Source organism: Clytia hemisphaerica, unplaced genomic scaffold (genome assembly GCF_902728285.1).
Source record: "Clytia hemisphaerica strain Z4C2 unplaced genomic scaffold, Clytia hemisphaerica genome assembly, whole genome shotgun sequence".
NCBI lineage: Eukaryota > Metazoa > Cnidaria > Hydrozoa > Leptothecata > Clytiidae > Clytia > Clytia hemisphaerica.
Window position 1 is genome coordinate 146,383 of NW_027103770.1, and position 72,089 is coordinate 218,471.

General features: G+C 36.2%; 3 protein-coding genes across 3 annotated transcripts; 2 read left to right on the top strand and 1 right to left on the bottom strand.

Annotated features, from left to right (window-relative positions):
• Positions 1-24,531: 24,531 nt before the first annotated feature.
• On the top strand, positions 24,532-25,178 carry LOC136805980 (uncharacterized). Its single transcript, XM_067062565.1, has 2 exons — positions 24,532-24,613; positions 24,709-25,178. Exons 1-2 carry the CDS (start codon positions 24,532-24,534, stop codon positions 25,176-25,178), a joined length of 552 nt encoding a protein of 183 aa, XP_066918666.1.
• A 9,269-nt stretch (positions 25,179-34,447) lies between these two features.
• LOC136805981 (uncharacterized) lies at positions 34,448-41,251 on the top strand. Its single transcript, XM_067062566.1, has 7 exons — positions 34,448-34,802; positions 35,791-36,158; positions 38,029-38,256; positions 39,391-39,483; positions 39,737-39,910; positions 40,211-40,550; positions 40,995-41,251. Exons 1-7 carry the CDS (start codon positions 34,794-34,796, stop codon positions 41,196-41,198), a joined length of 1,416 nt encoding a protein of 471 aa, XP_066918667.1. The 5' UTR covers positions 34,448-34,793; the 3' UTR covers positions 41,199-41,251.
• A 3,585-nt stretch (positions 41,252-44,836) lies between these two features.
• Positions 44,837-50,769, bottom strand: LOC136805982 (uncharacterized). Its single transcript, XM_067062567.1, has 10 exons — positions 50,747-50,769; positions 49,809-50,235; positions 49,040-49,132; positions 48,150-48,211; positions 47,518-47,592; positions 47,343-47,411; positions 47,051-47,122; positions 46,759-46,830; positions 46,557-46,628; positions 44,837-46,063 (listed from the first exon to the last, which is right to left on the bottom strand). The coding sequence occupies exons 1-10, from the start codon at positions 50,767-50,769 to the stop codon at positions 45,097-45,099; spliced, it is 1,932 nt and encodes a 643-aa protein (XP_066918668.1). The 3' UTR covers positions 44,837-45,096.
• Between the last annotated feature and the right edge of the window lie 21,320 nt (positions 50,770-72,089).

The window sequence follows — 72,089 nt, forward strand, 5'->3', positions numbered from 1 at the left end:
AGTTTGAAATTAGACCCCCAGCAGAGCAGAATTTGGCATTTTTGATTTTCAAAGACAATCAGTTGCAGCATTATGAACAATGGGATGAATGGAATGAATAACATTGATTATGTGCCCGCACAATTTCTCTGCATTCAATTTCTGCGAGGCTCCAGGGGACAGTAATTGGCTCCATTACATGAGATGTGGTTCTTGCCATGACTCCATTAAGTTCCCTCGAATACTTTTGAATTCCGTCATGAATGATGGAATAAAGCTTTCCTTTAAAAAAGAAATCATTAATATTCATCTATTATGTGACACATTATTTTCTAGGTTGCAAATATACATATTTCAACATTCGAGAATAATGAAGTACCACTACACTAATGTGATTTCACTGATGACCGGGTTCAAGTAGAGAAAAATATCAGGAATTTCATACCTTGGGGCGATCTGCATAATAGATGGTATGGATTTGTTTCATGCTCTGTGTTTTTGAATGATGGCAAGATGGAACTGAGAGGTATATCAAAGTTGTTTCTAGTTGCACTCTGGGTGGAGCCGTTAGAATCATATTGTTAATCTTTGTGATAGTCTTTAATACCATCCATGACGCAATTGTAAAACTCAAGGTTAGCCTCGTTCGAAACCTGTTTGTTCACGCCTGTGTGGACAACCTAAAAAAAGTATAGGGCTGAAATTCTAGATGTTTGATTACCTTGCTTCAATGACAATAAACTAGCTGCCCCCTTCACAATTTGAAAATTACCTTGAAGAATTTAGACTGTTATACAAAAATTAGAGAGTCAGTATAATATATGATAAATGATATGTTATGATAAACCACACTTAGCTTCATCATGAACTCTTTTGACCAGACATCTGCTTTGCTGGAACCATTTTTCTTTCAGTGCAAGTTTTGGATCGATCAGTTTGTTAATGGGTGTAAATTTTGCAGTTGATTTTGTCTTCCCAAGTAAGATTGAATTCCCATGTGCGTTATGTATAGGTTTTTCCGATAGTGCCATTCTCCCAGTGTTAGTGGATACAATAGTTGTTATTGTTGTCACTGCTATTTCTCTTGTGTTGTTGTTGTTGTACGAGATGATGGGACTTTCATCTGAATTTTTATCTTGTCATGAAGATCATGTTCTGCAGGTCTTGATATGAACCGTCTTGCATTCGGTCCAGCAAAGACATGTTTTTCCAAAGGAAGGAGACATCTAAATATTTAAGGCTCATTTTCTTCGCATCCCAAGATGAAATGATGTGGCACAAGGAGTCGCCTGGTTCAAATTTATATTCCTTTTTCACAATAGGTAAGACACTCTCGATACATTGTTGACATGTAATATGCCAAGATCACCCATATGGTTGCAGGTTAACTTCATATTTTCTCTCTTGTAAGTGTCTTGTGACAGATTCATGGTAGAAACGATTAGTTTTTACATTTTAAGACTGTAATGAATGAAACGTTTTTGTATCAATGAGGCATTTAAATCCCTCGTCTTAAACACATTGAGGTTGAAAATTCTAAAACAGAAATAGGTGTGATACCAGGTACTCAATTACTTAAGATAAAACAGCATTTATCTATAAAACCTACTTTTACTTCTTCACGCATGGTTATACAAACTGTATTCCGTGCACTTCTGAAAAGGTCAATGACAGTTTCATAAATACCATAAGGTACAAGAACAAGCTCTCTGAAGGTTTTTTCATGTACGACCAATTTTTGGTTATTAAGGTATGATTGACTTCAATTTCTTTGAAAACCCTCAACTTCCCTCATTCACTTTTTGCTCTAATTTTTTTTACCCTATCCAAAGTTGTCTGTGGATGAAAGCCATTTTCTATGTTTCTTTTTTTTTGGATCTTCTTCTTCTTAGTTGGTGGCGGGGTGGCGGATCACTTTCATCAACAACATTCTAACTGTTACAACTTTTGGAAAAGTAACTTGTTATCATTCTCTTATTGTACTTATTCTGATATCTTATATTCTAAACGAGAATCACAGCATAAGTATATATAACAAAAAAGAAAATAAGAAGTTTCTTGTCATCCAACTTCTAGCATAACTGACTTTAGAAGACAAACAATAATCGTCCAATAGTTGATAAAAAGAGTCTAATGCTACATCTCTTTTGATATCTGCTGATATGTGCTAGTTAAACATTTTAAACTGGATTCAAAATAACTAACTTTCCTTCTTCTCAAGCAAGTAAGTAAATAAAACAAGAAATCGGAACTTCTCTACCATCTTTGTTTATTTCAAGAAATTGGAAAACGGGTTTTTCCCAATTATGTAAGAAAACTAAAAAGGAAAGCAAAAAATTATGCAAACAAGTTCAATCTTCTCTCTGTACACATTAATGTGATAGCTTTTGAGAAAATGATTTTTCTTCAAATAAGATTGGAACATGGATTTTCTTACAGAATCCATAATAAATGAGAGTGTGAAAAGAGATATGGCTTCACATATATCATCCCCCCTTTAAACTCGAAATTATTTTTTTTGGCCCCCTTAAACAAAATTCAAGTCCCCCCTCATTTTAAGGGGGGGGGCTGAAACCATGAAACGATAGAACGGTGGAAATATTTATCATTAGCTTTAATTAGTTTTAAGACAAGTTCTGTTTGAATTGTTAACAACACTTAAAAAATACTCCTATTATCTTATGCAATTTTTTTTTTACACTTTTCGAGAATGCTTTCTAGAGATTGGTGTAATAAATGAAATTATCACTTGTATTCTTCTTTTAATAGCTGGTACCTTTTTATCGGAATGGAATTCAAGCAAGCATATATTATTCAGATTTCATTATGTTACATTTTACGTTCTGTTACACCTATTGGGAAAATTTCGCGGTTGAGCCCATCTGCGAAATTTGAGTATTTCACAGGGATTATTTTTCAGAGGTGATGAACTAAGTTTTAAAACAGTCTTTGTACTAAAAAGCAATTTAATCATTGAAAAAATCTCAGTTTTCTAGCTTGCCAGGGGAGTGGAAGTTGAAATTTCAAGCATAGAACAACTTAGTAGCGGATCAGACGATTTTTTTTAATTTTCGCTGAAGGCCTATTTCACTAGGATTAAATCCAAAACAACAATTGGATAATTATGCTAATTTAAAAGTTTTTCAGGTTATTAAAAGTCTAGAGCGTAATATAAACACAAAATAAAACTATCTAATTAAACTATTTTTCTGTAAATAAATCGTTATGGAAAAAGAGGTTTCCTAGGAAATAAACAGAGCTCCATGCAACTTTAAGTGCAGGTTTGTATTTACTAAATTCCTCTTCCCTTTGGTACTTTCTTATTCCATGTTAAAGTAATATAAAAGTTTAAACAAAATTAAAATATTTTCGTAAATAAATCCTAGGTTTATGTGAACAAAATGAACAAAAATGAACAAAATCCTCAATACACGTTTTTTTTTATAGGCATAACGCTTATAATCATATCCAGGCTCAAATCTTGAAAAAAACTTTAGCATTACCTAAGCATATGCTGAGCCTCAGTTTATAAAATTTTAAAGCATTTAACCTCCCAAATAAAAAAAGCATGCATTATGTAAATCACACCATTACATAAGCATAGCATAAGCATAATCGAGGCTCAAAAAATTCATTTTGCTAAGCATAATGAAGCTCACGAAAATTTACCCTATGCTTATAAAAAAACGTGTATATCCTACCTTAAGGAAAACAATTTTCGCGCTTTTGGGTGTTAAGCGTGAAAATTAGTTCCGCGGAATCCAACTTTTTCAGACTCTTTAACACGACAATTAGTTCCCTTTAAGTAGTTTGCTTTATAGGGTACACGCTTTTTTTCTTTTGTGCTGACTTACATTCTTATAAAAGCTTTGCTTATAAGAGAAAAAGTGTGTAATAATCTAAACAAAAAATCCTTTCGTAAATAAATCCTACTTTTTTTTTAGAATAAAATAATCTGAAGAAAATAAATATCCTATTGTAAAGAAATCCTAGTTTTCTTTTTCGAATAAAATAATGATAATTATAGCAAAATTTCACAAGAAGTTGATTTTTCTTCTTCGTTTTTCATTTTTATTTTCGAATTTTTTTCAAAAATATTTCATTATGATAGTATTCCACTTAGTTCCCTAAGGTATTGTAAAAACACTTTCTCTAGTTCTAAAGCGAAAAAGAGAAAATTGTAAAAAAAGTGAAAATGGCCGTAATTAGATTATATTAGATTATTATATTTCTGCTGAAAAAAATTCTAGACAGGTCTTTTTTCAAGTGGTCTATTTTATAATGATTTTACATATTTTAATCCATTCTTCAGCATCTGGCTTTCCAGGAAGAAATAAGTAGGAGAGCGACGAATCACGATTTTTCCCACCCTTTATTCTTATCAATTTGAAAAATCTCACCCGATTTGGTCGATTTTCACCCTGGTACTCTTAGGTGCCAAATAAACGCCCCCCCCCCGCTTGTTAATTTTTCGATTTTTTCCAACCCCCCCAGACCTTATTAGAACCCCCCCCCCGTTTATTGATTTTTGAAAAAATTCCCAGGTACCAAAAGGAAAGTTCCTTGTTTTACTCTAAAAAGCCTACATTTAGTCTATTTTGACCCCTTTTAGGGTTTTTTAAGGTCCATTTTCCACTCCCCCGGTAATTAGGTCCCCCCCGTTTATTTAATTTGAAAATTTTTTCCAACCCCCCCGTTTATTCAAACCCCCTGTTTATTTGGCACCTAAGAGTATTCTTATAAACCTTATTCTTATAAAACGCGTGTAGTCCTGTAGAACTTTGTCGAAAATAGAGTCAACCAAGAAAAAAATCGAATACAATCAATTTTTATACCTTGGGCAAAAACTTTGATGCGCAAAAGAGTGAGACGGGGTTTTCTTAAGTTAATTAATCTTAAGTTTTTAAACGGTCAATTTCGATTGTTCCATCTGATAGAGCTAGAAGAGTAGATGTCCAAAATGGGGTCATTTGTAAAATTTGGTCAACCACACCCTGAGAAAATAGCCATAATGGCTGAAACATCGCCATTTTTAATGCTGACGTCAACACTTTAAAAAAAATTTCAACACTCAAAACCGTTTTTGACGGACGCGTCTCGAAGAATACTATCGAATAGAGGTTTTATAGTTACCATGGCTAGATCTTAGAAAATTGACTTTGAAATTTTTCTGATTCAGCATATTTGAGTGATTTTGATGGTTTTTTGCTGAGTCAGCAAAATTTAGAATGCAATCTCAAGATTAGCCATTGTACCATGGTACCTCATCAAACTTTACCTCTATTCGATTGTACTTTTCGAGAGGTGTCTGTGAAAGTGGTTTTGAGTGCCGAAATTATTTGTAAGTGTTGACGTCAGCATTAAAAATGGCGATTTTTCAGCCACTATGGCTATTTTCTCAGGGTGTGGTTGACCCATTTTGGACATCTACTCTTCTAGTTCTATTAAATGGCACAATCGAAATCAGCCGTTTTAGTGAAGGCCCTGATTATCTTTGACGAGATCCTCGCATTTTTTCTTTCCTGGATTTCGACGGACCTTGATTTCGTCATCGCAGGCAGTAAGAACAATGTCAATTTCCCTTCTAGTCCATGATCTTGTTCCTCGATTATTTGCTTCTAAACGAAATATAAATGTGTGATGAATACCTACTCCAATATAAATTGTAAATGGGTTGTAGAGGGGGTCAAAATGCATATCTGCTCTATTGCTCTGTAAAAAGCACTTTCCCGATGGATTCGTTCTATTTGGCCTTATTAGAGTCGAATGAAATATCGGGTGTCCCAGAAAAGAGTTCAAATCTTTAATAGGTTTGCGATACAACCAGAAAGGATATTTCAAAAACTCTTTTTAAAGCTTTTCGAATTTTTCATTTTTGGACCTACCTGGAGGTCCTATAAATTAACCTGTGTTCGTCCGTCCGTTTTCTCGGGATCGAATCATAAGAATTTTTTGATTTTTGGTACAAAGGTTCAAAATGGTGGTGGCCAAAATGTGACGTAGCCCAGTTTTTGAGAAAAAAAATCTTTAGGGCCAATTTGGGCCCAAAAATGCGCAAAAAAGGGTTTTTTGGACTTTGTGAAAAGTACATTCATTAGATTTTCCTGATTTTTTGTACAGAGATGTATAGTAGCATTGTTCAAAATATGAATTAGTTCATTTTTCGAAAAAAAAATTTTTGGGCCAATTTGTGCCCAAAAATGCGCCCAAAAAGGGTTAATGTCTTTTTTGAGACGTAATTTACAGACCCTGATAACAGTCATATAGATATAAGGTATTCAGACATCATAAAACAATATCTTTCCGATATAACATTTTAGACGTTTTAAATAGGTTGAAAAATGAATGTTTGAATGATGTCATGTATAAGAATGTCAGAACTAAGATATCAGTTCGACGTATAGCTTAATGTCTTTTTGGAGACGTAATTTACAGACCCTGATAACGATGTCATACAGATATAAGGTATTCAGACATCATATAACAATATCTTTTCGATATAACATTTTAGACGTTTTAAATAGGTTGAAAAATGAATGTTTGAATGATGTCAGAACTAATATATCAGTTTGACGTTAGTTTAATGTCTTTAAAAACGAATAAACGATTTATTAAGTCTTTTCTATTTGGAAAATGCTCCACAAATTCTATTTCTTTCCGCCGGTTGATAATCTTTTTTGGATTCAACCGGTCTCAAGAAAATGAATGAATTATTTTTGTTTTACAACCTTTCTCTAAATTTGGGACATTATTTGCATGGTAAAAGCTGGTTTTGGTCTGATTTTGTTGATAGTTCTCTATAAAACAGTTGGTAAAACTCAGAAAAGGTCTTTTCTTTTGCATGGCTTTTTTTTCGTCACCAGGTAACGTAGACATGAGACCCGTCCTGTAAGGAAGTTGGTAAATGACAAGGTATAAGAGGTCCCTACTAAAACGCAGGAACCAGGTCAAATATTTACTTATTTTCCTTTGCGTGTATTTACACATTTTGTATTTGAAGATAAAAATTAGCAGCACTAAAATAGGGTCGAAACCATTGTCCCTGTTTGGGTATTTTCTTTTTCTAATCTTGCAAAATGCATATGCTTTTTTGCATATAGAATCTATTCGTTTTTTATGATCTTGGTTCGAGCAAATATTATTTTCTTTAATTTGATTTTGCACCTAGTGTGGAAACGATGCAAAGTCCACGCCGAATTGTTATTTGATTAAAGTGAGGTGAATACGCCAAAAGAAGTTCAGCTTGCGGAAAGGCTGCCGAAAATCCCCCCAACGGGTCTAGGACTGAGCCCTGGTGGGGGTTCAGGGGGCGAAGCCCCCGAAAGTCCTGAGATTTTGACCTTTTCATTCCTAACAGTTGCTCAAAATTTCTAGAAAAAGAGCTTGAATTGCTGTTACTTCTAAGAAAGAAATGTATAAAGTTAAATGAATCATGACCATGAGCCATATTTCAGCCACATTTCAGCCATTTCAGTGATCAAAGCACTTTTTCTCTGTTAGACGGAAAATTTCTTGATAGAGATATTTAGTTATACAGTGACACCCGCAGGCCCCACCATGGTTGGGGCGGAGGGCCAGAAAATTTTCAGATATTTTACCCCCTAGAGGTTGGCTAGAAAGGCACTAAAATTTGTTAATTAAAACAATTCAGAATGTTCTTAAAATGCCTATCATACAGTTTTAATACAAGATTTCTTTCTGATGGAATTATTCTAGAGAATAAAATCACCATTTCTTGCTAAATAACCATTGCTAACTGAGGCGGAAAACTTTGACAAAAATTTCTGTGAGACGGAAATCCGTCTGAGACGGAAGAACTTTGATCACTGCATATTTTAGGAGTTAATGGGATTAAGGATTAATGAATTAAAAGCGCCTTATTTTCTATTTGCACTCTACGTTGTTATATGACGGTCAAGGGAGAGCGAGGTGGATGCGTTTAAACCTGGCGTAATGAATTTGGGCATTAGGATGGCGGTGCTCCTTTCTTCTTGAAAAGCTTTGACTTACGCCAAAAGTAATTACTACCTCATCCACTTCGCTAATTCCAGCCTGGTTTTGCACACTCTTTAAAAGGTGTTCCAAAATTGGCAGGTAGGCAGTTAGGTTTTGATGGAGATAATGCTCCGCGACGAGAAGTCTTTCTGTAATTACCTCCATGCTCATTTATGGAATGAAGTTGGTCTCAAAACGAGGATATACTTTTATATGATATACTGAAGCGTTTGATATCAAGTTTCAATTTTTTTGAAAACTGAAACTTTGATAGGATTTACTTTAAACTTTCCATGTTTGAATACCCCCTGCACAGTAAATACAACCACAACCAACAATAAAAACCACAATACAACCAATAACATTCCTGTCTCTGTGTCCCAGTGGGTACTAAAAGCTCAATGAGGTGAAAGTCAAGTCTTAAAACCCACTGGGTAAGGTGAAATTGTAATGTTTTTCTAGTGGGGTCAGAAAATTCTATTATTGTTCTTTCATCATATTTTCAGACCTACCCCGGTGGGGTGGAGGTCCTATAAATTAACCTGTGTTCGTCCATTCGTCTGTTTGTCTGTTACCAACTTTTCTCAGGATTGAATCATAGGAATCTTTTGATTTTTGGCACAAAGATGCAAAACTATAAACCCTTGAATGTTACGGAGCTCGATTTTTGGGAAAAATCTTTTGGGTAAATTTCAGCTAAAAAATGGCTAAAGAAGGGTTTTTTGGACTTTGTGAAATATTGGATCATTGTTTTGTTCTGACTTTTTTGCATGAAAGTAGGTAAAAGATAGCTCAAGCAGATTTTTGTAAAAAAAAGGATTTTTCAGCTTAAAAACGCATCTATTAATAAGCATACATCAATGTTCTTAGCCAAATTACTCAATTTTTTGGTCACGAAGTCTTGAATATGAAAGAATATTTCAAGAGCATGAAATTTTGGTTTCTAAACGTGTTTTTTTTAAAAAGAAACAAACGACTAATTTTAATACATCGTCACTGTTTGTGTTCTGAATGATTGTTTAATGGCGACGCTCACGTATATATCAATTATATACGTGTTAAATGCATAACCAGGTAGGTCCATAAAAGTATCACTTGTTAAATCTTTGTTTTACCACTGGGGCGAGAGAGGATTTCCGATTTTCAACATTTCCTCACAGGGGCAAACAAGTGGAGTGGAGCGGGTCTCAGTGGTTCACAGGCACAGGGGTGTACGATATATAAAAATTTTAGGATAGCTCCAAAAAGGTTTCTTCTTAGACTCCATTTAAGACTCCTTATTTTAAGATACACAAAAAGTACGACAGCGATGTGGAAGCCAATATTTTTCAGGTATTGCTTTATTTTCTCTAGGTTAGGTGGAAACATTTTGTTTTACAATGACTTTTGGGGTTACATGTTAGGGAAGGGGTGAAAATTATGTTAACTATTCTTCTATTCAAATTTTGAAATTCCAATTTAAGACACATTGACATCCATATTTTTGTAAATCAACTCTCAATTAAGTAAAAGAAGTTTAGGTTTATGTGTTACATCTTTTCGTGAACACTCTTGGAGCTAATCTAGTTAAGTTTTGAGAAAACGCTCACATATTGCAAAGAAAATATGACAAAAAAATAAGTCTGAAAAATAATTTTCCAAAGATTTTTAAAAACTTTTTTCATTTAGGACATATTGCATTTTTAGCACTAGCATTTTCGTTTTCGATGTGGAGGTTCAAAATTGAAAAATGAAGCCTTTCAATGCAGAAAATATACACAAAGATTTACAAAAGAAAGCGCAAATCTTTAAAATCGTGCCATGAAAACAGCTTGGGGTATTTTATTTCTTTACACAATTTAAATTTAATGCACAGCTTCCGCCAGTTGTCTCCAGTAATCCAATTAACCAAATTTTAAGAAAAAATCACGAAAATTCTCTTGAAAGGTAAATTATCTAGTAAAATGGAGTATTTTCCCTTGAAATTTCAAATCAGATCAAGTTCTAGATATAAAAAAACAACATTAATATTGTGAAGTAAAACTTTTATGATTTATAATTCATATATGCCTGTAGGCAAAAACAGCCATTGAATAATTCCTGATATATCACGGAGATTAGAGATTATTTACCTTGAATAACTTCTAAAAGTTTTGTATTTTTTAAGACAATCTTGTCGTTTTGCCCACATAGATTGACCCTGCATTGAAATTCATTGGTCGTGATTCTATAAAGGAAAAGATAAAATAAAAACCTCTAAAAATTGAAAATTTAACATTAAATAATGTACAAAACATGACTGGTATGTTTTTAAATTTTGTCAAAAGCTTTATCCGTTCAAGAGATATCACGCATCAAAGACCTGTTCAAGTTAATATTTTTCCAAGGTGGCTGAAGAAGGGAGTCTGGGGCTAGTGACGTAGTAATGTGAAGAGAATATTTTCCACAAAATAAATGTAAGGTCAAACCTTACGAAATTGGTTAGATATATTTGAGGAAAATCAATCGTTAAAAGTTGATAGATTTCAATAAAGAGAAAAGAAATATTTTCGAAAAATCAGACTTTGATCAGATTATAGAGCTCATAATAAAAGTAAGTAATGAAGTACCATGTAAGTAATCATGCTGACAAAGACTGAATCTACATAAATGTTAAAGAACCGAACCTTAGTCTTTCTAAGAATCGCAAAAGAGTCTCTGCTACAATGACTTAAATTTTCAGGAGAAGTCGATTGATCTATTTGTCTATTTTACAAACTAGGTTACAGTGTGGATGTAAACCACACTGAAAAGACCACCTTGCATCACGTTCGCGAAAGAGCGCGCGCACATTATTAACGCCTACAGGTCATCTCCAGTACATTTTAATCGGACTCTATATGCCATATTTAGGCATTGCTAATACGCAGCTTTGTGCAAAAAAATCAGAAAAAAAACTAATGGTGAAATCACCAGAAAATGCCAAAAAACAGATTTTTTTTCTTCCATAATTGTGTTTCGTCACACTTTTGCACCTATTTTGCACCTCTCCCAAATATATATTAAATAAAAACTAATGAGCCAATGTTGAGAAAAGCTGGTAACAGACAAAGGTTAATTTTAAAAACCTCCGAAGTAGGTCCAAAAATAAACTAATTCTTGAGGAAAAGAATAATTACCATACCCTTGACACCTTATGATTGTGTCCATTCTCCTTATTCTTTACTTATAAACACTTTCCATCCTTTGTTGCTCTCAAAGAGATGGATAATTTACAACCAGATCTCATTGTGCTGAAAAAAAGATTTATAAGGACTGTAAAATACTTGAGTGGATATCACCTGGTGTTTACAGGCCATTTGTATGCCCTTTTAGTGTCTGGTCATCAAACGCTGCCCCTCAGTGCCCGCAGTTCATTTAGTGGAGAAACACTGGAAAAAGTGCCCTTTTTGGCCATCAACGAACACAAGATTGCCTCTCTAAAATATGGCCTGAATTACGAAAGGAAAATCCTGGGTATTATTCAATTGAGATTCGATTATGTTACACAATCAAATTGCTGTTGAATTTCAACCCGTTCAATATATTCCATTGAAAAGGTATACTAATTTATGTATAATTTCATAGCTTCTGGGAGTAAGGGATTGAGTTCCCTTAGAAAATGTAAACTACCTTACATAGATATGCCACAATCTCTTAAAGCAGTAAAAAACAGTCATGTAATAATTTTTAAGCCAATTTTCTTTTTTTTAATTGCAAATAAGAATCTCAGGAGAACCCTCTTGAATTTTTATCTGCAATATATCCAGGACGGGTACGAGCTGTGAGGCAGTAAAAATTTACACTGGGGAAATTCGAATTTAGCGCTTTCCTCACTTACTAAAATAAAAAGCAAATTTTGGAGATTCGGAGCGTTTGCTCTAAAAAGTGTGTCCAATGAAAAAAATAAAATTATTTTATTGTATGTCTTTACAACCTCACTAGAAATTGATTTGAAAATTCAAACTCTCACCTCTAACCATACTATACATTTCACCATCAGTATAAAAAGGAACAAAATCATTGCATAGGTAAATTGCACAACACTATCAAAGATATCCTCAAGATAGCTGACGGCTGCGAAGGAGATAGAATTTGCTATCAAAACGGATAGGTTTACTGTTACGATGGTACCACGATTTCATTCTTTCCTGTCGATAAAGCATTCGCCCCAAAATATTCCGCCAATCAATTGCATTTAGTGACAGAAAAGTGATTGCCTTTTGACAAATGAGGTTCAATTATGTTTGAATCGATGCACACACTGCGACATAACAATACCGTATCAGAGCGAATGGACAAATGTCAGAGAAATCGAAGTTATGGATAAAAGTTTAATCGTCTCGCATATTGGAATCAAGGGGGTCTCGTTGATCGATCGTGAAACAAGCGTTATTCAACTGATTTTAGATGACCAAAGTCCTAAATGCATTTTGTCTTACAAAGATGGCTTTTTTTTCCCATCAAAGAATAGTGTGTATGACCTTGACATCTTTGCAGGGAAACAAGGTGAAAAAGAGAGCAGGGACGGAACAACATCCTACTGTCGATTTTACCAAGTTACTGGAATTGCAGTCGAATTCAACAATGTGATCTATTGTGCAGATGCAGATGTTGGCTCGATCAAGATGATCTGCACCCTGAAGGAAACTGGGAAATTCTTTAAAGGGTTAAAATGTGTCGCTGATGCATTTTCCATTCATGAAAAACACCAAAACTACACACTTAGGCCTTTGGGACAAGCAGTTTCTTTAGTGTCAAGCTTCAACAAAGTGATTTCAGCTAATATCGCTTCAATTAGGTCTGTGATCAACCATCAGAAAAGTCTCAATGGACCAGAGGGAAGTGTTTCAGCTGCCACCACCGAATCGATAAAGATCCTACTTTGGGGACTTGAAAACCTAAAGGAAATCGATACTTATGGCTATGAGAAAACAAATCTTTTGAGTTGTATGACCCTCGCAGTGGAGAACCTGCACACCGCTGTAAATAAAAAGCACGGAACACAAACCATGACACAATACGCACAATCGTTTGGCTCTTCAATCAAAGAATCGGTCAAAGCCATTGCAAATTGGAGTGCGCATTACTTTACCACTAGAGAGAGACGGTATCCTGTCCCTGAAAGTGCAGGTCGTTTGGAGGATTTAAAATTTCCAAAGCGACAGCAGAAGAAGAAAGCTAGTCTAAGCCCTGATCAGAAAAGAGAAATGCGAGAGTGGGCTTCCATCAATGGAGCTGTTGTTCGACAACGAAGCTGCAGACAAGAAACTACTATGGCCTGAGCAGGAACTCTCCCCCAAAATGCTTATTATGAGGAACTCAGACCTATCGAAACAAACATGAAACCAAATAATCAATCTGAACCGAGCAATGACGACGACCAAAATGATGAACACATCATCGGAGACAAACACATTGACGGTAGTGACGAAAAAAACGACGGCACTGGAAATAATGATGAAGTCCTTGAATACGAAAGTTGCCCCGAGGAAGAAGTGAACATTGACGGTGCAACAACTTTTCTACTCGGACGATCTTCCAGATATGGGAGAAGCATTACCTTTAACAGAAAATATATTTCCTGAAATTTGTAAAGTATTATAGTTACAATAGTTATATTACAGGGGTCACACTCTAAAAATCCCTATTATAGTATGATTTTATGCCAAAAAATGATCAAATTGTATGATTTTTTATGCTATAAATTTTTCCTCAAAAACTTCAAAAATAATCATGGATTAGGTCTCAACCCATAAAACAAAAGAATATATGAAATAATACAAAAATAATAAAAAGAATAACAAAAAGAAAAAGGTTTTTTCGAAATGTCTAGGTACAGCTAGATAAGACTGTTAAAACTGAAACATAAATCTTGTTGTAGCAGACTAAAATGATGATTGAAAACTGTAACAAAATAATTGACATACATCAAAATCTTAATATTGTGAGGTTAAAACAAAAGAAATATGCTGGAAGAGAGAGAGATTTGCCGAAAGAGTAAAAACCTAAAAAACCTAAGCCTAATAAAAACCACTGTAACCGAAATTTAAAGTACCTAGGTAGCTCTTTTTGTTTACATGAAAGATTAGATAAGGATTCTAATCCGTTTACAGACGTTCATTAAGCTTTAACTGAAGTGCATTTCTATTTCCTAGCACAGGGTAAAGACACAGCAAAAATTTTAATAATCAGGGGTTAGTTAAGTAAAGGCAATTCAAGAAATGCATGACATGTATATTTTGATAAACTTTAGAATTTTTAATGTTAAAGTAAATGTTATAAAAAATGAGTATCATAAGGAACACTGACAGCAAAAAATCTTCATGACTCATTAATATTAAGACCCTTAAAACAAAAGCAGAAATACGGTAAAGTATTATAACAAGTTAAAACTGAAGACCCCGAGAAAAGTAAAAAGAGACCCGAAAGGAGAAATAAATTCTGGACGTCCATAGAGAGTTTCCTTTCTACTTTCTTAAAATATGAGAATTATTAGAATTACAGGTATCAGACAGTCTGGTCTGACTATCAATGACTTTAAAAGCCTGTAAACCCTAGATGATAATGAAAAATATATATCACATTAACTAAGGCAACTGTTTTCTCATAGAAACCTCAGCTCTTTGGGATGCAACAGGTTTTTTAAGATCTGCTTTTTTACTACTATCAGAGTCGTCCTTCTTATCTTTCTCTGAATTTTTCTTCTTTTCTGCCTTTTGTCGTGAAAATTTTCTCTTAATAACCTGTACATAAGCGTTGACAAATGATTTTAGGCGAAGATCAACCCACTTGATCAGAATTTGACGAAAAATAATTTTCTTTAGGCTTTCTTTGGTTAAGGTTTTTGCCATTTCATCCCATCCTTTTAGGACAAGGATATCTTCTATTATAATTTTCATTAAAATATCCCGCAAGTCATCCAACTGGTATCTCCTCAAAAAATTTTTGAGAACACGTTTGAAACCTTTGGAACCACCATTTCTATTCTTCTAAACTGGATAAATGTGACATTGTCGACAGTCGTCAGGCCGCCTCTGTTCATGATTTCAGTCCATTTCTTAACAAAGTCTAAAAAGCTGTTGGTACTGAATTCTTCTGCACCTCTGATTTTAACGGTATTGAGAAAACGCAAAGCAGCACCTGCTGCCTCTCTGGTTGAGAGCTTTGTTGACTTGGAAAGTTCATAATATTTTTTCCGCTGAAAACTGATGACGAATCCGCCAACATAAAAAATGACATTTTGCTCATTTTCTGAGATTTTGAAGTTCTGGTGTTGACTTTTTCAATCTTTTCTGATTTTCAAGCTCGATAATTTTGCCTGAAATTCCAGATGATGCATTGAAAAACAGGGACGAGAAGGCTTTGTCATTTAAGACAATTCCAAGCCATTTCAAATTGAACGTGCTGACAACTCTCTTCCATAACTGTTAACTTTTAGCCAAAACTTTTCAACGCCAGCTTCCTTGCGTAGTGGAAATGAAGATGCAAATCCAAATATTGTCTTACAATGATTCTTAGCACACTCCTCAAAACCAGGTGTATCTTTAAACGATAGAAGCTATAAGGAAAGGTCTTTTATGGAGTTTCCAAGTGTCTTTGTGTCTGGAAGATCGATATTGTTTATTGAATCGTTTGCATACTCTGTAAGGAGAGTAGTTATGATAGATTTGGATACCTGCACAACATCATTTTCAGTTATTTGAAGAGCTGAAAATGAATAATAGAGTTTGAACTTTTAAATGACAGTAAAAAGCAGTTAGGTTAAACCTGAGTCTACTTCATGATCCTTAACTTGACCTTAGGGAAGATTATAATCATTTTAATTGATGTTTTGTGCAGCCACCATTTCTTTTGTATGTCATTACCATAGAAATAAACAAGAAGCCCGTTGGGCGTGAAGGCCCAGCAAAAGCGAAATTTCTAAAAATTCAAAAAAATTGTAACAAGATTTCAAATTTCCCCCTGGAAAGGGATGGCCAAAGGATTTAAAATTTTACTGCGTCAAGCAAAACAAAATGAAGGAATAAGGATATAATATATGACCCTCCAAGCGATATCAAAGACACGAAATTGTTACCGGCAACGAGGCGGTAACATTTTTGCCGGCAAATTGGCGTATAATTTACCGATCTTGCCGATCTGGTTTAAATCATCACCGGCAAATTACCGGCAAATTACCGCTCAATGGTAGACCGGCAATCTGGCGGCTAAATTGCCGATCTTCAGCGCGACTTCAGATTTTTGACAGCGGCAAAATATCGGCACGAGCTGATTGCGTCACTTATTTCGGCTGCCGTGAGAATAGTTTGCCTCTTTCTCACGAAAAGTAGCCATTTTAGACTTTTCACAAAAACAACAACGCGACGATGGGGAGATGGTTTTTTATGGCTTGAATGAAACATGTCTATGTTTTTACAGTTTATTTTAGCATTCTTAACGTCTCTTACAGTATTCTAAGTAATTTTGGAAGATTCCCTCACAAGCTATCATAAGGCCTACGAGATGTATTGTGATCTGAGTTCTTCATACTGGTGGATACAAACAAGCAAAATGAAATGAAAGCTCTAAAATATTATATACTTTTTTTGCTGCTTGTTTTTTAATTTTTGCTGGTTTTAACTTTCATTGCTCCAAAACCCTTATACCCACTTAGAATAAGGTTCACCAAGAAAGAAAAAGAAAAAATGTTTCCACAGCAAGCTGCAAGTAAACTAATACGTGCCATTCAAACTCAAACTTTCCGTAGATTTTTTGCAAAAATTTTATAGTGTCAAAAAGTCGCCAAAAATTAACTTGCACACTTTTTCCAGGTTTGTCTCCCGAAATCTCAAAAACCCTTAAGAAATCGAAAGAAAATATGTATATAGTCAAAGGTAAAGAAGGCATTATCTCGCAAAATTAAGTTTAAAACAAATATTCTTAAATTCTGAAATAACACATTCTTGGAAAGTTCCTGGAAGTTCATGACAATTATAAATCTCACATTTTTGTATCTCGGTTGAAACTGGTTGAACCAAAATTTTTATAAATCGTATATATAAGGGTCCCCTTATTTTTACAGCTGGGACATAGCTGAACCAATGTTTCATATTTAAACTATTACTAGAAAATACAGTGGACCCATTATTTTGACCGCTGGGCCCAAGCGGAACCAAAAATTTTTATATATCGTATATAAAAGGGTCCCCTTATTTTTACAGCTGGGACATAGCTGAACCAATATTTTATATATAAACTTTTACTAGACAAAATAGAAACTTTATAAAACCTGTAACTTAAAATAAAATGTATATAAGAAGGTTTACAGTACTCTTTTGCCTCATAAGCTTCAACCCAAGCCAAGAAGTATTTGTTCCTCTAAGTAACTTTTTGTGTGTGAAAATAAATGATTTTTTCTTCAGTAATGAAAACAGATGCATGCGCATTATTTTGGTCTTCGGAGGTAAACAAACCATTTTTGCCTGTCTTTCCCTAGGGGAAGTTATTTTTTAAGCTTTTCTTTTTGACTTCTGTTGGTAAAAAACCCCTCAAATTTTAGTATGTTCTGCTTCAACGCCTAAAGTGGTCCAAACACTAAAAAATATATTTTTCATGATGTTTTCTTTTTTCAGATACCAATATTTATCTACCATCAAAATTCAAAATCTAACACAACATCCCATTATGAAGTTCCATTGACTGAAAAGAAAAACGACTTGGAAAAATCAGAATGCTACGTCAATGAAATCAATAACAAATAAACCCATTAATGAACTTCTGAAGCAAAATAGAATAAATGTTTAGATGCTTGAAAATTAAAGTAACATAAAATTCGTCACAATGACCAATACGATTACGGTGCTACCAAATCCTCTGTTCCAGGCATGCAAAATTGACGAATTTCCTTACGGAGATAACTTGCTCTTTGTTTTGTGAAACCTTTGGGCGTTACAATTGTTGGTAGCTCAGATGTCACTTTCGGAAGATTACGTTTATGGAAAATCGATACTTTAACTGGTTCATCATCAAGCGATTTCAAGCAGGTTACAATACCAGGTTCCTCCTTAGTCATACGAAAATGGTGATATTGTAAAATGTCCTTGATAGCTTGAAAGTTCAAGTCTTTCTCAAAATATGTTGTCCAATCGTATGTGACAACATTGATTTCCTTGTTGTGGTTGCCAACAAGAACGGGAAAATTGCACTTTGACTTGCTGCACACGTCAGCGATTTCGTATAGCGATGAAACACGTGTTTTTCGCAGTTGCTTTTTGAAGCTGCCAAAGCATCTATAATAAAATTTGACAGTTTTTAAATATTGTTGTAACAAAAAACTTGAAATGTTTTTTTAATATATTATTTATGGAAGCCCACTTGTATTAATTTGTTAAGCTAAGATTTGCAGAAAAAGTTATATGTGTATAATTTTTATTGTTAACCTAAGGAAACTTTAGCATTATTAGGATGATTCGATAATGACAATTTTTAAAGTGATTTTGATCGGCTCCTCTGTTAGTTTTTAGTACTTTAAAGGTTTTGTTTTTAAACAAGAGTGATATTGTTTGCTTACTCGTCAATCTTGATTCACATTGGATTGACACAAATGTGGAGCAAGATTAGTCAGAAAGAGGACAAGAACACTTATGTAAAAATAAAACCTTTAAATAAACTACTGTACCTGTCGCAACTAAACTTGGAATGTCCGGCAACCATAAACGAGTATTCAATAGATTCGTGATATCCATTGATAATCCTCCACATGAGGTACCATACAAAAGCATTGTTTTTGTTTTGTCCTGAAAAAAGGAAAAGAAAACTGAAATCAGAATTGGTCTTGTCATTGTAAAAATCTTAAAAGGACAAACCTTACATTGACTCAAAATTTAACTACATGTTTTTTTTATAAGCAAGTGTAAGCCCCTTGGTCAGGCTCGTGTATGCTTAAGTTCTCAAAGCATCTAGGCATAGTTTATGCTTATTATATACTTAAGAATCTTGCTTATGATTCACCCCGAGCCAAGTTTTTAATAAAATTTCAGAAATTTTCTAAAAACTTCAGATTTTGGAAGCAGTGGAATGTTTGCTAGCCGTGAACCGCTTATTTTTTACTTGACCTCTACCAAACCTTTTTAAGCAGATAAAAATGACCACTTGAAAATTATTTTAGGCTGACATATATGCTCATGTTATGCTTAGGAATTCTGCAAATCTGAGCCTTCATATGCTTATAAGCGTTATGCTTATAAAAAAAACATGTAACATAAAATAAGAAGCAGAAAAATTTGATGCTCATAGTGCCAAAAAAAGTTTTATTAGTTGACTCTCTCGATCTTCAAGGGCTGAGAATTTTCTTCGAATTAGAGGAAGACTCGAATTACAGAGAATACTTAATACCGACTTTATACTAATTTCTTTCTGAGAATACCCCCTCCCTCCAACTAGGCACAGAAGAGTAAAATTTGAAAACAAATTAATCATACCAGAACAGTGTAGATAAGCATCCTTTTCTCCCATGCCAAAAGTTTTGAAAAAGTGGTGGAGATAACTGATAGTTGTATTAGCCCCTTTTCCAGTGGTGCAAATTTCGTCTATAAGGTAGTCGAATTGGAGGTTTATGCCGTCGTTGCAGATACCAAAAATTGCACATTTCCGTGGCGTTTTAAAATAAATTGGTCCTGGTTGAAGAGGATTTGCCGGATAGTGTGTTTGCTGGGCATAATCCCAAGAGTAATGTGCAATGCTATCCGATGAGCATGGCGCTTTTTGAGAAAACGCGTCCGTTAAACCTACAGCCTGTTCTTTAGCGCGTTCAACTTGGGCTTTGTAATACCGTGCCTCTCGAACAGACTCCTCAATATGCCGCCTGTGCGCTTCATCAATTTCATCAGCTTCGTCGTCGTCACTGTCAAATTGTGACCTCAATAGTCGTTCATTCCCTTGCTGGCATACCCAACAAAGGTCTCCCATGGGCTTGGTAATGATTATGTTTGGTAGTTGGGATTTCCATAACTCGCAAAAAGAACTAAACCCCATAAATTCGAAGCCATTCCCCTCACACAAGGCCCTGTATTGGTTGTGCACGCTCTCTTTCGTTTCAAACGAGGGTATCAGCAAAAGTTTAGCATCGTCATCGCGGTGGTTTGCTACGCGACCCGGAAGAGGTACAGCATTTGCGAGCGCAAAGTTTTCGATAAAATTGACGGCCATTTCTCTCGTCTCGAAACTAAAAGCATTGTGTGGACATCGTTTGGTGTTGCCATGTACACGCGAAACTGGGCCATTCTCGTGAAAATGTTTAGACATTGACGTCAAAAGAGTTTTAGAAATGTCATAGCAAAACATGAAAAATTTCCGGCAAATACGAATTCCGTATGGTGAATATTGAATACTATCACCCGTTTTCGATTTTTGGGATAGAAGGAAACCCATTAACATCATATCTCTTTCACTTTCATCCAATCCCAACATACTGTTCCTTAATTTACGAATGTCTTCTTTAGAGAAGCTTTCAACACATTGCTTTCGATCAACACCTAATTTACAACTACAACCATCACGAAAAAAATTGTCTACTAATTCTTCCTCCTCGAAATCTAACATGCGTTTTTCGGCCATGATTACACGCAGAGATTATAACAAATCAAATTTGAAATGGCGAACTCAGGTTATTTATAGGGTGTAAATTTTCGGACGTGAAAGAAAGCATACAAGGCAGTCTACATTGAAAAATATATTTTCGGACGTAATAGTACGTAGTTAAAAAATTATTACAAGAATATATAAATTTTTTCGAACGTTCTATCTGTTGCGGACTTGACCATGAATTATGAATGTAGCACATTCGATTAATACATCAATCAAATTCGAACGTGACGTCAAACATAAGAGATGCATTGGAGTTTTTACAAGATACTTCACTAATTGGTCATTTAAAGTGATAGAGATGACGCGTTATTTAGAAAAAGTAAAAAGATTCTTTTATTTCTTCTTATCGACCAACCAAATCAAATAAGAGCTTGTAAATACTCCAGCTTGTGCCAAACGTAAATCTGAACCCTATAAAAGAGCGAAAGTGTAACCAATCGCTCTCCCGGTTTTTCACAAAACTTTACGGATCAGAAGCTTAGAAATGAGAAATCTAACCTTATTTATTAATCTACATCTTATTCTTTCGTTATGTCGAGAAAGCCTTTAGTGCCAAAATTTGCTTTGATGCACTTTGAATGCGATAATTCAATTAGTGTGGTGTTGACAAAAAGTGTGGATTGGCTGGAATTCGGCAAACTTGGCCATTGTAAAGATGGATCTAAAAGGCCGGTTGGACGTGTTTTAAAAATGGCAGGTAAGACTTCAATCCTACATCTTATCTTGATCACGAGAAGTAATTCGAGTTCCCATCTCGGACCGTGCGTAAATGATCAAGTTATTCTTCTGTTCTACACTGTTTTAACTTAGGATGAGAAGTAATTCGATGAGCTGTTCCTGGATCATTTCGAACCATGCGTAAAGAATGCAGTGCAATAAAGATCAGAAGGATTGAATATGTTAAACTTAAACTACTAAAATTAAAGATCGCTACTAGTTTTCTTCACCAATCGTGCGAAAATGATTAAATTATTCTTCTATTCTATGCAACTTCTCCTAGCTTATAATGAGAAGTAATTCGATGAGCCGTTCCTGGATCATTTCGAACCATGCGTAAAGAATGCAGTGCAATAAAGATCAGAAGGATTGAATATGTTAAACTTAAACTACTAAAATTAAAGATCGCTACTAGTTTTCTTCACCAATCGTGCGAAAATGATTAAATTATTCTTCTATTCTATGCAACTTCTCCTAGCTTATAATGAGAAGTAATTCGATGAGCCGTTCCTGGATCATTTCGAACCTTGCGTAAAGAATTTGTTAAGGGAATTGGATAGAACAGAGGAATAAAACAGAACTGTCAAGGTCTATTTTTTCATTTCATTTCTGAGTCTGGAAAAAAACTAAAAAGGTCTTCTAAATTTCAAACCTCAGGGCTTATATTTTTCATTCAAAAAAAAGAAAACCGTCTAATGACTAAGCCAAGAACATATCGTTCTCTGTTCTATTTCTAGATACTGAAGTTGAACTCGACGAATATGATATTCACGGGGATGAAGAAAAATCTGACGATACACAGGTATATATTGAGTTTAAAGCCTAGAAGACCAGAATTATTGAACTTTCCGGATCTTGGAGCTTCAAACTCAACAGTTAAATTTATTTCAAATAAAAATTCTAGTTCTTTTTAACAATCCTTTGAGAGTGATTTGTTGTAACCAGTGGAACCAAGCGCGATAACTTTGAATTTGCATTTACGATCATTTACCAACTTGTTTCCGAGTTATGTGCGTCAAAAATCCAAAACAGGTGATAGTATTCCATGTACACTATACGGAACTCTTTGTCAGGAGAAATGGCCGTCAATTTTATCGAGAACTTTGAGCTCGCAAATGCTGTACCTCTTCCGGGTCGCGTACCAAACCACCGCGATGACGATGCTAAACTGTTGCTGATACCCTCTTTTGATACAAGGCCTGATGTGAATCTAAAACATAATTTTTTAAAATCATTTAACTGCGTTAGTAGGCCATGACAAGGCCCCTAAAACTTCTCATGTCATGTTCAAAATTTAAAACAATCTTATATCCTTTAAATTATTATCCTTGGGAAAATCTTTCCATCTTTTTAAAATAGCATTAGTGGGTGCAGAGAAAATGGCAAAAAACTTCGTATGTGTGATGAAAATCAAAGGACAAAAGCTTCTGACTCCATCATTGATAGTTTGCTTGAATTATCTGTCAATTTTCAGTCTAAAAAACTAACAATCTAATCGGTAAAATTTAAGATTTTAAGAGTGGTTTCCCTATTTTAACAGCAAAAATGAAGTAGTACCTGGTACTAAATATGGGTGGGTGGTACTAATCAAAATTTTAGTAAAAAATCAAGTTAGTACCTATGGGTTAGTACCCTGCCTCTGTGCCCCTCCCCTGTTTTATCCAATACAATTTTTGCGCAGTTTGAAGAGCTTTATCACATGGTGTAGTCTTTTTTCATTGTGAAGACTTCCTAAAAATACTTCCTTGTCTCAGCGTGTACTTTATATTAGTTACAATGTTTTTACTATACAGGAAGCCAAGACGACAAAATGCAAAAAGCAAGAACCCAAGCCGAAAAAGCAAGAAACCAAGCCGAAAGCAAAAAAGCTATCAAAGCAAACGCCTGCTCAAAAACAACGCTCAGCCAAAGCAAAGGATTGGATTAATGACAAAAGTGGACGAGAGGAAGTAATAACCGCAGTATTTTGATGCATTTGATGTGGCTTCTGTCAATGATTGAGTGAACTTCTCAGCATGAATATTTGTGGAACTCTGTCCAAACCTGAAAAAATAATTTCAATAAATTTGTTTCTATGTTCATAATAGTCACCTTAATGCTCCCTTCTCATTCCTATCAACACTAGGCTTTTAACAGACTGAACTTTATTTTCTAATACCTTAAAGGAAGAAATTTTGGACGGGAATTTGATTTGGCGCATAGCTGAATATTTAAGGCCAAGTGTTATTAAATAAGCAAAAAAAACCTGTTTTTGGGCTTGAAAAAGCACGAATTTAGGGAACGCGCAAAATAAATTAAATTTGGCAGAATATAATTTGACAGACAAAGGAAAAAAATTAATTTTGTCGGGAACTTTATTGGGTGGATTTTGGCTAAATCCCGCAATTTTTTTTCGGCCAAATTTTCTTCTTTTAAGTAATTAATTTATAATTATCAGATGAAATTCTAAACAAAATAAAAGCTTTTTTTTAGCCTCGAGAAATCGGCCCTGAGGAGCAAGCTGTTATCCAGAAATTCAATGATAAACAGAACGAGAGGATGAAAAGCTACAATTCGTTTTTGGTGAATAAATTTTCAATAGAAAAAGGAAAAGCCAAAGACGAGCAAAATGAGGCGAAGAACTTTTTAAAAAGGCCAAGGACCAAACCATCATACCCTCCACTTCAGTCATCACAATCCAGAAAGAATTCACCTACGTCATCTCCAGAATCCAAAAGATCACAATCGACATCATCTCCAGAATCCAAGAAACCATCACCTAAAAAACCATTGCCATCGCCATCGCCATCGCCATCGCCATCACCATCTTCAAAACATATTAACATATCACCATCACCATCCCTCAAACATAAAAAACAATCTCCAAAGTCATCTCCCGAACCAAAAAAATCATCTCCAAAGCCATCTCCTGAACCAAAAAAATCATCTCCAATGTCATCTGTCATAAAAAAATCATCTCCAATGCCATCTGTCATAAAAAAACCATCTCCATCTCTCATAAAGAAGCCATCTCCATCTCTCAAAGAGCCATCTGACAATGCTTCAGCTTCAATTATTATTAACTCTTTGAAAACACCAGAGCAGAAATAACCACAACACATTGCTTCAAATGCAGGTTCTATTGATTTCAATTTAATTTCGACACCAATTAGTCAAAACAATTTGAGCGTTCTTATTAATAAAATTGACAATCTAGGCAAATTTGTGCGGACAGAAATGCGAGAAATGAATGATCGTTTAAGTAGGCTGGAAAATTTAGTAGCTACTAACAATGACATGGATGCGTTTGTGGCAGCAGGTAACACTCGACGTACCTATCTAGATATTGTGGAAGACCCTGAGGCATTCTTTGACATTCTGGAACTGGAGACACAGGACGACCAACCACCTCAGCGCCAACAATCCGTCAACCACAACATCGAACCGCCTCAATCCAACAACCACAACCTCCAACTGTCTCAATCCAACAACCACAACCTCCAACCGTCTCAATCCAACAATCACAACCTCAAACTGTCTCAATCCAACAACCACAACCTCCAACCGTCTCAATCCAACAATCACAACCTCAAACTGTCTCAATCCAACAACCACAACCTCCAACCGTCTCAGTCCAACAATCACAACCTCCAACTGTCTCAATCCAACAACCACAACCTCCAACCGCCTCAATCCAACAACCACAACATCCAACCGCCTCAATCCAGCAACCACAACCTCCAACTGCCTCAATCCAACAAACACAACCTCCAACTGCCTCAATCCAACAACCACAACATCCAACCGCCTCAATCAAACTACCACAACATCCAACCGCCTTACCACCACCCATCTCAAATGATCACCCAAAACCAAATGTGTAGTATTAGTGACTATAAGTTCAAAGCAGCCATTGAAATGGGTAAAAAGTCAATAATCAAAGACTTTGACCATGACGTGGTTATGCGATCAAACATTGACAGGGTCCAGGGGTATAAAAAGTTTAATGAACAGAAGATTAAAATCATTTTGATATTGTTTTGCATCAGTTTGGGCTTCACAAAGACATGAGATCGTTGTTGAAAAAAGAAGTTGGTGCCAAGTTGAAGACTTATAGAAAACAGATGAAAAAACATCAGTCTTAATTTCACTTTATTTTTTTCAATTTTAACTGAAACAGAAATTAAGATTTGCCATTAATTTAAGTTAGTCTTCATACTGGAATAAAATCTTGTTTCCTTGACTAAGTTTTGACAAATATTTGGAAAATACGGTTTTTGAATTTTACATAAACGCTTTTTTTATAAGTATAGTGTACTTTGGATGAGCGTTAAGTGTTCTTAGAAATTGGCAAAATTTAGTGCGAAAATCTAAGCGTATTCTTATTTTTTTAAGATGACTTTTATACAAACATGAGAAATAATTTGAGAGTTTGGGACTGTCGAGTACACATTAGGAGCTAACATTATATTTATGCTTCAAAGTTTAAATTCAAAACCTTGTTATTCAAATCTGTTAAATTGGGTCATGTTTTATTTGATATTCTCACTAAAGATATTCTTATAAAAAAGCGTGTAAATGTTTAAGACTGAAATCTTACCTTCTTCTTGTCATTAAAACCTACTAGTGTCTTTTAGATTTTGTCAGTGGTTTTTTATCTTTTGATCCGATTTCTACGGTTCCGCTTGGGCCCAGTGGTCAAAATAATGGGTCCACTATATTTTCTAGTAATAGTTTATATATAAAACATTGGTTCAGCTATGTCCCAGCTGTAAAAAAAGGGGACCCTTATATATATGATATATAAAAATTTTTGGTTCCGCTTGGGCCCAGCGGTCAAAATAATGGGTCCACTATATTTTCTTGTAATAGTTTAGTTCATTTTTGATTTGTTGCTAAGCTAAAAAACAAACAAAAAAGGAGTCCCCTGAAGGCTTAAAGGTATGTAATTTGTATTGTTCATGTAATGCAATGGCAGTTCACTATATATTTTATTTATTAGAAAATCAAAAAAAAAATTACTTTTCATTCTGCGCTTTTTTCAGTCTCTCCTTCTCAGTGTTTTTCAGGTTTTTGTCTTTAGTTCGTCACTCCTTTTTTCAGTCCCATGTGTCTCATCCTTTTGTTTCAACTAGTTTATCATATATTTAATTAGGCCAATTATCAATAATTATGTCTCATGACATCACTTTTTTATTACCTCTAGGGAATAGAAGTATTTTTTAATTAATTTCATATACTTTATAAAAAAATCATTTTTTCAAACACACCTCATGTGCATTAGAATTATGCATTCAGACTGGAAGGATTAAACAACTTTTCAACTTTCAAACTTTTCAAATAATTTCAACAACTTTTCAAATCAATTTCAAGTATCAACACACACACTTCACACAGCTTTCAACTTTGGCTCACCTGGTAGGTTCATGTTTGTTTTTGTGTGTGTCAGCCATTTTGTTTTGCTTTTTTTAGGTGTGTCTTAGGTTAAGTTAGGACTTAGAATATTTCACTCATTTTTCTCATCATTTTTTTTACTTAACTTTACTTTGGACTTAGATTCTCTTTCACAAATTTCATTTACTCAGACTTAAATTCTTTTCATGTATTTTAATTTCAATTAGCCTCAAATTCATTTGTCAATTAAGACTTTGTCATTTTTTCAATTATTTAAACATAAGTTTTTTTTACCTTTTCAGTTTGAACTTTGAACAATATCACATCATCGTTACAAATTTGAGTCAATTTACTGTGTGTACTACATTCAAACAGAAGATCCTATCAATAATCCAATCGACCATCCTCGTCAATCGTGGATATCTCAGAACAACAGTTCAATCAACAGTCCTCATCAATCGTGGACTTAGTCAATAAATTAGTCAATGTCAAGAAAACAAAGATTCCCTCGAATCGATTATCGCAAACTCAACTCAACGGGTGAACGTGTTCCCATCACTGAAGAGAACCTTTCATCCAGACTTCAAAACCTATCAATCAACGATACCTCATCAACAGAGTCAATTGAGATGGCCGACCCCAGCAAAGATGCCGTCGAGCTGGTCCTCATGTCTCAAGCTGTCACGGATATAACAAATGAAACTCCAATTCATGGAACCAGATCAGGTCACTGCTATCTTTGATAAAGTCGAAAAAATTCGTTTCGACATGAATCGATTACAACTCACCATCAAACTCAGAAAAGAAGTCTTACCAGACGAATTCAACGAGATAGTCACCACTGCAGTACAATCAATAAAGGACTTCAACACCAAAGTTTATGAGGTCCAAACTCAACATCACAAATCTATCAACCAAACCCAACAAGCCAGTGCAGCCACCGTAAAGGAGGAAACTGTTAACTTCCTTCTTGATTGTGTCAATGAATCCATCAAAGAAATCGGAACAATTTTCGATCGTGATGTTGAAACTGCTGATTTCAACATACTTCTCAACTGGCGAACCGAAACTCCATCAATCAACTCTACTTACGAAAAGATTCGGGACAACTACAGAAAATGTCTCGAAACTCCAATTTCAAGTGCAACACTTCGTGCATCCATGACGAAAACCAAAGCAAGTTATTCAAAACTTGACGAACTGAAACAAAAATACAACAACAGTTTGGTCAAAGAAATCAAAGATCGTGAACTCGACAAACTTACAGAATTCAACAAAGCATCACTCAACATCAAACTAGAAAAGTTTTCTGGTTACGACGGACCAATTGATTACTACACCTTCAAATCGAACTTTGACAAAATGTACAATGATAAAACACCATCCAACCTCTTACCAGATCTACTTAAGAACAATTATTTGGCAGGTCAAGCACTCACCATGGTCAAATCACTCGAATCAATAACTGAAATCTGGCAACGCCTCAAAGATGCATTTGGCAATCCACGACTCATGTTATCAAAGAAAGTCCAAGAGATCGATTCACTCGAAACACGCAAGAGAGATGCCAAGAAATTACCTTCCACCTTGAGCAAAATCATCAACATCATGAAGGAGGTATCAGCATTAGCCGAGAAGCACCAGATTGAGGAATACCTATACTATGGGGACACCTTTGGAAAGATCAATCAATTAATTGGTGAAGGGAGATCTACTCGTTTCATATCAAGCATCTGCAATGACACACTCACACCAAAGCAGACGTGGCATCAATTCATCGACTTTCTGACAAAAGAAAGGAAAGTCCTCGAACAGAAACAATTGCTATCAATCAAGAATGATCCAGCCAATAAGGAAGACAACCGTCAAGGTGGTGGGAAGCGTGGCCCATCATCTCATCACTCGAACCTTCCAACTCCACCAACAGATCCTGTCTGCACCATCTGCAATGCACCTGAAGGATTTAACGAGCACGTATCAACATCTGGTCCGAAATCAACCAGAATCATGCAATACTACACCTGCAAAGAGTTTGCTACACAGTCTCCAGCCGAACGTCTGAAGATCCTGAACAACAAAGGCTTCTGTATCCAATGTCTCTTCCCAGGAGCCAGCTCAACGACAGGTAAACATCAAGATGGAAGATGCCAACATGATTTCATCTGTCCACATCCCACACATCATCAAGATCCAATCAAGAAGCACGTCCTACTCTGCGAAGATCACAAAGCCTTACCATCAAATCAACAACTGCTCAAGAGGTATGTAGATCGTTTCATCAAAAGCCCAAAACTACCAGCTTTTGCTCGTCAAATTCACCTCTACAAAGCTTCCAACAATGATTGCAATGAGAGAGGCATCTACCTTCTACAGAAAATTCGCGTCAATGGCAAAGACCTCGTCATATTCTTCGACAATGGATGTAGTGATTTTGTCGTTAGTCACGAAGCCATCAAACTACTTGGATCATTTGCAGAACAACTATCATCTGAACCAATCAGCATTGGTGGTGTCGGTCAAACACAAGCACAATCAACACTTGGCACCTATCGCGTCAAGATTCCACTCCACGATGGTACTGAAGTCTCACTCATTGGGGCTTGCCTTGAGAAAATCACTGAAACATTTCCGATGTATCCATTGGACCAAGTTGAACGAGATATCAATCATCAGTACAGCTTATCAAATCAATCTGGCAACCTTCCAAAGCTTGCACCATCCATCGGTGGAGATGTTCATCTAATGATCGGTGTCAAACATCTTTCACTTCATCCCATTATGAAATTTCAACTTGAATCTGGACTTGCCATCTACGAATCCAAATTTTTCAATTCTTCCGGTGGACGAGGACTCGTTGGTGGACCTGAACTCGTTGGTGGACCTCACCCAACCTTCACAGCCATTCATCAAAACTTCCTGTCATCATCAATGACAACCTTCTTCACAGATCAGTTCATCAGAATCCGCAGTCGACCAGATTCACCTCTTCTTGGATTCAAACCAACACATCCAGCTCAACCAATCAACACTGAAGTTCACCTGTCAACAGCAATGCGAGTGTTCGAAGAAGTAGAAGCAGCTGGCAGTGAAATATCCTACAGATGCCCCAAGTGCAGAGAATGCAAAGACTGCAAGCACGACTCAAACGAAACCATCAGCATCAGAGAAGTCGAACAAACAATCATCAACAAGTCAGTAACAATCGACTTCGACAAAAGCATCACAACAGCTCATCTACCATTCACTGCTGACCCAACCAAACGTCTCTCCAACAACCGTGAGAAGGCAATGAAAGTGTACCAACAACAGATCAAAAAGCTCAACAATCCAAAGAACTTCCAAGATAAGCAAGACATCCTTGAATCAGAAGGAAAGCTACATCAGTTAGGGTATGTCGATTACGTCACAAACTTATCCCCTAGAATTCAAGCGAATCTTCAAAATGAACAAATCCAATATACAATCCCATGGAGAGCAGTCTGGAAAGGCAATTCGATCAGTACCCCATGTAGGATAGTATTTGATGCATCCCAACCAACGTCCACCGGTGAAAGTCTCAATGATATCTTAGCAAAAGGCACCAATAATCTTAACAAACTGCAGGAGATCCTTCTTAGATGGACTGTCCAACCTGTTGCCATTGCTACTGACATCAAGAAGATGTACAATACAATCAGACTCCATGAAGATCACTGGACGTATCAACGCTATCTCTGGCATCCAACACTCGAACCAGGACAGGAACCAGAGGAGAAAGTCATCAAAACGTTAATTTATGGCATAAAATCATCTGGCAATCAAGCTGAGCATGCTCTTCGTCAGGTTGCAAAAGTTTCACAATCAGAATATCCAGAAGTGCACGACATCGTCCACAAGGAAGTCTATGTTGATGACTGCCTCACCGGAGAAGCTACTCGTCAACTGGCCCACACTCGATCAGATCAATTGGAAATCGTCCTCAATCGTGGTGGTTTTCAACTCAAAGGTGTTGCCTTCTCGGAGGAGGAACCGCCAAGCTCACTCAGCGAAGACAACAGCAACATCTTTGTCGCTGGCATGAAATGGTTCGTCAAGGAAGACATGCTATCATTACACGTCAGTGAACTCAACTTTGCTAAGAAGAACCGGGGTAAGAAACCTTTAAATCTACAAAACATCATACCCTCTCGTCTCACTCGTCGTCACTGTGCTTCAAAAGTAGCAGAGATCTTTGATTTAGCTGGAAAAGTTGCACCATTGATCGCATCCATGAAGATTGATCTACAAAACCTTCTGCATCATCAATTGGACTGGGATGACCAAATCCCTGATAACCTTCGACCTCTTTGGGAATCCAATTTCGAGTTAATGAAAGACATTGGTCAGTTGAAATTCAAACGAGCAATCATTCCTGAAGATGCCGTCAACACCGACATCAACACAATCGACTTTGGTGACGCTAGCCAATCAATGACTTGTATCGCTATTTACGCCAGATTCCTTCGACGAAATGGAGAATATTCATCTCAATTGATATTCTCCCGAACAAGAACAGTCAAAGATCTAACTCAACCAAATCAGCCAAGGATCTCAAGCTCAATGAACACGAAATGGAAGAAGTGCAAAAGGAAACCCAAATCAACATCCATCATGTAGAATGTCCAACCAAAGAATTCGAAAAAAGGTATACATTTTCAAATTACCTTTTGGATCTAAACTACAGAAGCTTCACTCAAGTCACCAGGATCATGTCTTATGTAATCCGCTACTTCAACAATCTTCGATCAAAGAAGTATTCTACATCATCTCTGGACGCCCCTTCAAAATGCCTCACTGGTGTGAAATTATCAACTCTGATCAAAGAAGAGCCACCACTCACCGACAAGGAAATAGCAGCTGCTGAACATTACTACTTCAAGAAGGCAGCTGATGAGGTACGCCACTTTCTTCCTCCAAAGAAGTTTGAACCAATCACTACATCTAAGGATGGTATCTTGCTGTACAATGGTCGAACTCTACCAAACAACTCAGTCACAATTGTTGGTCGATACACGGAAGCCATGTTGGACCTCACCTCATCCACATTCTGCGTTCCTGTTATTGACAAGAACTCGCCAGTTGCTGTCAGCATCGCGTCAGACGTTCATTGGAATCACAAAGTTGTGCAACATGCTGGCATCGAGACAACCTTACGTCATATCATGAAAAAGACTTACATCATTGATGTCGTCTACTGCTGCTGTGTTACCTCAGCAATCTTCATCAACGTTATGGATGATTACTCAAGCACTGCTTTTATCCAATCCTTCACACGATTTGCTTCAAGATATGGTTTTCCAAACCAAGTCTACTGTGATGAAGGAACTCAACTTGTTAAAGGATCCAAGGACATGAGATTCAACTTCAAGGACATCCAATCCAAACTTCACAAAGATCATCATGTCACCTTCCAAACGTGTCCTGTAGGCGCACATAACATGAATGGAAAAGTGGAACGAAAAATCAAGGAAGTCAACACATCTTTGGAAAAAACAATCCAAAACGAACGTTTATCAATCCTACAATGGGAGACAATCACTGCAATCATTTCAAACTCCATAAATGATTTACCCATTGCTATTGGAAATGTCATCGATGTGGAGAACATGGACCTTCTCACTCCAAATCGTCTCCTTCTAGGACGCAACAATGACCGAAGTCCAACAGGTGACTTCATAATCTCATCTAATCCAACGAAATTACTGGACCAAAACTCGAAAATCTATGATGCTTGGTTCGAATCATGGCTACTAAACCACGTTCCCAAGCTCATGTCACAATCAAAATGGTTCAACCACGAACGAAACCTCCAAATTGGTGATGTTGTTCTATTCAACAAGGTCGAATCGAAACTATCCAAATCGTACACGTATGGTATCATATCAAATGTTGAAGTTGGTGATGATGACAAAGTATGGAGCGGTATCCGTGTCAAAAATGTCCAATTTACATAACGGTCGGTGGTTTACAAGTGACTGGGTCGGTTTAAAAGGCAATCGGGTCGGTTTAAAAGGCAATCGAGTCGGTTTAAAAGGCAATCGAGTCGGTTTAAAAGGCAATCGAGTCTGTTTAAAAGGTGATCGGGTTGGTTTAAAAAGTGATTGGGTTGGTTTAAGTAGTGATCGGGTCGGTTTAAAGCACGATTGGGTCAGTTTAAAATGCGATTAGGTCACTTTTAAAAATTGGGCAATTTAAAAGTCGATTAGATTATTTGCAAACTGTTTGGGTCGGTTTAAAAGATATTGGGTCGGTTCAGAACTCGATCGCAACTTACAAACCAATCGAAAAAGTCGCCGGTTTACAGTGCTGGATTTTTTCGGGTAATCGGATTATGACTTTCGTGAATCTGGTCTGTAGATTTGACCGTACAGCCTGGAAAATCATAAAACGGAAATTTGCTCGAGGCTGTGGATGTAAACAACAAAAATGGCGAAGATAGAAGAGAAAAATCCTAGAGCAAACTTTTCTTGGGTTCTGTTTTAGCTAGATTACTTAGAAGAAAAATTGAAAAAAAGATAAGTGGAAATTAACTGGATTTTTTGAAGAGGTATTGGAAATTCCACAATTTTTTCTCATTTTTGAGAAAACTCCTCAGAAATTCCGTGTTTTTTCTTCATTTTTATAAAGAAAATGTCTTGGAAATTCCCAAGATTTTTCAAAATAATTTACCTGGAAATTCCGTGTCGTCCAGCCCCCATTTACGGACAAAATCTGGATTGGCCCACTGTATGTGAAAAAAGGGTAATTTTCTTGAATCACACATCTACCGGAGGATATATATACCGTCAACTTTATACTGCTCTAACTTGGGTCGATTGGTCGAAACATGGGACTGTTGCATATCTGGTTTGTATAGACCTTTTTTTAAAGAGGCAGCCATGTTGAATAATTATGTACTCCAGCATAAAAACAATGATACAGCTATGCATAATTACTGTATCATGCATATTTTAAAATTTTTTGCTTTGTTTGACATTCTATTGTTGCAAGCGAAGCACTTTAAAATGTTTTAATTTTGATTTGATGGCGATTTGATCATTCATGTTTTTTTTTTCATATTGTTTGTATATTTGTTGAATAAGGATAATAATTTCATTATTATCTATTTTGAGAAATGAAACAAATATAATATCAAACTGATTCCACAACTAGACAATAACCTTTTATTATGGAAAAAGTTAGGCTTCTTGGCACATTTCAGAGGGCAATTTTAAGAACTAAAGCTTAAGGGTGCATATGTTTTCTCAATCAGAACCTTCTTATATGTTTTTAAAAATATATATCATTTTTCTTTAGATTTCTTTTAAGAAATATTTAAAAATATATCACATATTGAAATCAAAATAATTTGGTGCCAAATTATTTTTCTTTGCTGGGACCTGAACCTTGAAAGTACTTTTTGCAGGAAACCTGAACCTTTATATTTCAACTGGGACCTGAACCTTACTGAAAAGTGGGGGGACGTAAAACTTAGGAGGGACGTAAAACTTAGGGGGGACCTAAATTTGGAGTTGACTTTGGCGGTTTGGTGAAATGGTGGCCGAATTGCCGTCCCATGTTTTGTCAGATAGTCCCAAGTTAGAGCAGTTGACGGTACAATATACACAACACACAACAACCCATAGCGTCAGCCTGGGTTTAGGTCCCAGGCAAAAATTAGGTCCCCCTGAGTTTTAAGTCCCCCCAAAGATTTATGATTTTTTTGTTAGCCCGCAAGACTTTTGACCCTAGACACTTTTTCAGATTCATGAGCTTCAATTTGGGTAGTTGAAACCAACTATTAAGCTGAATTATTTTAGCCCCCATGTTAAGTGATGAGATTTTAGCTCGTCCCAATTACATAGGTCCCCCCAAAAAAGTGGTGTACTTTCAGCCCCCTCCTTATTTAGGAAAAATTTGGGGTGTAACCCCCCCCCCAACTAGCAGGGGGGGCTGGCGCTATGTAATCAGTGTCTGCGTCTGGAAAGAATGCAAAGCTTCAGACAGAATTATCAACTGTATCTTTAAACCCTAATGTAAGACTGTTTATCTATTTAGACAAAATATTTTCTATGAAAAACGTGGCATAGTTTGCTTCAGCTGTCAAAATGTCAGAGGTAAGATTAAATATTTTCAAATATACTGGCAGGAAGCGTCATTCGTCAAATATATTAAACCCATTTCAAATTCTGTCATACCTAGTAACTTTGCAATAAAATTCTATTTTATGGCTTCGTTCCAAAGAAGTCTTTTCATCAAACTGCACAGTTTGGTCAATTTTTCAGATCCACCAGCTGAATACCGTAAGATCATGGCTTCACCCCCCCCCCTGCTCGCAGGGGAGGGGTTAAAAGGTCTCAGGGCAACGGTACCTACAAATAGTCTTTGGCCAGGGGCCACCTACTGAGCTAGGGGGGACCTAATCTTTTACATAATGAACCTCTCGCAAACCTTTTTCCATAAAAAACTTTAGTGATAAACTTTATTTTCTTTTGTTTGCCTTTAAGTAGCTATTTTTAAAACTGTTGTATTTAATTACACTTGACAAAAAAGAAAGTTTTTCTAAAAGTATATCTACGATTTCAATTTTTAACTTTTTTCGATTTTTGAACTTTTAGGGGCCACCTAGAATATTTTTCCATTAGGGGCCACCTAAATCCTAGGGGGCACCAAAATTCTTAGGGGGGACCTAGGACCTGCTTATAAGCCATGAAGATGCTCTAATACCAACCCCTCTGCTCTAAATCCGAACGCTGATAATTCTTTGTAAATTTTTACAGATATCTTGAAATTCAAGAAGAGATATAAACAAGCTTTAATCTATTTTGTAGAGCATAGGTCGGAATTAGAGCCTGGGGGTCGACATTAGAGCATCTTACGGTATTAGAAAAGGGTATACCATGGTAACTGTATGGTGACTGTATTGGGTTATAAATCAAGTTTTATATACAAAAGAAATAATAAATGAAACTACAAAAACAAAATAATAATTAAAACTTTTTACAAGCTAATTTTTTTCTCATCTGATGAAGCATGTTGTACTGTCAAACTATAGATCGAGATAGATTTTATGATTTTAAAAAGATTGATGTACTTTCATTTTAGGAAACAATAATGAATATCACAGAATTTGGCTCCAAGGTGCTAGATGATATTGACCAAGCTATTAACAGCGGAAAAATTGACTATGAATGGATTATTTATAAATTAGACACTTTTGAAAGACTTTTGTCTACTGCTGTTAATCTTTATCCCATTTGTGAGGAGGCAATAAACCAAATTGCTTCAATATTGAACCACTTGCAAAGACTCAGTGACCAGCAGCAAAATGAACAATCAGAAATTCTGTTGACCTTAGATCATATAGGTGGGCGTGGACGACCGAGACTTTTGATTGATATTGAAAAACTGCATTATTTGTTATCTTTGAACTTCACAGCAAACGATATTGCAAATTTTTTTGGCACTAGTAGGTGTGTTCTAGGGGTAAACTAATCAAAAAAGGTGTACAATAATTTTTGACTTTTTGAATTGAATTTTCATTTTACTTTTTGACTTTTTGATTTGATTTTTACTTTTTATTGACTTTTTTTGATTTTTTTAAAACGTGTACAAGAATTTGTATACCAAGAGTATGGTATGTTAAATGGAAGAGTATACGGGGTAAAACCCTTTCCATCTAAGTATTCAGGCTTTAATACCGGGTGCGCCACAAAAAGGTTTCTCTTTTTAAAGTGAATTTTCTCGAGGTCTAGAAATCTAGAAATAGCCAATCCTTTTCCATTGGATAGAAGAAAGATAAACTTGATGGGTCATTTATAAAATTTGGTTCATTAGTTCAAAAGTTATGCTCAATTTAATAAAACAGTTACTTTCAGAAAATGCTCAAAAACGTTAAAAAGCATAATTACATGATACATCAGTATTTTCGTTTCAGTCATTAAAAATGATAATTAGCTGTCTAAATGACCTTTTGTTATATAAAGGAAGGTTGAATTTCAATGAAAGGAAGAAAATTCGTCGAAAAAGGCAGAAAAATCTGGTAAAATTCATAAAAATACATCAAATATGGGTTTCGAGGTGGATCCAGTTCTTACATAGACTTTATCCAGTCTAGAACCAAATATCTGAGGAAAATTTCGGTAAATAAAAGTAAATTAAATTAATTTTGATGAAGATTTTAAACCCTTTCGACCCTTCCATTTCAAAATTAATGTGTTTAGTTACTGAAAAATGCTCTTAATCATGTAAAGGCTATTGCGATTGCCAAAATTAACATAATAATTTGATAGGTAAAATTTTAACGTTTTCGAGCACTTTCTGAAAGTAACTTCTTTATTCAATTAAGCATAACTTTTGATCTAATGAATCAAATTTAATAAATGACCCATCAAAATTTAAGTATGTCTTTCTTTTTTCCAATGAAATAAAAATGATTCTTTTAAAAATTTTAGATTTCGAGAAAATTAGTTCCAAAGAGAGAAACTTTTTTGTGGCGCACCCGGTAGAACACTATTTTTTTATTTCTGTAACAAAGCATACACAATAGACCTTTTCGCCTTTGCGTCCGCCATATTGAATTGTATGCAAAAATACAGGAACGAAAATGCCGTGGTTGGATTTAGTTGGAATGTATGCAAAACATATGCAAGTTTACACAAAGATTAAAAAGACAACAAAGCATCTTATAAATAAATATTATAATCATTAGAACAATAAACAATGGAATGTCTTAATCCAAAAGGAAATATTTACAGAACAACAAAAGCCTTTTAGGAATTTGTTCTTAAAGACATTGCATATTCTGTTTTCATGCCATTAAGAAATTCCACGAAGACGGAGTACACACATCAAACTTTCAAAACACGCAAACTGAAAGCAGTAATTATGACGTCACACTTTCTCAATGTTTTGATTTGATCATTTGGCGGCTCTATTCCCAGGAGAATAATTTGCCGTCAGCCGAATAAGGATTGTTTTTTACCTTCACGGGTGATTTTTCAGTTTGAGATTCTGTCTAATGTTATGGTCTTTTGAAGTGCTTGTTCTAAGAGATGAGTGAATATAATTGTTTTTAGTTTTCAAGAGAAGCAAATTTAATCTTTCTTCTACAAGATTACACTTTAATATAATGCCAATTATGCATGTAAGCTTTTATTTAATACTTTCTTTTTGCATATGTTTTGCATACTTTCTAAGGGAATTTCACCACGGCAATTCGGCAACCATAATTTTTGCATACAATTCAATATGGCGGACGCAAAGGCGAAAAGGTCTATAGGAATATTTTGTTGATTTCATCTTTTGATATGCTTTCTATTTCTCATTCATTCATTCTTTTAGAAGTACAATCTGCAGGAGATTATCAGACCAATCCATTTCAATTAAGAATACCTACTCCAAAATGCCAGATTATGAATTAGACGAGTCAGTGAAAACTATTCTTGACGAATTTCCTAGAACTGGATACCGTAGAATGAAGGGTTTTCTGCAATCTAAAGGACACAGGGTACAAGAGAAAAGAGTGCAAGCATCTATGCATCGAGTTGGTTTGGAAGGAGTATTAAGTCGGTGAGAGTGTTTACTGTATACCATACACGCCTTTTTTATAAGGAACACGTTTATAAGGAACTTTGAAGGTTGAAAATGGTCCAAAAAATAAGGAATTGTTAAGGAACTGGTCAGGCTGAGAATAAGAAAACCAGTTAAGAAACAGTGAGGTAAACTTGAGTTTGCACACATTTACAAAAGCCTAATCAAGAAGATAACAAAATATTGACAAAACAACATTCAATAAACGTCTTTTTTTGCATTTTAGTCCATTGTTATACTTATACATAAGTTACATACTTAGCAAATGCAATCTTGTCATCTAAGTAAATAAGGAACTCGATAAGGAGCTCCAGGCTCGGGGCCAAGTCAAGGTTCCTTATAAAAAACGTGTAGGTATATGAAAAAAGCATATGAGATACCTTAATTTTAATTAAGAAAGTTTGACTGGGAAAAACTTATGGGGATTTAGTCATAATCAACCAAATTATGTTACCACCTATTTATTTTTTCGCCATCTGCAAAATTGAACTCCAAATTTACTTTATCTCATATATATTGTATTCTCCAAATTTCTAATTACCCACCTCCAATGACAGGTTTTTTGCCTTTTAAAGGGACATTAAAGTAGTAAAATGTAAACATTGCGCGAACCACGTGTCATTAAAGAGAACAATTAAAATCATGTGTCCAAAACAAACTTGTAAAACAATTGAACGATCAAAATTAGCCATATTTGGTTTGATTTTTTATTTTGACATGTGACATTTGTTTTGATTTTGTATCCGCTGCATACAGTTTGTTTACAAATATCGCAACTACTGTTATGTCCCTTTAAATGACGATTTTTAGCAATACATACAACCGCCAACTTAAGTAAGTTTAAGTTCCTACAAAAATCTCTCTTCCGTTCCCTCAATATTTTCTTAAAATTTATCAATTCATCATTCATTGCTGGCATCACATGATGTTCAATTCCGGCTTTTATTGGATGTTTGAGGGAAATATTTATTTAGTTGATGAATAATCAGATGATTTTTTATATCTGGGGCCTTGTTAAAGATACCTCATATGTTTCTATGTTCACAATTTTTTTGATCCAATTATTTTATTTTTTTACAGCTAGTTTTTCATGAGATAATTTTTTACTTTCAGGTCAACTGAGTTAAAAACAGTCCGGAGAAGAAAATACAACGTCCGCGGTACAAATGCGTTGTGGCATATCGATGGTAACCACAAGCTTATTAAGTAAGTTTTTTGAATTTTTCATCTGTCCTCGTCAATTTAAGCAACTTTTCGATGCCTTTAAGATTAATACAAGCTTGTTGTGTAAAAAAAAAAGAAAAATATCGATATTGTGTGACAAATTATATTGACATGAGCAAATCTTTCTTGAATTATTATACTGTATTAATTGAAAATCCATTGTTATAGAATAAACAACCGCAAGGTCTTCGGTCTTGATAGGCTCATATTTTCAAGTTTGTTTTTTTTACTCTAGATGGGGATTGGTTATCCATGGAGGAATCGACGGATTTTCAAGAAGGATTGTTTATTTAAATTGTTCCTCAAATAACAAAGCGTCTACTGTCGCTTCATTATTTGAACGTGCAGTTGGTACCTATGGTTTGCCAAGCAGAGTTCGAGCTGACATGGGAAGTGAAAATGTTGAAAGGTGAGTGAATTTTTTTACAGTTTTTTAAACGGGATTCAGAAAGTGAGATCCTGATGCATTGAGTCCTACATTTTCTTTTGGCTGTATCAGCTTATTTTTCAACTAGCCGAGGTCCTGGTCGAGTTTGTGCTGTATTTTGAATGAACAAAGAATTTTAATTGATACAAAACTCACTAGACAATAGATTTTGGGGATTTTTTTTGTACAAAATATGTTTTGCTTTTTTTCGAACACACTGTTGCTTAGTAATTATAACAAATTTTAATGAATTACTCAAGAAACTGCAATTGCACTTTTCAGATACATGAATTTGCGACGTGGATTGAACAGAGGAAGTTTCATTGCTGGTAGAAGCGTCCACAACCAGAGAATCGTACGCCTCTGGAGAGACGTCTATTACGGGTGCACTGGTTTTTTTAATGATCTATTCGTATGCTTAATGGACAATAGACTGTTAAATGTTGAAAACACCATTCACATGTGGGCTCTCCATTATATTTTCGTCCCAAGAATTAATCAAGTGCTACTGAAATTTATGTCAGGGCGGGAGAATCATTCACTTTCAAGTGAAAAACAACGAACACCAATGCAATTGTGGGTGATTGGCTTGAACAGTGATATGTTCGAAGAACCTGAACAGGTAAACCTTGTAACTCTTGTAGTTTGGAGTTTTCCTCCTTACACGTTTTTTTATAAGTATAGGTTAGATTTTTTGTGAGCCTAATTACCCTTACAAAGCAAAATTAATTTTTTGAGCCTTATGTAATGGTGCAATTTACACATTATGCATGGATTTTGTAATTTGGAAGATTAAGTGCTTTGAAATTTTGTAAATTGAGGCTCAGTGTATGCGTAGTCAATGCTCAAGTTTTTGCGAGATTTGAGTCTGGATATGCCTATAAGCGTTAGTTAAAGTCTATCCTAGCGAAAAACTTTTTAAAGTTTGAGAAGGGATCAAGAAGATTTGGGAATTTCAACAGGGGGCAATCCAGGAGAATGCAATTGTCCCTTCTTTTTTGAACACCTTCCGATGGGTTTCGCGGAAGCTTTATCGGTATGTATACATTAACTTCGTTTTTTTTAGTTGGACTATTATGGAATTGATTGGGCAGGACCGACTAATACGCAAACAAGAAGTGAAGTGAATTTGATGGAACCTGTTTGCCCATTACAAGAAAGAGATTTCGCGGAACTCCAAAATCTTGTTGATCCTACAAGTCAAAGTGCTGACTACGGAGTAGACTTGTACCAAAATACTCTTGAATATATTTATCGAAAGGTTATGTAAATTATAATCTGTAAAATTTATACTTTTTAGATTGAATATGCGTTATGCTTATAAAAAAATTCTATTTAAAAATGCTCTAAAAACGATTTCACCCATATGCACCTGTAAAACCTGTTTATAGTTAGATTTTTTTTTTTCTTTTTACAATTTTTACTCTTTTTACTTAGAAATTATCATAGTTGGATTTGATTAGACTTACTTATGTTATGTAATTCTATTAGTGTACCCAACTTTAAATAAAGAATAAATAAATAAAATAAATAAAAAAGATATTTAGTTTAAAGTATACATATCGGTCCCTTACTTCGGGCAGGGATATGTTATAGCGGAGCTGGATGAAGGACGAGAATTCCTTAGCGGATTGCTTCTTTGTCTTTTCTATTGTAAACTGTTGATAATAGAAATCCATCTGAAACAGACAAAGTATTCATGCAGTACGTTTGCACATATTTTGCTATGATGTTCCCGCTTTTCATCAAATGTAAATATTTTGACAAATATTGTTTCAATTGACTTGAAATTCTTGAAAATATCAGTTAGAAAGTGAGGCACCCTGCAGTGTAGCGCGGTATTTCGAATGAAAAAGTACTATTTATAATCTTAGAGAAGAAGCTTCTTATAACTTTACTAATGAAAACAATGCTTTTCATTTTTTTAAATTGTCATTCACCATTGTTTTACAGACCCTCTTGATAATTAAAAGTTTTTAATCGTGAACGATAAATGCAGCAGCAGAATCATTGGCTAAGAGGAAATCCAAATTTCACGAGTTTGTAATTAAAAAAGTTAAATTTCATATCAAATTTTAATGTCAGGGACAGAGATATAACAAGGCTTTTTAAAATGTGCGTTATCCAGCTCCGCTATAACATATCCCTGCTTCGGGCGATTCCCTTCCCCCTTTTCTTTTGCGACATGGGGATCACGAATCAGCCTTCCCTAATCATCTTTGCTAAAAAAAGAAAACATAAACATTGTAGATATTCACGAAAGAAAGTTTTTCTATACTATAATGATATTATTGTGGTAAAAGAGACGCTATGAACCGAAATAAATCCCATTATTACGAGTCTAAAGATTACGATACCGTGATTTTTCGAATTTAATGCGTACCCTGTTTATGATATTCTGAAGATAAATTTATGCTAACTCTTTTAGGATTTTTTCAAAACTTTCTGAGATTCTGATTCTGTTCAATGGGTAAAGCACTCCAAAAAGGGCATTCGAGTGAGGTTTTCTTTTTTTATTTCCTTTATAGGAAAAATTCATTTAGAAATCGACCATTTGCGAAATTAGATTTCCGCCAAAATTACCTTAAGGGAAGAAATTTTCGTGGAATTTGATTTCGCAGTTTTTCGACAATCCGCGAAACATGAATATTCTCATGATTTAAAGAATCACCTATAAAATTGGTCATATTTTAAACAAAAAATTCTCTCAACCGCAAAATTAAATTCCGCTAAACTTCCAAATTGTGAGCTGTGGACCGCGAAAATTTCTTCATCATTTCTTTATCTAGAGGTGCTTGCGCATGAAACTTCAGAAACTTGGTACGAATGTTCTCTACCATGATAGCAACTCACAGAAAAATTTTCAAGTCGGTGACGTCATCTGAAACTTGATGACGTCATCACCAATTTAGCACCTGTTGGCGATTTAGGGAAAAAGTGGCACTTAGTACAAAAAGATCAATCGAAACCGAACGGAAAAATATTTTTCAATTCTATTTGAAGTTTATGAAAGTCAAAGGATACTCTTTAACATGTTTGCCGGTTTTTAATATACCATAAATGAGTAAATTAGTAAAAATGTCGAAAAACTATGACTTCATAGAAAATGACGTCATAATATTTTTGGAATTTTTTTTTATTTTTCAATTTCCTTTATTGATACCAAAAATTTGAAAATATGAATTAATTTTGATAAGTATTCAAGAAGTTATGAGTATTTCAAGAGTTTACGACCGATGTTACAAATAAAGTCATAAAATCTGATGGAGTTGGGATACAAAATTAAAATTTGGCAAAATTTCGTCTTATATATTTTAATTAATTTTCAGAAAATTTCAGGGGTTTCAAAAAATTTTCCAGAAGTTATTACGCAAAAAGCACGTACGTGGTGTAAAGCACCCCCTGGGGCTAATAGGGTTAAGGTAGTTACTTTAAAATACAAACCATACAATGTTAGTATTCAAGAATTTTCTTTTTTCAATAAATTTAACACAATCAAAATACTTTTTTTCAATAAAAATATCAAGGTGAATAAAATGACTGTATGTGATGAAAATGACATAAAATATACAAGTTTTTAAATGTATTTACAAAAAATGTTAATGTGCTCTGGGGGCATCACACAACAAAAAGATGAGCTAAAAAACGGTAAGTAAGTAAGTTTGCCCTTACGGAGCCAGTAAAAAATCGAATGTAAATGGTGCAAAGGCAGTTCTAAAAACTGTGATCTCCGATAGAAAGTGCTTCTCAAGACGCATCGAACGAAAGGTTATAATCTTATATTTTTCATTAAACTTCCTTAAAAATGCTTACCGCAAGGGAACTAATTTTTGAAGGAATTAATTCTTCAGATTTTGTCAGTTTTTGAATGTAAAATCCACGAATCATCTAAATTCATGGAATTATGCAGGCACAAATTTCGAAATAAGCGCCCCACCTAAAATCACAAAAAAATAACGAGCGCAGGGAAACAAAACTGTTACATGAAAATAATACTTATATTAAAATCTACTCTTTGGAAACTGCTTGTAGGGGCATTGTGAATTTCTGCCGAAAAAAACACCCATTTCCATTTATTAACACCCCTTGTTTGAAGATTTTACTCAAAATACCAACACCCCTCACTACTAATAATACCCTCCCAGTTGCTCAATTTTGGCCTTCAACCAACCAACCCCAATCACCCCATTACTGTATTTTATAGAAAAAAACACACATTTCCATGACATCCCCTGTTAATAGACCCCATAATCAGCTGTAAAAGAGTAGGCTTTTAATACATAACAAAATCTAAAAAAGAAACCAAGATATCCAAACCAAGTAACGTGGAAATGGTTAAAAATTTTTGGTGTCGGTGTTAGTAGTTTGCTTAAAATCGTAAAAATGTTAAATTTCTAACAAAAATAGAGTATAACCAAAACAAGACATAGGTCATAAAGCTAAATAAAATATCAAAACTAAAACCTAAGCCAAAACAGATTAATTTTAGGCGAGAGAAAATGCTTTCGAGTTCATCACCATGTCTTCTAAAAAGTTAGCAATAAAATTTTCTTCGTCGACATATCTTTCAGTTGCGGGAATGGTCACTTCACAGCTACAACTGTAAGCAAAACTGCGCCTTCCTTCGTCTTTACATGGAATGATTTTGATCAAATAACTGACCTCATTGTACAAGGGGAGGTACTTTGATCCTGTGATGTATTGCAACACATCGGACAAACCGATCGTCGTGATGGTAATCTTTTCATTTGGCATGTCTTGTATTTCAACCTCCCGAGGAGAGTCCTCCAATGTTTCCAGCATGGTGCAAAAATTGAAGAAAAAAAATAAAAATAAAAATAAAGTTTAGGGTAACGTTGTACAAGAAGGGTGACTTGGGGTTAGATGGGGGTTGGAGCATTAGCGAGTTTTCTTCATATTAAGTGGAGTCAAATTCAAATCTGTCAAAAATAATCACCATTGAATTAATGAAAATCCAAGTAATAGAGCTTAAAGGATATTCAACCTAACAATTTGGCTAAAATAAATGGAGAAACTTGTTGTTCGTAAAATTCAAATGGGGTAGGCATAAGAAGGTGGGGGTTGAGTATTGCGCATCTTTCAGATGGTGGCAAAGCTTTAAAAGGTGGTGTGACTTTTTTCAGGTGGGGTTGGAGGAATGTTGCCTACTATGAGATACGTACCTTGAAAATTCTTTTCACACGATCAGCGGTGATAAGCGTTTCATCATACTCAAACTCCTTTTTAAACATGATATGACATTTCAACGTTGTAAGGACGTCCCCAATTTCCAATCCAGCCATGAATTGTCTCAACTCCTGATGGCAATGGGAAATGACGTGGTGATAAGATAATGTCTTTATCAGTTCATCTTTCTCTTTAAAAGATACATTTGCAGCAACAAATCCAGAATCAAATCGAGAATCACTAAGATCCATCATAATATTTTTGAATGCTTCCTCATCTTCGCAATTTTGTAGGACCTTTAGCTTTTCTTTGATGTCAGCATCGGGTATCTCTTCCACTTTCGGTTCAGCTGTTTCGGTAAAGATGAAATTGGTTATGGATTCGCAAAAAAATCTTGGTCCCACACAACCATGCACCAGGGCCAGAGCAGTAAGAAATCCAAAGTACTTGTATTCATTATTGTTGAGTCTCACTAAGTCGTGTATGAAGGTGTATTTTCTATTTTCACCGTGCACCAATTTTCCAACGAAAAGGTCAAAAACCTCAGTAAAGAATTCTCTTGTCGGGCCACCTTGATCACCACCGTCTTCATCGGCGAATATGACGTATAATGGAACAATTCCCTTCTTCATGATTCTCGGAAGCTTTTTTAGGGTGTCAATGTAAAGCTTAGACCTTCTAACAGACAGATCAGATCTTTCTGTTAAGTCTATATTGACGCTGTCAGAAAATTTACAGAACCATATCTGGATGATGTCTTTATACGATTCCAACTGTACAGCATTAGTTGATATTGTGTTGCACGTAGGACAATTGTTACTATTTTTTGTTAATTCTTCGATACAAATATGATGATACCTGCACTTACAGGACATCATATGAGCTGGAGAACTGCCGATGATTCCGGTACATATTCTACACGTTGACCAATTCTCGATGGCTGGTTTCCTAAAAAAACAATAACGATAAAAACAATATATTTATACTTGAAGTGGTAATTCAGCTGAATGATAAAGGAAGCAAAATAAAAAGTACAATTTAATTAATGCGATGGAAATGGGTTCATGGAAGTGTTTTCATGGTAATCTCGGGTACACGTAATAGCCGAAGGGGGAGGGTTTGGAATAAGCGAGGTAGGGTGGAAAAAATCTCAAAAGTTAATAAGCGGGGGGGGGGTGGAGTTTGAATAAAAATGCCCTGGTGGAAAAGTTTTTTAAGCAAGGCTAATACAGTAGAATTGGGACAAAAAAGGGAACTTTCAAAAACATTTTCCCAAAAAATAATAAGGAGGGGGGGTCTGTTTGTGTCAAAATGTATGATGCAAAATTATTGACTTTTTTATGAAAATAATGTAACAAAAAGGCGAGTGATTTATGATAGGAGGAGTTAAAATTGAGAACTTAATTCCGATCCAAAGCTCTATCAAAACATCTAAACTTACATAATGTTGTATTTGGACACTGAGTCTGCAAGTCCGGAGGTTATGTCATCATCAGTATCAGCAGCCATTGAACTGAAAGAAAAATCAAATCTTATGTCAGTGCATTTTTGTTTTCTTTGACGGGGAAGGGGTATTAAATGACAGCTGTCGTCATTCTCCTTTACCATGAAAATTATTGCAACAGTGAATTTCATAAACTTACGCAATTTGTGTTGACGAGGAATCACGAAGAACAATAGCTTGAGTAACATTTGATCTTGATCTTGTTGAAGTTCTAAAAAAAGCAATTAGTTATGATTAAATTGTTGGATCCTAATGACTAAAATGTTTAGTGGTTTTTGTACAAAATTTAGCACTTTCTATTGAACTCTTGTGTAAGAAGGCAAACAAAATGAAGCAATATTGTATAAAGCCCAAAACCTCTATACTCAAGTAATTTTTGGCAAAGAAATGGCCCCATTTTTTCAGGCTCCTTTTTATTTTGGAAAACTTACACAGTTTGTGTTGGCGAGGAATCACGAAGAACAGTAGCTTGAGTAACATTGGATCTTGATCTTGTTGAAGTTCTAAAAAAAGCAATTAGTTATGATTAAATTGTTGGATCCTAATGACTAAAATGTTTAGTGGTTTTTGTACAAAATTTAGCACTTTCTATTGAACTCTTGTGTAAGAAGGCAAACAAAATGAAGCAATATTGTATAAAGCCCAAAACCTCTATACTTAAGTAATTTTTGGCAAAGAAATGGCTCTATTTTTTCAGGCTCCTTTTTATTTTGGAAAACTTACGCAGTTTGTGTTGACGAGGAATCACGAAGAACAGTAGCTTGAGTAACATTGGATCTTGACGTTGCAGTTCTAAAAAATAAATACATTTTTTTGCATCTGGAAAATTCCCGGAAAATTTTGCAGGAATCAACTTAAACCGCAAAATTTAGGGTAGGACAACCAATGATAAACCTACGTGGTCGAAGTTAAATCAATAAGAGGTGTGTTTGTTAGGTGTCCAGTTGAGATCCATTGCGTGGATGGCATGGCTCTAAAAAATTAAATCATACTTAGTTCATATTCTCATTTTATATAATTAGGTCTTTGTGATCAGACACTTCTTTGAAGTGTTCTATTTTGTGTTTTCTTTTCCAATCTGTGAATAGTGGCCTCACTCCCTGAAAAAACACTTTGGATTCTATAAAAAATACACCTATAGTAGCTGATGGACGAGTATGGATAAAAAATAAAATCCATAGTATAAAAATGCAGACTACAGCTTGTGATCACGATGACTTATGATGACCCTACTCACCCCGCTAGTTTTTCCTCCGCGAAAAATTAGTCGGTCAAGCTGTTTGGCTAAAATTTTCTGAGAATTCCTAAAATCCTATAGCACAATGATTTTTTATATTTCCTCTGAAAAAAATTTGGCTGGTCAGCCGTTGCGGTGGCTGTTACCACAGGAACCCCGCAAAACGCAAGATTTTTTATTATTGAAATGGCTATAAAAACAGAACTACTGGTCGAAATCAGTTTTCATTTCTGTTTTGATTGGAATGACAGAAAAACGCACACTAGATCATTTATAGGAGCAAAAAAACCTACATTGATGCATTTTGAGTTGTTAAATTGATATTATTCTCTTCTTTCTTAGGAGAAGAAGGTTTCTAAAAATAAAGTAATAGAGAAAAACAAGAAATTAACAAGAAATTATAACAAAACATTACATTAAAAGTAGTATAAAGCAAAACTGAATAAATTTACCAAGAAGAATGTAATTTCGTTTTAACAAAATATTGATTCTAGTTAAAAGATATGTATACATAGCTGGCCCCAACATCGCTGAGACGACTCCGTCGCCTGCCGTCACTTTTAAGAAATTGTGTATACTCTTTTTCACGTATGGGCAATATGTTTTAGCAAATCAATAGGAAAATTTTATAAGTAATTCCTTTATTTGTCAAAAGAGCATTTTGAAACAATTTCTGCCATGGAAAAATATTCAATTTTTTTTTTCAAACTTGTACTTTAAAAAATTGCCAAGTACAAATTTCTTGTATTTTCCAAGGAAAATTACTTAAAATAACTTCCTATATTTTTATCTTAAAAAGTAAATGTGAAATCTTTTAGAGTCAATTTGAAAGCAAGTCAAATCAAAAGTGCAACTTTGCAATCTACTTGAAAGGAATGAAGACCCTGCATTGATAGAATTTACCACAATGAAAAGTATCTTTTGAAAATGGCTAAAGATCAACTGATTGGAAAATTGATTTAAGCATATTGTAATATACATAAGGATAAAAAAGAGATCAGATATTTTCATAAAAGAAATCAGATTAGATCCAATATATATAAAGCTTGAATTTATTCAAAATTCTTGGTACTTTACCATCCTTGATTTTAAAATGGAAATTTTACTCCACTTTACCAACAGAAGTATATTTTCAAGCAATCTACCTATTGTATGACAAATAGAATTGGGCTAGACTAAATACCTTGTTGCAACTCTTGGTGTGATCCTCTAAGAGTGCTAATTCAATTATGTCACCACAAAAATGGCAATCAATTGTTGGTGAATTGTAAGAAGGCTGGAAAAAAGAAAACAATTTTAATAAAAAATGAGAAATAAAGTTATTTGAGCCCATCTTTCTAAATCTCTAGTTTTACGGTCTTGGACTGGGTTAAAACCCTAAAACTTTTTTACTTTTTAAGGTTAAGGGATATACTGCAATGCACCTCATTCATGCTATCATTTTATTTCATATGGGTAGTGAATAATGCCCTGAAAGTGGGATGTCTCATTTTTGAGTGGGATTGGATAAAATTTTGAAAGAGGGTTTAACCTAGGGTTGGGTAGGGTGTTGATCTAGACTGGGGGGGTAGTGAACCCTTTCCTAACAATGCAATGAATGCAAAGTAAGAAAAAGAAAATAGTCTTGTTTCCGGAAATGCGGGTGACAAATATTTTTTTCTTTTAAGCAGAAATACAAACCTTATGTGTGTTTTGTTTGGTAGGAACGTTTGTTGTCTTTGCTGTACAGTATTTACTCTGCTACAAAACTTTTATCGTGCTTTCTTTAAAAAACGTTTAGCTTTTTTTAGCTTTCTTGTCTGAAATATTCAGTTTGAGAGAAAATAGTTTCTTTCGGCAACATAAAAAAAAAATTATTTGCAGCCGAGTGACTCTTCAAAAAAAAGTTCACCAGGCCGATTTCTTGGAAACAAGACATTTTTTATTTTGGCCCAAGAAGAAAAGTTACTTACCTTCACTACTTCTGCTATATCAAGTGAACTTTGAATGGATACAACATATATAGTACAGTGGGACACATTGCAGTTATTCCTTAAATAGGGCACAGAATACCCACAAGGGCCCAGTTCAATTCTTTGAAGTGGCCGCTTGCCACTCCTATCACCAACAGCCTTGTATAACATGAAGCGACCACCTAATGTTGCTAATTTAGGGAATTCTTCCTCAAGCATGAGACGGAGGTCTAGGTGACTTGCTGTGTTGGAAAATTGAATCCTCTTCTTTCCAAGTCCAGCATTACCATATTGGAAATACTGAGAAGAAGATGGTGTATGTGTTGCGTTTCTTTCTGATAGACAAAAAAAAGTACATGTCCACGTTTTCTTGGGCGTGAATGCTTTTTTTGGTGGCGGGCCACCTTGATTTGGCTGATAAACATTCCTGAATAAAAAAAGTAAAAGGAAAAAGTAGTATGGGTTCCATGACGAGTGACCAAATCTTCATGATGCCCAGACAATCTCATTTGACGATCGAACCAATCGAACCAAATCGAACGCAATCGACCGATTGAAATTCGATTGTCTAACGCAATTGAATCTCAATGGAACGTCAAAATTCTAGGTAATATTCGATTGGTTCAATTGTTGTTCAACTGGTTCAATTGTCATTTGACTATGCATCGTTCGTCATCCACTATGACTAAAAAACGGGTTTGTCTTCCTTAAAATACAACGAACCATACATTTTGGTTTTGAATACGTCCACAAATTAGACTAGAGCTTTAACATGTATGTTTAAAAGAAAAATTTTATTTACATCGATGGTTGCAACATAAGGAAAAAACCAATTAACCATTTACGAACCCAATCGAACGCATTCAATAATCAAGCACAATCGAATGTAGTCGAATCCTAATCGAACGCAATCAAATCCTAATCAAACATCAATAGACCTTTTCGCCTTTCCATCCGCCATCTTGAATAAGCTTGAATTGTATGCAAAAATAGAGAAACGAAAAAGCCGTGGTTTGATTTAGTTGGAAAATATGCAAAACATATGCAAGTTTACACAAAGATTAAAAAGACAACAAAGCATCTTATAAAGAAATATTATAATAATTAGAACAATAAAATATTGAATTTTTTAATCCAAAAAGAAATATTTACAGAACAACAAATGAATTTTAGAAATTTCTTCTTAAAGACATTGCAAATTCTGTTTTCATGCCATTAAAAAATTCCACCAAGACGGAGTACACACACATCAAAACTTTCAAAACACGCAAACTGAAAGCAGTAATTATGACATCACACATTCAGCAGGTTCAGATCAATGTTTTGATTTGATCGTTTGGCAGTTCTTTTCCCAGGAGAATAATTTACCGTCAGCCGAATAAGGATTATTTGTGTACCTTCGCGGGTGATTTTTCAGCTTGAGTTTATGTCTAATGTTATGGTTTTTTGAAGTGCTTGTTCTAAGAGATGAGCGAATTTGATTATTTCTAGTTTTCAAAAGAAGCAAATTTAATCTTTTTTCTACAAAATTTCACTTTAATATAATGCCAATTATGCATGTAAGTTTTATATTAATACTTTCTTTTTTCATATGTTTGGCATACTTTCTAAGGGCATTTCACCACGGCAATTCGGCCACCATAATTTTTGCATACAATTCAAGATGGCGGATGGAAGGATATCGAATATCAATCGAATCTGAAAATTGCAGTAATATTCGATTGAGATTCGATTGCGTTCGACAATCGAATTTCAATCAGTCGATTGCGTTCAATTTGGTTCGACTGGCACGATCGTCGATTCCGTTTGATTGAGATCGTCTGGTGATGCACAGAGCCGCACAGGCAAGTGCAGCGTTTTGTGTTAGTGCAAAGCCAGCCTGCTGCTCATCCCTAACATGTACATCCCTAACATGTACCCAGACGGCTGGGACCCTAACATACACCAAGTGGTATGTGGGATGGGAGGTCGTCAGTAGTCCGACACTTTCTAGTCCGACAGTAAAAATGTCCGACGTTGGATTTGACGAATGCGTCAGTATTCCGACAACAATTTTGTCCGACAACGAGTCCAAAATATAACATGTAAAACGAAATATGAACCGCCGAAGAGGAGGCAAAGTTCCGACTTTAAGGTTGGGCCCCTTAGGCTTTCAAGAGTCAAGAAATTGGATTTAGCTGTTTTTACGACCCTTCTTTTGGCGGGGGGGGGGGGGGAGTGGAATTAAAGTTTGTGTTTTACAATCCTTATAGCATAATTCTGAAGCAAAAAGGGAATCTTAAGAAAAACGCGGTAAGCAAACCTTTTTTTAACATATAAAATGGGATTCAGGGTATTCCAGACTCAAGTTTTTCATTACTTTTCTCTTTTATTTTCATACGTCAAATGTTTATCTCGATTCTTCGTCTGTCACGATGAGGTTAGGGGGAGTTCGGATTTGAAACTTAACAGATGAAAGTTCAAGCCTAAGAGCTCCCTCACTAACGCAACCATGAAGTGATTATCATGTTAGGAATTCTTTCACTTTCTCATATAGGCGACTATAGTTGACATAGCAGCTGGTGAGGATGACTACGTTGACGTGAGAAAACAACTTCTCGAGCCTTTGCAAAGTGATAAAACACCATGCGAGAGCTGCAAAGAATCGTATCTTCTCAGCCAAATGATATTGCGAGAGGTGAAGGAAAGCAATCAGATTGAAAAGGTAATTTTAAAAAACTGATACAAGACTGTAAATATGGCTTCTCGATGGGCTAGGTATAGATACAGGGCTGTTACTATGACTTCTGACTGGGTATCGATACAGGGCTGTAACTAAGAATTCCTACTTGGCATTGATACAGGGCTGTTACTTTGACTTCTAATTGGGTATCGATACAGGGCTGTAACTAAGTATTCCTACTTGGCATTGATACAGGGCTGTTACTTTGACTTCTGACTGGATATCGATACAGGGCTGCAACTAAGAATTCCTACTTGACATTGATACAGGGCTGTTACTTTGACTTCTGACTGGATATCGATACAGGGCTGTTACTAGGAATTCTTACTGGGCATTGTTACAGAGCTGCTACTTTTACTTTTGACTGGGCAATGATACAGGGCTGTTACTAGGAATTCTTATCGGGTATTGAAAAATGATAAATTGGGTAGTTCATTTCTTTATAGGTGAACTTTCAAAGGTGTCTGCAAATATTACAACGAGACGTGTCCGAAATAAAATTCAAGCTTGAAAAGTTGGCACCTAGTCTCGAGTACCCTCCGGAAGAATTTGCAAATGACATATCTGCGAAATCATCTGATTCCTCGCAATTACAGCATGTTCATCCAACCCACGTCAACCAACAACAACTTCATCCAACCCACAACAACCAACAACAACAACTCCAAATTCGTCAACTCCCTAACTTTCAACAACAACGAAAGGAAATTGAGCCAAACCAATCAAACCTTGGCCATAATCAAAACCCCCACCACCAACAACAAAATCAGACTCGACCGATCCCCAACTCTCAACAACAACAAAAAGAAACCGAACCGAATTCTAGTCGTCAAGTTCAAGAGCAATCAAATCCTGACCATCAACAACAAGAAGATCCTATTCAACTTTACCCCAGCCATCAGCAACAAGAAAATCCTATTCAACTTTACCCCAGCCATCAGCAACAAGAAAATCCTATTCAACCAAGCCGACAACAACAATCACAGTTTTCGTTTGAAGAAATCCACCAAGTCAACAAGCAGTTGGTTGACAAACTACTCGAGCCGATGGACTTAGAGGACACCCATTCAACGTACGCTGACTCACCAACCTTTCTGCCAGAACCACGCCCTGAGCCACCAGTTTCACCAATCAAAACACACACCAATCACAGAACATCAGCATTCACCCCTTTATCATTATTTCCGTCTCCACCGTCATCAGCAAATGAATCACCGTCAATCAACCAGATCTCGGACCAGATAACCCCACCACATCCTCAGTTTCATCATCATCAAACACAACTCACTTTTCAATACCCTGAGCCTGCAGTCCAATAATTTCCCAACCTTCCTCACCAGCCGTACACCAACCTTCCTCGCCAGCTGAACACCAATTTCCCATCACCAACATTGTACAACATTCGTCAACCATTCACACATCCTTATCAATCTCCTAGTTTTATGCCAACTGCCACCAATTTTGCCCCGTTTCAAACCTCATCATCTACTCCAAGAAGAAAACAAAAAAGCCTTTCTTAAAACGATTTGATGAGGTACAAAAACCAGGCTCAGGATTCCCTTCCCTACTTTGCGTCTATTTTAATGAGAAAGATTTTCTTCATTAGAGGAGAAAAAGAACAAAAATGTATCCGGCACACAATGAGTTAAAAACGGAACTTATGTAAATAAAGAAGCTCTAGATCAAGAACGAATTGAGTTCATAAAAAATACATCGTTCCAATTTTATAACATTGCCTCGATTGATGAGCGGAAAAAGAAGGCCATGAACGAATATTTACGACGGGAAAAACCCATTCAAAGTGACATTGACTTTTGGCAAAACGAGGAAAATGTAGAGGAGCCACTTTTTTAAATCTCAATTTCGATTATAATAGTCTGAAGCGCTCTACCTTTGAGTATTTATTGTTAGTCACATAATAGTACAGATATTTAAAGAAAAAGGCTCGTTAATATTTTCTTTGTTTTTAGATTTTTTTAGATTTAACTTTTTTTCTGAGTACTTCTAATTACATTTACTTATAAGCTTATTATTACCGTTTAAATACTATTATACAGTGTTAGTCTGATATCCTTTATTAATTCGTCTTTTGGACGCTTTAATCATTCAATAAATACAATGAAAAACCTTTCACAAATGTTTCAGCTGTTTCTTCTTTATTTAAGATAAAACGTCAGCAAAATCGTAAAATACTCACTCGCTTCTCTAATAATTCAAAATAAATAGCTTTGCTTCCCTATTAATCAGCGATTGAATAGCACGTACCTATTATACTAAACTGAATAGGCCTTTTATAAAAGGTACGAGTTGAGTGTTGGGAGGGAAATCAAAAGCCACTTGCATTGAACGAGTCTGAATAAATAGGATTTCTAGCACCTATACATTTTGCACTCGCAACGCGCGAGCCTCGCGCACACGTAAAGACATGCGAAAGCCCCACTGTAGAGTGAGAGTTATTTTGCTGTTTCCCCAAATGAGAAAGATTAAAATTTAAAACCTAAGTTAAGGCTGTATGTATATGCCCGATTGGCATAGATTCGCGGTATCGACGGATAGCTAAGTAGAGATTACTTGGTTTCAGCCTAATGAAGATATGATATCAATCAACGAGTTAAGCATCCCATTGTGCATAGGGAGATGTCAACGTAAGAGTCGAAAGGATATTTTACCTTTGTTCGGTTCGTGGAAACAATTGAATGAGATATGGTTTATTTACGATGGTATTCCTGTCTGGAGACAGAGAAATTGATATTGGTCACCGAATTGAGATATTTTATTAAGCGATATTATTACACCGATTACGATATTCAAAGAGAGAGAGAGAGAGTTATTTATAAAGAGTTGTAGGAGTATAAAGTTACAGAAGAAACTCCTGAGTAGAAGCTGGCGCAGAAGTGTTATGAAGAGACTTCTCAGCTACTACGGGTCAAATCAGGGATTTGACTGGTATACATGTATACAAGCAAATTACTACTCGAGCAAAACGTATAGCTAAAAAGAAATAATAAAACAAAAACTGAATACACATATTTTAACAGACAATATCTAAAAAAAGACATTGAACAAAAGACGATACATAAAATTCAATTTTTTTTCTTTTAAAGTAGAACAATTAAGTGTAAAATTATAACTGAAACCAATTAATAAACCAACAATTGATGACAGATCATTAGAAGTGGAAAAGACAGAACACTGAGAACAATCCAACTTTAATTGAACATTCAAGAACCACATCGAGATAAAGAAGCTTGTCCATAATCAGAAAGGAGACCGTCAGTAAATCCGGAATATCTGGCCGCGTCAACTCATCCTAAAAAGGCAAAACGCCAACAATTAAAGACAATTGTTCAGAGACATAAACCGTTTTCAACAGCAAGCAGAAATGGCCGTAGCCCAAGATGAAGCCGCTGCTGTCGCACAAATTGTAATTCTAAGACAAATCGAAATACCGTCATTACCAACATTTGGATTCGACCCGGCGGATGATATAACCGAATTTTTCGTCAACTATGAAATAACAATTGAATTTTACGAGCTCACAGGCGAGCTAAAAGCTAAGCTCCTCACTCGAGTATTAAAATACAGGGCACTTACATTTTATCGCACCCTTGCCGCAGACGTCTGTGCTAACTACCATAATTTGAAACAAGCACTTACAGATGAATTCGACGTGCCACAAATCAAGTATCGAAAACGCCAACTCTTACACCAAATCTCCCAGCATGGAGACCCAATCAGCACGTACTTGAGCCGACTTGAGAAACTTGCCCGAAATCTTAAAGTTCCCGACCAAACAAAACTTGATATGATGATTGCTGGACCAGATTCTGGATACAGGAACTACTTACAAATGAAGCAACCAGAGACGTACCGTGAGGCAACCCATGCACTTTTGCTGAAAGAGGCAGTTGATCCACCAAGGGAGTATTTAATTGAAGATTTAATGAACCAAATTAAGCATATTAAAAACGATAAAGAACAGGGCGATTGTGAACAATCGGTAGTTTGTTTCATATGCAAAGAGAAAGGACACACTTCCAGATATTGCCCCATTAAATATGATTAACTGTGAGAAAGAAACTATTGAACTAAATTGATTGACAAAAAAAAAGACCATATATTCTAAGAAAAGTATTTTACCGTAATTGAATTTTATTTACTTTGTCACTAATATATATATATAGTATGAAAATATAAAATGTTTTCTCCTGTCAGACCTACAAACAACAAAAAGTGGCCGAATACTTTTTCCTCTTAGAGAGACGATGTTACAATGAAAGGGTAATTAGTCCTCTCTGGGTCCCTCTGTCTTTATCCTGGCTTGGGACAGGCTGACTGTCATTTAAGACATATATATGGTGAAGATCAGAGATCTGACCTCAAGGAGAGAAAGTGTTGAAAATACTAAATAAAATAAAGATGAAACATAAAAAGGCACTAATATTTTTATAATTATATGTTTTTTTCCATTTTTTTGAATTTTTGTAAATATATAAATCAAACCAATCAAACATCCTGTCAAGAAATGAGAATTTTATGCGAAAAAGAACCAACAAACCAATAGACATAAAGTTTAAAAAGCTAAGCAGAAAAACAAAAACACCAAAAACCACTCAAAAACCCAACCAATGCAATCTGGAGTCCCTGACTTGCGACAGGCGCAGCGGCTTTAAACATGTTTTATGGACGTCCAACACTCAGCCTCCCCCAGATTCCATAACCCTGAACCGACCCGCAGTCCAAACAAACTAACAAACATAGAAAAATAAACAAAAACTCCCACACAAATACAAAGAAACAAAAAAGGGTAAACAACAGACAAGAACAAGACAAACGACAAAATACAAGTATCAAAAAACACAAATTTTCCAAAGGTAGGCCCAGAACCCGGTTCGACACCTAAAGTCCGTGCAGCCGTCTGTACGGGAAAGAACAGAAAAGAAAATGACTGAGAAAACTAACATACAATACATAATAAAAAGAAAAAAAAAAAAAAAAAATTAAAAAAAAATTAAAAAAGTTTCAATTTTTCAAAAATGCAGTTGCGCTAAAAAACCATTTAAAGATTCTCCGAATTTCACAAAAGTCTCTGGAAATCTATCAAAACACTTTACAATTTGTTTTCGCAAGAAGGATCTTTCAGCTCCCTGATTGAGCATGCGCTTGAAAAGTTCTGAAATTCTGGGCAGAACATCTTCAAAAAGAAGAGTGCATCTAGCAATGCGTAGGACCTCAGAATATATAGAACTGTAAAAGATGATTGATGGTAAATTACTATCTTTATGTGGCATTCTCACGATGAAAAAGGGAAATGCGTCTCTCTTGTCAAACAATTTGTAGCGAAAGATATTATTTTCGATGCTTATATCTAGATCCAAAAACGTTGCATGTGTTCCATGATGTTCAACTTTCAACTGTAGCTCTTCCGGATATATATCATTATAACATGAGAAAAAATCATCTCTATCATTAATAGCGCAAAGGTCATCAATAAATCTACCAACTGAATGAAAATTGTATGCTCTAGGAGAACTAGTAGATATCAAATTTTGTACATATTTAGATTCGTAATAATAAAGAAAAAGGTTAGCCCAAAATGGAGCTGGATCTATTCCCATCGGGATACCGATGTTTTGTCTGAGTATATGATTACCAACTTTGAAATAGCAATTCTTGATTAAAAATTCAACACACTCCGATAAGGAAATGTTGGTAAAAAATCTGTTATCTTTTCCTTTTGCTGTCCAATAGACTGAATTTGCAGAAAATCCAAGTTTATTGCGACAGGCCCCATCAAAAACGAAATTAATGATATCTGTCAAAGTTTTTACAAGTAATTCATGAGGAAGAGTGGTATAAAGTGTAGCAAAATCTTTGTGCTTTTTTCTTAGCATTTATTCGATTTAGATGTTCAATAACCGGTGAAGAATTTTGAACCACCCAAAATTTGCTAAACCCAGAAAAGAATCTTGATTTTCTGTGAAAACTTTCAACGTGTTTGTAAAGAACTTTAAAAACATTTGAAACAGCTGCGGTCAACGGTTTGGTGCTACAAGTTTTAGAGGCTACAATAAATCTGAAACCAATAGGATTTTTATGCATTTTTGGCATCCAATACATGATGGGAAGAGTTTTCATTTTTTCTATCAATCCTAAACCAAAGCGCTTACACATTTCCTCATTCGTATTGATGATGGTATTGAAGTCTATGTCACTAGGCAAGTATGCATTATTGCCTGAAACCTCAGCAATGAGTTTGGCGACATAGAACTTCTTACAAATAAAGGCAAAGTTTTTGGAAGCTTTATCTATCGTGACTATGACGTATTTACGATGGAAGGATTCAAGATATTGCTGTACATTTTGATCTTTAAGCACAGAACTAGTTTTGAAAACTTTAGTTTTAGGTTTCCAAATGTTGATTGTATCTCTTACTTTTGACATAATTGCTTATGGGGCGCCGTTGTGGACAATATTAGGAACTGAAAATATTTATGCTAATATAATTATGTATGCTCTTTTTTCAGATATATATGCTGAATTTCAAAATATATATGCTAAGTTTGAAATATATATGCTAAGTTTGAAATATATATGCTAAACTTTTTGTTTTATTTATGGTGATTTTGAAAAATATTTTATGCCCTATTTTTGACAAAGTATATATTCCATAATGCTTTGCGCTGGAAATACGCGGGAAATATCCCTGATTTTCCCGATTTTGATGAAATCTTCTTCGTTCCCGTAATTTTGGCTCAGGCAAAAGATGCCAAAGGCTGCCTTGCCCGCCAAAATTTTTTTAAAACGTGCTTGGACACAGAGCGGATAACAGCTATTAAGTATAAAGAAGTATCGTGTTCAGGATGAATACTAATACCAGAAGAAACTTGACTGCATTGGCCAATTCGGCCAACGAACTTTTAAGGTCGTTAGCCCCACCACCAGTAGATTCACAAACCAGCATAGCAACAAGCACGAGACCGTCAATACCATCAACAAGTTCAGCCAGATCTGGTTCAGCATCAGCAGCACGTGAAGTGCAAAGCCTCTTCCCTACCCTAGTGAATACCGCAGAAAGAACGCAACTGACTTTCATAATATTAGTAATGAGACTTTCATATCTATTATTGAAAGATGTAGAGGATAGTAAACAGCTCCATTATGGATTGTTCTGGTTTTTTCTGGACTACTATGAAAATGTAAAAGCACACAAAAATGACAATATAGCATTGGTCATACAAAACCATTTTTTACAGGAAAAATGGAAAAACAAATATCAACTTTCAATCTCTAAAAAATCTCAGCAATTTCAAATAGATATTAGAATTTTTAATTTTTTTTAATACCTGGAAATTATGTATATATTTGTGGTGTATAAAAGTGATTTTTACTACAACGCTCCTTTGATAAAATACAATTTTGCACTAAAGACTTATGATATTGACATTTCTACTATATTTAAATTTTGCCAAGAAATAAGCCTGAAAACTGACATCAAAGTACTTAATTGAGAGAAGATAAAATTCAAATTAACATATTTTCCACCATTTGAACAATGTTAATGTAAGCATGAACCCTGTCATTCCTTGGAATATTTTGCGGGACATTTTCCATAATGTGATGAATTTGATCATGAGTCAAAGGCAAATTAATTCTTGGAACATTAACCTCATAATCTTCATCTTCAATGACTGAATCAACATCTCCTTCTGTTCCAAATAGCATTAAACCTTCAACAGGAATGTCATTCAAAATCTGATGTCTAGCCCTGGAATTACGTAATAGTCCGGCGGTCCAGAGCTGCAAGGGTGAACTGTTATGTTCTGTGCTAAGACTATGCTGATTCCATTGAAGGACAAATTCACTCAATGATCTATTTATTTCATTGTGAAACACCAAATGTAAACAAAAAATATGAATTTCATTTAGTGGGTCGAGAATTCCATCAGATACCATATCTTGAAACAAATTTATATAGGCTCGAAGAACTCCAGTAGTTACATCCCGATGTAAACGTTCTACTCTCTGGTTATGAACTGAGCTACCAGTGATCATACTACCTCTATTAGGGCCTCGTGTTTCCACCATCATTCTTGCAACACCGACGTTTTCTAGACCATAGTCAGCTCGAACTCTAGACGGCAGCCCATGATTTTGAGATGCATCCTGGAAAAGATTTAATACAGTGTCTGATTTGTTGTTATTTGCACAATACAAATATGGTATCAACCTGGAAAAACCATCAATGCAAGCATGTACCACAAACCGCCATTTTATCATCTTGTGGTTGCCATCAATGTGCCACAGCGAATTTGGATATTTTACGTTATACTTGCGCCTCTTAGTTGTAGTCCTCCATCGCATTATTGTTCCTTGTGGGTCAATGTCTCTCAGTAAATTTCGAACTCTCCATCTTTGGACATTAATACCGCGCGCCCTTAAAGCCCCCAACATTCTAGTTTGTCCAATATTAGGTGTAAGCTCTCTGATACTTTCCATTTCAGCACGAAGGTTTTCATAATTTATATCAGTAAAATCTCTGTGATTTTGAATTCTAAGTTCATTTCTTCTTCTTGAAAGTGTTTTAGGAGAAATACCAAGTAGCTCAGCTATCTTGGTCCAAGAAAAATGAAGATCTCTGAGATATTCAATTTGTTCTTTCGATATTTCGTATTTTGGCTGACCAGGGTTTCCAGTATATACTTTAGGACAAGTCATCCCATCACTTTCAAAATGATTGTTAATGAGGTCGTTTAAAAGCGAAGAAATCCTGTGAAAAAAGTGACAAAGTCTGACAACGTTGGCGCGATTTGTCCATTGTAATAACGCTTCTGCTGCAATTGGGTGTAGTTCCTCAGGATCCTCATTATCTTCTGCTTGCAATAGATTTTCATTGATGAAGTTCAATACTTTAAAATAATCTTCACACTTCGACAGAGTATTCTCAAGCAAATCGAGATTGTCATCAAGGTTAATGATTTCCTGTGTAAAGTTTACGAGGTTTTGAAAGAAGTTCTGTGGGTCTGCATCTCCTGCATTTACATCCGCCATTTTGTTGTTAATCAAAGATTACGTCATTTTTTGTTTGGACAAGTACCCGGTAGGCCGAGCGAAAGTCGGGAAAATCGGGGATAACCACGCGCAATGCATTATGTAATATATATTTTAAGCCTTTTGAAAGCGAGCATATATATAACATATATAATAATTATAAGAGCTTCTGTATTTTAGAGTTCACCATACTAATTGAAAATCGAGAAATATTTTTTGAACTTATCATGAAAAAATTGGAGTTCAGCATATATCTTTATAAACTCCGCATATATATTTTCAAGTTTAGCATAAATTTCTAAGTTTAGCATAAATATTTTCAGTTCCTAATATTGTCCACAACGGCGCCCCATAATTGCTCCCTTCCACTCATTCAAGGTTGACTTTTTAATGCCAGATTTTGCTTCAATGTTAGTTATACAATCATCCAGGCTTCGAAGAATCTCTTCCAAGGCTCTATCAAAATTTATAGTTCTAGGTTCTCTATAGTCGGGACCCTAAAAGTTTTCTGAGTTTGTCATTCTCGACAACACGCAAATCACCAGTGATAACATGTTTATGAAACTTATCAGAAAATGGAGAGTTACAACAATCACATGGGTCTGAATCAAGGGAAAAAGAAACATCATCATCAATGAAAATGGAATCAACAGTCTCTTTATAATTCAAGATTTTATTTCTTATTGTGTTACCTAATTTATATGTCACAGCTGGTCTATTTTCTTCATCACAGATTTTGTTTGGTAAATGAGATACGATAGCAGGGTGCTTTAGAATAGAAGGAAGATGTATAATTTCAATTGCTTTATTATGGATAAAAACGCTACAGATATGTTTAGGCGCACGCTTTGATTTTTTCTTACTTTCAACAGGAATAAAGAGAAAAGTTTCGATAATGTCAAGAACATAAAGATAGTATTGTTCAGACGAAGAATTGAGTATAACCAAAGGACTATGCGAAAGGATGCTAAAGGCAATCTTCTTCAAAGTTGACTTTTTCAATCGATTTAAAGTGACACGCAATTGATAGAAAGCATTGCTCTTGTCATTCGATATATTAAGACATTATATTTAACATATTATTTAGCATAAAACAAAGACAACAGGAATGAACATAATTTGGCATTGATTGACATCCACTATAATTAACTTTGAAATTGATGCAACATGTATTGGCCTTCAGAAAAATTGACAATTAAACTTGATATTTTATGATGATGGAACCAAGATGATTCGAAATTAACAAGGGGGATAACGCTTTAATACTGCCTTGTAATTTCACAAGCTGAACCGAACATATCGACATAAATAAAGAGCATATAAACCAATGTTCCAGTGATGGGGACTTCACTATTATTTACCACCCGGATGTCGTGTAAAAGGACTGATTTGACTTAAAGAGTGCTGGAATTCTTAAGCTGATACTGAAAAAGATGATTACCTAATTTCTATTGAAAAGTACCATATCTAATTATCACCAATCAATACCTAATCATCATTGATCAAGAAAACAAACCGATCATATTTCTATTGCAAAGTACCTTAAAGAAGGAGGGACAACATTCTTCATTTATTAATATTTAAAGAGGAGCATACATCAGTTAAATAAATAAAAATTTACAACTGCTATCAACGTCACTCCTCTCACCCAAATCGTACACTCGCTTCACATCACACCTCAAGACACACACTCAAGATAAAAATTAGATAAAATGACATAAATACTAAAAATAAATACTATTATAAATTGATAAAATCTAAAATCTAATGTTTTCGAAAGATAGAGTTTAGTCTTATGTATCAAAGGATGAGCATCGTGGTCAAAGTGGCCAGAAAGCCTGAGAGACTAGAGGTGTGAGACTAAGACTGAGATGTGTAGTAAGACGATGCATAGTAGAGAAGCTAAAAACTAGGGTAGGATAGATAATTTGAAGAGCTCTTAAAAGAAAAAGCAATACAAGATATTGCTTAAACTTTCAGGTGCGTCTTCATGGCGTCAGAAAAACCCTTAGAAGAAATTGTTTTCCTAACTTTAATTGGTAAATCATTAAAAAGTTTAGCTCCACTATATTTGAAGCTTTGTTTTCCAAGTTCGAGTTTCATTTTTGAGGTCTCAATCAGATACCCATTGTTCCTTGTTTTAGTATGTTTTCTCAGCTTAAAATAACCGTTTAGGTTTGAACAAGTTTCATTATCAATCGAGCTTTTAATCAGGTGCTTCTGCGTGGATCAAGTTGAGTATGGATGGAATACGTTTCCCCGTCATTCGATGAGCTCTAGATTCAAGAGATTTAAACTGCTTCTTCTGAGTTTCGTGTATGTCAGCTTGATCGGGCCTCTGTACGTCAGAATTGGAACAGTCATCATGGTGAAAATAGAATAGGCTGCATCTTTAGTGAGGTAAGAACGGAGCTTTTGGAGAAGTCTCAGTCGACCGGATGCTGTTTTGTAGGAGGTATCGAAGGTTTTGTTAAAGTTCAGATTTGGATCAACTTTGTTTCCGAGATATTTGTATTCCTGTACGTAATTAATTTGTTGGCCTCTGTAGAAAACATTAAGGATTTTGTCGATCATTGAGAGACGTTTAGCTGTTCCAAAAAGCATAGTTTCCCTTTTTCAAGTTAGCGATCAATTCGTTGTTGTCGAAGTATTCAGAAATTTTATTCAGGTCGTGATTCAGATCACTTTCGATTTGCGTTTTCAACTTTCCGTTGCAGTATATTACGGTGTCGTCTGCGTACATGATGACTTTTGATTTCTCTAAACATTCTGGGAAATCGTTGAATAAGATTAAAAATAGCAGAGGACCTAGTATAGATCCTTGGGGTACGCCAGTGAACAACGGTTGTTTGTTTGATAACGAGTTGCTGATACGGACTTGCTGATTTCTATTAAATAGGTAACTTTTAAACCATTTCAGTTCTATGTCGGAGATCCCGTATTCTTGAAGCTTTTGCAGTAGAATAGCATGACCAACGGTGTCAAATGCTTTTGTCAGATCGATGTAGACAGCTCCTACTAGTTCTCCTTTGTCGATCGAAGATCTAATGTCATCAAACAATAGGGCACTAGCAATTTTGGTTGATCGGTTTTTTCTGTATCCAAATTGACGATCGGTCAGTAGGTTGTTATTTTCGAGGAAGTCAGAAAGTTGGCTTCTAACAGCTTTCTCCAATATTTTTGAAAACGTTGGCAAGATCGATATGGGCCTGAAATTTGGTTTTTTGTCCCCGGATTTGTGGATAGGTGAGACAATAGCTTGTTTCCAAAGTGTTGGAACTTCTCCTGAAGTGATGGACATGTTGATGACATAAGCGAGTGGTTTGGATATCTCGGTGGCACAGTCTTTTAACATTCCAGGAACTAAATCATCTGCACCTGTTGCTTTTTTTTTTGCTTTTTTTTTTATTGAAACAAAAACACGTGTACACTACGAACATATATTACAAAACATTACTTAAACATAAAATATAGTCCCTCCCCCCGCTAGGAACTAACGTTATATCGCCAGAGGTACTAGACTATGTAAAAAATAAATAAATAAGTAAAATAAAAAAAAAAAAAAAAAAATCTTGGAGAAGGAAAGCTACAATTGTTAGGTAAAAGCCTAAAATAAAGCACCGCTAAACCTTCCAGTTTCGTTAAGGAATTCAACAACAGAACAAAGAATAGATTTATTTAGATTTGAAGTCAAACTTTCATCCCCATAATAAAAGCCGACAGAAAAAAGGAGGGTTAAGTGGCGGATGAAAAATAATGCCTAGGGTCTGAAGTTTGTCGAACAAAGATTGTCTTGCATGGGAATATATAGAGCAGTGCAGAAGAAAGTGCTGAGTGTTTTCAACAGAGTTAGTTCGGCAACCACAGAAAGGGTCTAAAGTGTCGCGGAAGCCATGTCTAAATTTATGCTCATTGAGATGGCTGAAACCGACCCGAAGTCGATTAAGAAAGATCACTCCTTGAATGTCAGGAACATCAAAAACATGAGATTGCTTGGGTCTCAAAAATTCATAGATTGCTTTTTTGAAAGTTTTAATTGAAGGTAGATCTCGTATATTACTTCCCAGAACATTCCACTGAGATATGCAGTACGGAAAAAAAGTGTTACGGAAACGCTCAGTTCGTATATTAAGAGGATAAATAGGATTTCTTGTTCTAAGGCCACCTGGTGCTGTAAGTCTTACTGGCAGGTAGTTACGTAAATACGAAGGGGCTAAATTGTTAATAATTCCATAGAAGAATGTCATTCTTCTAGCAAAGCGCCTGTCAGCAAGACTTTCAAGACCAAGTTCTGAATATAGTTTTTCTTGAGAGGTTCCACGAAAACAACCTGTTATAGCTAAACAGGCATTATATTGAATAGATTCAAGCTTCTGCACAAAGGTAGCATTTCCTGGGCGGTCATATACGATATCACCATAATCAAGATGAGGCCTAATGAAAGATTTATAAATGGTTAGTAGAGATCTCCTAGGCACATGCTTGCGAAGTCGGTTAATAAGACCAATTCCTTTATTGGCCTTTTTTATCTTCTCGTCTAGATGGCGATCAAAAGAAAGTTTTGAATCTAAGATTAGACCAAGATGTTTCTGGTACTCACTGGTCGCGATATTAGAATTATTAAAGGAGATTACTGGAGCATTAGGAGGAGTGAGTCTACAGGTAAAATAGACTTCAATGGCTTGCTTAGATGGGTCAGGGTTATAAGACATCTTCCATTGATGAGCCCAGTCAGTTATCCTGGAGAGATCTCTGTTAAGTACATCAAGGCTCAAGAGTTGATCAATCACAAGAGAGAATAAAGAGGTATCGTCAGCAAAGATCTTGGGTTTTGACTCAAGGTTTTCTGGAAGATCATTAATATAAATTAAGAAGAACAATGGACCAAGAATCGAGCCTTGAGGTACCCCTGCATTGATTCGCTTCCACTCAGATGTTTTCCCATTCAACACAACTCTCTGATGCCTATCGTCAAGAAAGCTGCGAATTAAGGAAAGCAACGGTCCAGTCACCCCATAAGATTTGAGTTTAAAGAGTAAGCCATCGTGCCACACCCGATCGAATGCCTTTGAAATGTCTAAAAACACCCCCCTGGTATCTAGAGAAGGATCTTTGTCAAACCCTGTATAAATATCATGCGTTATGGATAACAACTGAGAAATGCAGGAATCCCCCTCCCGAAAACCAGACTGACAAGGAGAAAATAAGTTGTTATTTTCAAAATATCTGTAAAGTGTATCATAAATACACTTTTCATATATTTTTCCAAACACAGGAAGAAGAGACACTGGTCTGTAGTTTTCGGCTATGCTCCTGTCTCCCTTTTTATAGACAGGAACCACGTTACCTTTCTTCCACTGTGATGGGAAGATGCCAGAGTTGATAGAAAGCACCTGTTGCTTTGTTGCGCTTTAAATTTTTCAATTCTCTTTCGACGAAAATTTTCGGTACGTAAGTGAAATTAAAGGCTTGAAGAGTTCTTAATTTTAGGTGGTCTCCAAACGTGGTCGGTGAACATTGAGAAGGTCGATTTTAGCTTTTTGACGACTTCGCTAAAATAATCGGAGAAGATGATTGCTGTTCGTTCGTTGTCTATCTTCTGGGTAGAGAAAGGTACATTTGATTTTGACTTTATCGGAAATATTTTTTTGACAGTGTCCCAAAATTTCTTTGGGTTTGATTTGTTTTCTTCTAGAACTTCTTTGTTTGTTTCTAAGTTTCTTGTATTTCTCATAATCGTCTTCGGATTTTGTTCGACGTGCCTTTCGTAAAGCTAGATCGCGTTGGTTCATGAGCAGTGTCAGATCTTTTCGTAGCCATGGAGACGGTTTTCCTTTGATTACTTTAGTAGTATGAGGTCAGGAGCATGTTTGTCGAAAACAGTTTTTAAAGTGCTCGTTAGGAAAATCGTTGCCTCGTTGGTGTCATGCAGTTGGTACAAAGGATTCCAATCGATCTTTTTCACGTCATTTAAGAGTGCCAGAGGGTCATAGTTTTTATAATCTCTAGTTTGTTTAAAGATTGGTTCATATTTTGCACAATTTAATTTTCTGTTGCAACCGATTATGTCGTGATCTCCAATCGATAAGGGATAAACAATTGTGTCTTTGATGTTTGATGAGTTATTTGTGAGAATTAGATCAATCAAAGTTTCTGTTGTCGGAGTGATTCTCGTTGCAGTTTTAACGATTTGTTCGAAGCCATTGACATTGATAATTGCTTTCAATTGTTTATTGTTTTAATTCTAAAACAAACTCATCATCATTAATATGAAGAAATAACATTTCGTCACCCACTCAACGAAATCACCTGCAAACTCCTGAGAGCCAAAATTCTATCACAACGGCACCCTATTTTGAGAATATCAACCAATCAGATTCAAACAGTGAAATCCCATTGTTGTTACAAGCCAATCTGATCCAAACACACACCTAGCACGAACAATAACTATTATCTACACTTATTGTAATATTAATTAACAGAACTTATAAATAAGCTAAAATGTATTTAAACTGAGGTTTTTGAGCGGCACTCCATCGACTACATATAGTTCTTCACGTATGTTCCAGTATGGGTGTAGCTCGACGGGTAGGTCTGATTTGGCTGATGGGAATCCGTTGGCGATCATATTGACGAGGGAAATGTATCTTGGTCATGAACTGCGTGTTGTTGGACGATCTCCCAATCAATAGAGGCGACGCCGTCGGCTTGTGAGTGCGCAAATGACAGCGCTGCTGCTTCGCAGGCGATGGACTGCTTGTCGGTCTCTTCGACGGGGACGGGGTTACGAGATGTGGTGTCCGCGATTTTCATCTTCTTCGATTTGCCGGGAACGTGCACGATCTTGAAACGATACATCAACGTCTTTTCTTTGAAGCACAGGAGTCGTGGGTTAGACATCGAACTAAGTTCTCGATCGTTCAATATCCGAATCAGGGGCTTGTGATCGACTGCTACGGTGAGGTTTGGGGATCCCATCACAAACATTCGACAGCGTTGCAGTCCGTAAACAACTGCCAGGGCTTCCCCTTCGATGGGTGCATATCTGCTTTCAGAATCAGTGGTGAAGCGGGAGCCGGCAAAGACCAATTTCCAATGTCCTTCTCTGCAATCCGGTTTGACAGGGTAGGGACAGTTGCAGTGTTTCTGTGTGAGGTCGAACCCAATGCCTGTTTTTGACCAATCCGTTGTCAGACAGGTTGGGCGATCCGTTTCGAACGTTTTGACACCGTCCTTTACAAGTTCGATAATCTTGTTTTTTGACGCTTGGAAAAGTTCATCGAGCGTCTCATCCCAGAAAAATGTCTTGGACGACAGGAGTTGGCGGAACGGTTTTATGACCGGGGCTTGGGCGAACGCGTATGCGAGTTGGTTAACAAGTCCGAACCAGGATCGCACATCGGTCACGGATTTCAGGGTCGGGAAGTCTTTGATGGCAGACAAGATCTTCTTGAGCGGGCGATATCCGTCTTCGAATAATTCGAACCCGGCGAATTCGACAACAGGTTGGCAGAATTGGAATTTGTCCTTGTTAAAAATAATACCGTTTTTAGCACAGAGGATCAGATAGTCTATCGTGTGCCAGAAGGATTCTTCGATGCTGTAGTACCAGAGTAGTGTGTCGTTTACAATCCTAGCAGATCTCGGGAACTCTTGGGTGATGTCATCAAACCTCCGAGTGTACGCATCTCCGGAGACGTGGTACCCCATTGGGGCGCGGCAGTACCGATACCGACCCCATTCGGTAATGAAAGTCATGCTGTTCTTGGTCGTTTCGTGAAGTGGGAGGCTATGATATCCATTCCACGTGTCGATTACAGTTCTGTAAGTTTTTATGGGGACAGTAGATGCCACGTTGAAGGGGCTTGGTGTATGATGTGGTTCTCGGAGTGTAGCGTCGTTAAGTTTCTGTAGATCGACAGTTTGGCGGGGGTCCCCGTTTTTCTTTGAGGTGACAATCATACGCGCACACCACTCGGCTGTGGTTCCTTGGGGGAGTTGTTCGATGATCTTGAGACGGACGTCGCGGTCGATGTTTTCTTTGACTTTGACAGTGGTGTGGGACGGGGATAGGCGTGTGAGCTGCGTAAGGGACTGCGTCTTCTTTAAGATGGAGTCGGATGGGTTCTCCTGTCATTGTTGGTAGCTCCTGGTGAGGACATTGGTTAAAGGCGGAAGAGCCGAACGCGTCCAGGATCTATGATTTAAGCTTTGGAATGTTCTCTTGCGTTGGCTCGAAGGGGATATCTTCTGAGCGATTCGGCGGTGGCGTTCTCTCTTGGCAGTGGCATTCGTCCGATTGTGACTCTGTGGAGGCGGAGATGCTTGATTCGTTGACTATTCCCAAGTCTTTCATAGCGGTTTGAGATGGGTAAAAACCTTTACAGTTCTTCGAAATGTAAACCATTTGACTCGATGAGCGCCCTCCGTAAGTGATGTGGAGGAAGAGCTTGCCCAATATATCGAGGGGGCGTGAGTGATGCCTACAATTTTATGTTTGGTTTTTACGAGGTAGGCGTATGGGTATTTCAGTTTATTTAATAGTTCGGGTCCGGCAGTGCATGTTTGGCATCCGCTATCTGCTATAGCTTCGGTGAGTGTGTCCGTTATAATGGGGCCGTTTCTCTTACGAAACTGCCCGTGGATCTGTTTGAGTATTTTGATGGACACGTCAATTTTCGGTGGGCTTTCGGGGCGAGTTGGTGTGAACGAGTTGCCTCTCCATTCCATGTGGGAAGGAACGGTGGCGTTCGCTAGGGCCGGTTGTTCGAGGACGGGGCAAGACGAAAATCCTCAGCGGGTGTTGCGAATGCGAAGGATGGTGCGTCCTCTAGTTGGCTTTCTTCTTGCTGTTGTGGGTGGGATGCTTCTCCGACGGCGTTTGCTTGGGAACGACTCGTTGTGCCTTTCATACATACAGCGTGGAAATGACCCTTGATTCTGCAATTACCACAGCTCTTATTGAATGCTGGACAGCCTTTGCGAGCCATGGTTTTACCTTTGTGTGAAGTGCGTCCGCAGCCTCTGCAGGGGCGATTGGTCTTGTTATCATGTTGTTGTGGACGTCTGAATTGGTCTCTTCTGTAGGTCGATTTGACGAATGCGTTGGTGGAGCTGCTCGTCGGGGGGTTGGCTCTCATGATGTCGGTTGATTGTTCTGTTGATTCGAGACATTGTAAACGTTCTATTTTGTCTCCTAACGTCGGCAGGGCTGCTGTTTCTGAGAGTATTCGGGACTGGTGTTGTTGGTTTCTCAGCCCGAACACCAACTGGTGGGCGATCATTTCATCCGCGAAGCCGACGGGGTTTGGTTCTTCGTGGTTTTCACAAGCTATCTTAAATTTGCATAGGATGGCATTTGAACGAAGGCGGGCGACGAATTGTGTGATTGTTTCGCCGTCCATCTGACAGTCTGAAAAATTTCATTCTGTGGACTTCTTTGTGAGTGCCTTTTACGGCAACACTCTTAATAAAGTTTAATAACTCATTTTCCTTGGCGGTATTGAGGGCTTCCGCCCCGACGTATTCGTATAAAAGACGGTTGACGTCTTGCGAGCAAGCCGCTCTCAGTTCTAGTCGATGCATGTTGACATCAGTTACGGCTGTCATAGTTTTGTATCTATTCCAGGAGTCCTTGAAAAGCACCCATTCTTGTTCATCGGTGTCGGCGTTTATGATGGGTCTCTCGGGGGATTTGGTTTTCGTCCTCGGCTGCAGATGCTGTTGTTGTTGTTGAGGTGGGACGGCGGCGACGTTGATTCTTAATTGTGCGTTTTCCGCCTGGAGATTCGTCAGTTGTGTCATTTGTTGTTCCATGAGCAAGAGCATTCGTTGTATTTGCTCCTCGGAGGCCATAGTATACTGTGATCTGGTACGGGCGGTGAGCGTCGATACGAGTGGGTGTCGTTGATATTAGGGCGGGTCGGCGGGCGAAGGCGGGCGTACGCGCGGTTCAGAGGTGAGGCGGACGGGCGCTTGCGGGCGGGAATTCGGTTCCGTACGAGTGGGTTTCTTTGGTGCGTGTGACCACGAAAATGAAAACAACCAAGATGGCGGATGTACAAGTTCGAGATCTCGTGTTGGATGAACGATTTGATCCTGATGATGCAAGCTGAATACGACGTGAGGCTTCTCAAAATCCTACTTGCAGCGCCATGTAGAGTTCAGGGTTCAGTAGGTAGAGTAACAGAGTTCCTAAGCCTCGTACTGTATATGAAGTGACGATAACTAATAAGAGATCAACAATGTGACTGCTTACTAGAAGTGAGTATCTTAAAAGAGGATGGCCTCACGGCCTATGATAAACTTATACATTCTACATGTATCAAAAGTTATGAGTGTTTATCTATGAAAAATTGGGATGGAAAATTGGTCAAAAAGCACTATTTTCAAGATTTTGAAGCAAATAAGCTTTTATAAAGAAAATTTTCACTATGCTCATAATGTGCATCGTGATTCTTTTCGCAACTATAAAGTGCAGTTAGCTTTGCTTTCAAAACTGAGCCACC

What these genes read in the sequence shown, in the direction of transcription:
- LOC136805980 (XM_067062565.1), top strand. Translation starts at nt 24,532, where the DNA reads ATGCGAGAAATGAATGATCGTTTAAGTAGGCTGGAAAATTTAGTAGCT. An exon ending in GGATGCGTTTGTGGCAGCAG is followed by an intron (nt 24,614 to 24,708) that starts GTAACACTCGAC and finishes CAACCACCTCAG; the next exon opens with CGCCAACAATCCGTCAACCA.
- LOC136805981 (XM_067062566.1), top strand. An exon ending in AATTTTTTTGGCACTAGTAG is followed by an intron (nt 36,159 to 38,028) that starts GTGTGTTCTAGG and finishes TCATTCTTTTAG; the next exon opens with AAGTACAATCTGCAGGAGAT. An exon ending in TTGGAAGGAGTATTAAGTCG is followed by an intron (nt 38,257 to 39,390) that starts GTGAGAGTGTTT and finishes TTTTACTTTCAG; the next exon opens with GTCAACTGAGTTAAAAACAG.
- LOC136805982 (XM_067062567.1), bottom strand. Translation starts at nt 50,769, where the DNA reads ATGGCGGATGGAAAGGCGAAAAG. An exon ending in ACAACTCAAAATGCATCAAT is followed by an intron (nt 47,593 to 48,149) that starts GTAGGTTTTTTT and finishes TTAATTTTTTAG; the next exon opens with AGCCATGCCATCCACGCAAT. An exon ending in ATTGATTTAACTTCGACCAC is followed by an intron (nt 47,412 to 47,517) that starts GTAGGTTTATCA and finishes TTTATTTTTTAG; the next exon opens with AACTGCAACGTCAAGATCCA.